This window comes from Bidens hawaiensis, unplaced genomic scaffold, assembly GCF_021521415.1.
Source record: "Bidens hawaiensis isolate Kalapana, Puna unplaced genomic scaffold, B.hawaiensis_p1.1 tig00007551_1, whole genome shotgun sequence".
Classification (NCBI taxonomy): domain Eukaryota; kingdom Viridiplantae; phylum Streptophyta; class Magnoliopsida; order Asterales; family Asteraceae; genus Bidens; species Bidens hawaiensis.
The window spans coordinates 655,949-728,037 of record NW_027491527.1 but is presented as its reverse complement, the minus strand read 5'-3'; the positions used below and the strand labels follow the sequence as shown (position 1 = coordinate 728,037).

At 39.5% G+C, this 72,089-nt stretch overlaps 1 protein-coding gene across 1 annotated transcript; it reads left to right on the top strand.

Annotated features, from left to right (window-relative positions):
- Positions 1–45,448: 45,448 nt before the first annotated feature.
- LOC143635541 (uncharacterized) lies at positions 45,449–46,069 on the top strand. Its single transcript, XM_077103356.1, has one exon. It carries the CDS (start codon positions 45,449–45,451, stop codon positions 46,067–46,069), a length of 621 nt encoding a protein of 206 aa, XP_076959471.1.
- Positions 46,070–72,089: the final 26,020 nt, after the last annotated feature.

Below are 72,089 nucleotides of genomic sequence, written 5' to 3'. Positions count from 1 at the left end.
AAGGGGCAGAGCCCGGGCTGGGGTCAGCTTGGAAAAATTTTATTTTCATTAAGAGTCATTTACTAAAAGTTCATCAGAATATTCTAAGTATGAACTAATCTAATCGAATTCTTAGTTCTAATCGAATGACCGATTCTATTCTAATGGTCTTTCTATTCGAATGGAAGATTCTATTCGAATGGACTTTCTATAAGAATGGCAGATTCTATTAGGATGGACTTTCTATTCGAATGGTAGATTCTACTCGAATGGACTTTCTAATCTAATTGAACCACCCATTCAATTCGATCATGTTCCACATTCGATTTGATTACTTTCCTGAGTCAGAGGTTCCTTAAGAAATTGATTCATATGCTTCCATTCTCATCATTTCCCTCCGATTACACATCCCTTTGATTCGACTACTTCTCATTCGAACACTTTTTCCTTCGAACACTTTTTCATTCGAATACTCCTACTGTAGCATGTTGTTGGTAATATTATTACATATATTATCGTCCATCATTATATTTACCATTATTTCATCTTTTTAACCATTTATATTTCATCCCTTAGCCAAGATCTAGCTTGTTTGACACTAAAGTTTAAACCTTTATTGGTTTCCAAACCCGGTTTAGCTAGATCTTCGATAATGAGTTGAACAAGTCCATTTTTAACATCAAGTTCACATTTTTATGGCATAAGAACGCCCGATTTGCCTTCGTATCAACCCTTAGGGAAAACAGACCTTAAAAACGTAAGCTTTAAGCTACAACGTACCTTTTAGGTTCGCTTCGAGCTACGGGTTAGCTTCAATACGTGACTCTAGACTAGTTTCTTGCTTGAATAATCAAAGATCTAGCACGAACCCTTCTTTATTTGGATTCAGATCTAAGCCACAAGGTTAGAGGAGTTTTTGTGTATGTTTTTTAATGTGTATGGAGGCAAGGTTGGTGGAAATAAGGGTTTTAGGGTTTTAGGAAGGTTTATGGAAGTTTATATACCCTTAAGCCCATGGATCTAAGGCCCATCACCATCCCTTATTCCATCTTATTGTCCAAGCTCGCACTTTATTATGATTTAACTTAACTAAATAATAACACACCCTAAAGTAAACGAAATTTATTTTTATTTATTATTATCAAAAGTAGGATGTTACAAGTCTTCCCTCAGAGAGGTTTCGTCCCCGAAACCTAACTATTACTTAAACAAATCTGGGTAAAATTTGCGCATCTCTTCTTCAACTTCCCAAGTAGCGTCTAATCCCTTATGATACTTCCATATTACCTTTACCAAAGGGTTAACTTTATGAAGAAGTTTCTTTTCCTTGTGGTCAACTATCTCTACAGGTTGTTCACTATAGTTTAACTGTTAATCAACCTCAATGTCTACTAATGGCACATACGACGTGTCATCAGCTAGACATTTCCTCAAATGAGAAACATGAAACCTAGAGTGAATTCCTACTAATTCTTCGGGTAAATCTAATTTGTAAGCCACTTCACCCACACGCTCTAAAATATTGAAAGGTCCAATGTACCTAGGACTCAACTTTCCTCTCTTCCTGAAACGAATAATTTCCTTCCAAGGCGAGACCTTGAGCGTCACATTGTCACCAATGCAAAACTCAATTGGTCGTCGCCGCTTATCAGCATAGGACTGCTAACGATCTTGAGCATCTTTCATTCTTGCCTTGATCTGATCGAACTTTGACGAGGTTTCTTGCACAACTTCTAGACTTCCAATCTCTTTTTGACCAATCTCTCTCCGACATACAGGAGTTCTACAACGTCTACCATACATCATATCAAACGGTGGCATACCAATACTTGAATGGTAGCTGTTGTTATAAGAGAATTCTGCAAGGTGCATATGATCATCCCAGCTTCCTCCGAAATCTAGAACACAAGAACGCAACATATCCTCAAGGTTTTGGATAGTCCTTTCAGATTGCCCATCTGTTTGAGGATGATACGTCGTACTGATGTTCAACCTTGTTCCCATAGCTTCATGGAACTTCTTCCAGAATCTCGAAGTGAAGCGAGTATCTCTATCAGACACAATCGATAACGACACTCCATGTTTTTCCACAACCTCTTTTATGAACATATTTTCCAACGTTTCTGACGAGATAGCCTCTCGTATAGAAAGAAAGTGAACACTTTTAGTCAAACGGTCCACTATCACCCAAATGGTATCATGATGTTTAGCTGGATGCGGTAGGTTAGTTATGAAATCCATGGTGATGTGTTCCCATTTCCATTCTGGTATTTCTAGTGGATGCATCTTCCCATAAGGTTTCTAGTGTTCAGCTTTGACTTGCAAACAAGTTAAGCACTTACTAACATAATGTACTACATCATTCTTCATACCCGGCCACCATAGTCTCTCTTTAGGTCTTGATACATCTTGGTGGATCCCGGACGAATCGAATATCTTGACTTATGAGCTTCATCTTCGACCTCTAAGATCTGCATGGCGTGGAATCCACATACGGTCAAACCTAGTCTTCACACCATGAGTGTTGTCCGTCAGCCCATCTTGTTGTCCAAAAATTCTTTCCCTTTTTATTAACCCTTCATCTATAAGCACCTCAGACTATACCTTGATGCTCTCTTCAAAGAGATCTGAGTTAATGATCAAATTATTCGACTTCACTGTTGCAATGACTTCTTCATTCTTATGGATTAGCACTTCAGCAACCACATTAGCCATACCAGGATAGTATTTAATATCGCAGTCATACACCTTTATCAACTCTAACCATATTCTCTATCTTATATTCAGCTCTTTCTGCTCGAAGAAATACTTCAAACTCTTATGATCAGTGTAGATAGTACACTTAGTACCGTATAAGTAGTGTCACCAAATCTTAAGAGCATGTACTAAAGCTTCTAGCTCTAAGTCATGCGTCGGGTAGGTACTCTCATAAACCTTCAACTGTCTGGATGCATAAGCTATCAATTTTCCTCGTTGCATTAACACGCAACCTAACCCATGATGCGAGGCATCAGTAGAAACAACCAAATCTTCGTCACCATCGGGTAGTGCAAGGGTTGGAGCTTGTGTGAGTCTTTTCTTCAATTCCTCAAAAGCCTCTTCCTAAAACTTACCCCAATTGAATATTCCAGACTTCCGAGTCATTCCGGTCAATGGTGCGGCTATCTTGGAGAAGCCTTCGATGAATCTCCTATAATAGCCAACCAACCCTAAGAAGGTTCGTATATCAGTCGGGGCTTTGCGGAGTCTTCCAATTCGTTATCGCCTCAATATTAGCAAGGTCCACAGTAATTCCTTCAGGATTGATTACGTGGCCTAGAAACTGTACCTCACGCAACCAGAATGCACACTTTGAGAACCTAGCATACAGTTTCTCTTCCTTCAACACTTCCAACAGTTCTCTTGGATGTTCAGCATGGTCAGACTCGCTCTTTGAATAAATCAATATATCGTCAATGAAAACGATGATTGACTTGTCAAACATCAGCCAACATACTCTATTCGTCATATCCATAAATTTTGCAGGAGCATTTGTTAGACCGAACGACATCACGAGGAACTCGTAATGTCCATAAAGCTTCTGAAACGCTGTCTTAGGGATGTCTGCCTCTTTCACCTTCAGCTGATCATAGCCTGATCTAAGGTCTATTCGTGAGAACCAACTCGAACCTTGTAGGTGATCAAACAAATCATCAATCCGTGGCAATGGACATCTGTTCCTCACTGTAAGCTTGTTCAACTCACGATATTCTATACACATTCTCATACTTCCATCCTTCTTCTTAACAAACAACACCGGTCTTATAAAACCTTTATCGAGGAGTTCTTGTAGTTGGGATATCAATTCTTTCATCTCAGATGGCGCCAAGCGGTAAGGTGCTTTCGTGATGGGATGTGCTCCTGGTATTAAGTCTATCTGGAATTCTACCTCTCGCTCCGGGGGCAACACCGGAAGATCGTCATGGAATACTTCTGGGTAGTCGCGCACAACAGGAACATCTTTCAGTTCTTTCGTCTCGGTCGTAGCTTTGACAACCTACGCCAGGTACGCACCCACCCTCGCCTTAACAAACTCTCGGCTTTTATCATCGAAATGACATTAAGCCCTGAACTTTCTTTATCACCATAAAACGTTATCGTACCACCATCCAAGGACTTTAACCTTATCAACCTACTCTTACACACTATCTGAGCCTCAAACCCAGATAGCCAATCCATTCCCAAAACTACAACGAACCCTCCTAAGGTCATAACATACAAGGTAACAGGGAACTCACGTCCCTCTAACTCTATCTTACAATCCTTAACCATTCTCATTATCCTAACCGAGGTTTCACTAGCGGTTTCTACGGTAAAATTTTCAGGCACATGACAACATTTCATTTTTTCTAACTTAATAAAACTCGTAACTACAAAACTTCTGTTTGCACCTGAATAAAAAAAAGAGAAGAAAAAATACCGTTTACTAGAAAAGTACATGTTACAACATCTGAGATCTGCTTGGCTTGCTCCTGAGTCAGTATGAAGATGTAGGTTCCCAGCCGGATCTACACGGAAATATCTCGTATTACGTAGGTGCGGAATCCTTACGTAAGACGATACGAGTGTTAGACGCGATATACGTTAAACCCAAGTACAAAGACACGTTACAGTACTCAATAGACACGTTGTATTGCAACTACTTTAACACGTGATAGCTAAATCACAATTACACGTACTGAAATCCCCTTTACAAAACAAGCGTAGCCAAACATATATAGTTATCGAAAACTTCGCCTAACAGACTAGGCGAAGTTGTTGAAAACTTCGCTTGTCCACAAGTTCGCTTATATTAGGCGAACTTGTGAGACAAGTTAACTAAAACACCAATACAAATCAAACTAACACGATTACAGACACTAGATACTGAACTACTGACATCATGTACCAACAGACTCCCCCTTGGCAGTAGCTTCATATCTCAATCTTCAATCACGTGTCTTGTAATCCCAAAACTCTCGAGTCACCCGTCTTCAAGCATAAACGCCTTCTCTGACACAAACCGAAACTACTCTCTGATATTTCTTTGCTTCTTCTTTCCATGCAGGAATATAGAATATCTTTTTCTCTTTCAGCACCTGCAAGTCAGCTTGAGACAAATTCACCAAGTGCATTGGATCATACACTCTTAGCAACTCTTGTTCATCTTCATCCTCCATCACTGCTTCAGCTGTTTCACTATCAACATACCACCATTTCAGATTCTTTAAGACATCCTTGGGCATTTGTTTCATCGGCACTTCTTTTAAACACCGGATTGGCTTATACTTCATTACCATCCAAGGTTTGCCATTAGCTCTCATACCTCTGTCTTTATCTTCAACGAGCTTTCCTTTCTGCGGCTTTAATAACTCGAACCTTTTATCTTTTATACTTTCTTTCCAAACGATCTTCCCAATAATCCTAGCCATATTATCATCACTCCTGTTTATCAACCCCAACTTGGCTAAGTCCTTCACCTCACACTCCGGCAAGGTATTAAACGATCTCAACAATCTCTTGAAATACTGAACTCCGTCAAAACGTTTAATCACAAACAACCTCAACTGCTCATCATATAACCAGCATATAATCCCCTTCTTCGATTCAGCATACCCTTTGATGTTGTAACTCTTCTTAAACATAGTTGGGACCGCTGGTTTCTTTGTCTTTACAAACCATTGAGCATAGCCTTCTTTCCATCTTGGCTGCTCTTCCCATTCAGTCTCCTCGCTTCCCGTATCTTGACCCAAATTTGGGTTATCAGCTTCTAGAATTTCATGCTCAATGTTATCCTCCACAATCTCTCCCTCTTCAACCTCACTGTCAATCACAATCTCAGCCCCTATCTTCTCAATCTCTTCAATCGGTAACACATCGTCGTCACCTTCAATATCAACATCCACCATCTCCTCATCATCCACTACCACCACGTCATCACCCCCCGATTCACCAGTTGCACCAGTAGACTCCCCCTGAGATGTGGAAGTCCCAAGAGCTTGTTCAGTTCTTGGAAACTCACCACCTGCACCTTTCGATGCATTGGGATCATCGTCTCGATCATTCCTCTTCTTCGTCCTCAACTCGTCGCCTTTGCAGCTCGTCTCCCCCTGAGATGCCAAGAACTGTTTCAAGGCATCAAAAAGTTTACCGTGCTCAATCAGGAGGGACGACTGAATCTGATTCTCTGCAACAAGGCGCGGAATAGCGTGAGTCTGGATCAGATTTATTCTCGACTGTTCCGCCACGACCCTTTCAAGAGCTGCTATTCTGTCCGAGTCAGATAAGGTTGCATCAAAATCAAAACTCATATGAGAGGTGTCTTGAGCATACGGTGAAGGGATCCCCAAAGTAGTCGGGACATCAGAAACAGGTTGAAACGTAACCGCAGGTGGTATTGTAACAGATAACCCTGCGGTGGCAACCAGTGTCGACTCAACGAATCTTGCAACAACCTCCGATGGAGTAAGTGTAGGAGGTGGCAAGGAAACAATTTTTGGAGTTTAAACCTGAAATGTGGTAGGTGGAATGCCAAAAGAAGATTATGTTGTCAAAACGGGGGCACCTGAGGTGATCGGTCCTGTCACAGGCAATGATGCAGGGACCATAGTCATCCCAGATAGAGCAGGTGGAGAGAAACGAACCACCCTCGAGCTTTCACCAGCTCCCGATCCTTCACCCGTTCTTGACCTCTTAGATCGACGAATCAAACGACCCAACTCCTCAAAATCAGATTCACTGTCATCTGTATCTTTCTTTCTTTTCCCATGAATCCTTTCTTGAGCGACCAGTATTTGTCTTGCTTCAGCAACATCATCAGCTGAGGAGTCAGAGTCGGTTCTTTCAGAATCAGCTACTGACGTAGCTACCAACGGCATATCCATACTAGAAACATGTGCAACTGAAACCTGAACCACTCGTTCCATGTCAAAAAATCCTTGGCCACCAAAAGCCGCTTCAAGGTCTACGTGTTCCTCCGGCGCCACAACAGGAGCAGCAGGCAATGCCTGCTGTACCACAGGTGGTGGTTGAGAAACCGCAGCCTATTACGGTTCCGGATCCCGAAACTCGTCTCCATGAGGAGCAACATACGCCGGGTTGATCAAATAACCAAAAAGCGGAGTATGTCGTGGACGAAGCTCTGGTTTACTTCGAGCACTTGATGATCTGCATTGTGCAAATATTCTCTTGCTGACACTCTCTACATAAGGAATCGGTCGGCGCTGAGGTAGCGAAGGAGCTACGTGATTCAAGATCATTTGTAAAAACCGTGGATACATCAAGAATCTTTCACGTGCCACCGCTCGTCTCTGACGGTCTATCTCATAAAACACCATCTGACTGAAGCTGTAACGCTTGTTGTATGTCAGTGCTGTCATTGCCGATTGCATCGTGGCACCCATACCGTCCGTACCAGCCTTTCTACCCGACATGCACACGATCATCACGTGCATGAGAAAGCGCCATTGATCCAACAAAAATCCCTTGCGCCTCTGAGTGTCACCCAATGGACCAGAATAGCCCATTCTTAAAAATGCACCATCTCTGAATGGAGCAACAAAGTCCGTAGGGTCATCTCTCGTTTCGTTCCCAAACTGCAAAGCGACCCTTATCTGTTCCGATGAGAACTGCACCACCTGATTGTTAACGGTGGCGCGCATTACTGGGGGTTCGACTCTACAATCATATTCAACCGTCTGCCAGAAGTCTTCTATGTTTGGCAGAGAAATGGGCAGATTTGTAGAAATTGCATGGAAGATACGCGAGCGAATCAGAAAGTTGATGATCTCGCGATAATCATCAACACCGCTAGCATCCGAGTCCGGTGTTATCTACATATTGTGCCCCGGAAAGAATAGGCGGTTGTTATCACCACCTTCGTCACCACCGGCACCACCGGCTCCTGCTACAGCTGCCATAACTGCACCACAAATGGTCTAAGTTAGAGAATCGTCAAGGCAGATCGTAACTTCGCTTATTACCATGAGCGAAGTTAAGATAAACATTAGTGGGTAAGCAAAGTTAGACATAGGGCGAAGTTGAGCACAACTTCGCCTACACAATAACTTCGCCTGACAACAGATTAACTTTTAAGTAATATTTAAAGCATCAGGCGAAGTTAAGCCTAAGGCGAAGTTAAGGATAACTTCGCCTAATCATAACTTCGCCCCTTGAACAACTTCGCCCCTGATTAATTTAAAATTTAAAGTAACAGGCGAAGTTAAGCCTTAGGCGAAGTTGAGAACAACTACGCCTAAGCTATAACTTCGCCTGAACTGAAACGGCAAAGGTTTAGACGTCCAAACGAGATGTCTTTTGGATAATTTGATGATTGTAGACTCTAAAAAACATGTTTTTATGGAGACCTAGACGATCAACTTGATTACGAACACGTTAAAAACGAGTTTGAAAAGCGGGTGTATAAGGGTTAGCATGAACGAGGTCACAACTCGGACCAAAACGACATCTGATTAACATGATCGACATGAATTATACGTTATCCCGACTCTACACACCTTTAAAACGGAATGAAATCGAGAAAAATAACAAGGTTTGATTCGAAATGTAACTTCGCCGAGGGTAAAGTGATAAGTTCGCTTGAGTTTTGTGATAATATTAAAACTGTTTGACTGACTTGTCCTTTATATAGGTTTGAATTATACAGGCGAAGTTAGGGTTAACTTCACTTACCCCTTAACTTCGCCTGTTATAAAAAAAATACATAATAGTCCCTTATAAATTTGAACATTATGCAATAGTCTTTTAAAACTACCTGTAAAGATTTAAATGTTACGATCAAAGACCAAGTAACCAAGTTTTAAACCATAAAACGACATAAGCAATGAAAATTTTAGAAATAAAGTACACGGAATCAAATTTCAGTCTTGACAGGGACTTGAATGTTTTAGAAAAGATCCGAACAGGAATCATACTGGTTAAGTGGCTGTCACATAGATCCATGTTCAGCTGTATTATGACATAAAGAACAGGTTGTAAGCAGTTAAACAACTTAGTATGGTTTTCATCGCTTTTGTGATACGGATTCGGGATTAGGTTCAATTAAGCTCAAAATATAAACGTACAACACATCAGAGATTGTGATGCCTCCCATCTATTCTCAAAGCTTATTTAACTTTCCCCGAGTCACCCCGAGTTGACCTCGACCCGTAGTGTCTGATTAAACCGTAAATACATCTTGATCTTTTAGAGTCTTCTACCCTTTCTCTGTCTTGCCTCTTGATTGATAAGTATAACATTGTAAGCTTCAGAAGTCTTAACAAGGAATTTTTTTTTTTTTGATAATTAAGATTTACATAGCTTCAAACAGTAGACTACTGCAAGTCCCGAATCTGGATCACTGCAGGTACTTGACACACTATCTTCTTGGGAATCAGAACACTCACGGGCTTCGTGTATGACTGGGTAATCGCTTTTCTGCCTATCATTCGGAAAGATATATATGAAGACATACACAACTCTTAATGAGTTGTCCCTTTAAATCGAGAAGATTTAGTTAGTATCACTTCTAATTTTAAGCGCCATAAAAAGCTACCATAACATACAATGACTGTTCTAGAGTCTTTTAGGCCTAATAACTTCACTAGTTAAGCACACAGAAATAGTTTGAGTATCACTTTCCAAGGTTGGATCAATTTTCTTAGAAACATTGTATAGAAACTTCTTACGAAGTTGTAGACTTGAAAGATTATATCATCTCCCTAAAAAAATTTAAATTCTATCGCCCCGATCAAGTCAAAGTCATCAGGTAAACGACTATTCTGAAGATCCAATGGATCAGCTGGACCGACTACATACGAATATGCGTCCTTTTAACTAAGTATGAACGACTATTTTTCAGCGACAGAATAAAAACACATCATAAACCGCCCCAATCGCTTTCTGTCATTTGGTTAATGGTTATCCTCATAATCTACTGGTAGAAGTGAGGACCAAACACATCCGAAGATATGTCCTTCAAACTGAAGCAACCGACATAATTCTAAGCGATAGTGACGTTTTTTTTAAGTAAAAACGAAAAATACGGTTACTCGGGATTGATCATCCCATTAAGCTCAACAAGGTTTTGAAAACGAGTTCTGTCAAACGCTTTAGTAAAAAGATCAGCGAAATTATCTAACGAATCAACCTTTTCGAGCACTATTAATTTCTTCTCAGCACAATCCCGTATAAAATGATGACGAATGTCAACGTGTTTAGTTTTGCTATGTTTTACGGGATTGTTAGTTTACTGAGATTGTAGCAGTGTTATCAATACAAATAGGAGTTTGAGTAAAATTCAGACCGTAATCGCGCAATTGTTGTTGTATCCAAAGAACCTGGGAGCAGCAGTTTGATGCTGCCATGTACTCTGCTTCACAGGTAGAAATGGCTACAGAGGTCTGCTTCTTTCACTGCCACGAAACCAATCTTCCTCCCAGAAACTGACATCCACCGGTCGTCGACTTCCTGTTCTGATTGCAACCTCCATAGTCAGAATCTGTATAAGCGACCAAATCCAAGTCTCCCCCTTTCGTGTACCACAATCCCAGCTTAGGCTTGCTGATGTGTTGTAAAACACATTGACTTTCCGTAGCATTTTTATCATGTTTTAATTGTTTTTAGTTTAATTATTAAGTATTTTTGGTTTGTTTATGATTGATTTTACAAAGTTGAATGTTTACTTGTAGGTTGTGAAGTTTAGTGGAAAAAAGAGGCAATTTGGAAGAGTTTAGGGGCCTTTTTGGTCAAAGTTTTAAAGTTTAAGCAAGGCCCGGTCCAAGCCCACTAATTAAAAGCCTTATAATATATTATATTAAGTTAATATCAGATGTAATCAGCCATAACTTCTGCCATATACCCGAAATAATCAAAACCCTAATCCCAAACAGCCTTGCGATCGCTGCCGGCAGGAAGAAAAGAAGAGAAAAAAGGAAGAAAGGAGGCGGCTAAGGGTCTTGGACGGCTGAGGAAGAAGAAAGGTGATCTTGGGCAGCAGCTAGGGTCATCAAACACTCACAAATCTCAGCCATAAACCTTTAGTATACATCTCTAAACTTTGTTTATCTTTCAAAACCCTAACTCTATTGATTTGGTCTTTTTAATTGAATTGTTTTGCAATTGTTTGATTGTTAGACTTGTTATTTGTTGAGTTTTGCTATTGAATGAGTTTTATAATGTTTATGATGAGGTTTATGATGTTTACTTTGATTGTGCATGGCTGTCCAAAAGTGATGAGTAGCTAACCTAGTTTGTTCTACCTAGGATAGATGATTGTTGAATTGTTTTAACTTGTTTAATGGATTGTTGATGTTCAAGACTTAAATTAATGTAAAGTTTAATTAAATCATGAATTAAATTGTGTGTGATGGCTGTGTTTTGTTTGTAATTACTTATAATCCTCTTGCATTAGTTAATTGAATCTGTTTTTATTAATTGATTGCTTGTTAAGTCCTTTACTTGGTGTTTTGGGTTTATTTGCGGGGTGATCAACCGTAGGGATAAGTGGGTAACATATCATACAAAATCAGTTAGAATACACCTTCTTTGAGACCGAGAGGTGATAAGAAGTAACATTGTCTCGTTGCTTTTACTTGTTAGAATTAAGACCGCGCGAGAGCGGGTTTTGTCTTGTCAAGTTTGAGTGTTTACGTGCAATTAGTTGGTTTAATTTGGGTTGTGTTAAATTGTTCCTCTATTCTTGGTTGCGTAGTATTCGTCTCCATTAGGATAGTTTGTCGAGGAGACCGAGAGGAGGGTCGTCATTTGAACACGTTAATAATTGTTTGTCCGGTTTGTTCTTTAAATTCAATTAAAATAAGTTAGAGATTGTTAGAGAGACTGAGAGGTAATTTAATTTTCTTAAACGAGTTTTGGTTGTGTCATCTTTTATAACCGGTGTCTTGAATATTTTCAATCCGTTGTCTTGTTATTTCTATCAACATAATTCATTCCTAGGTAGACGTTTTTATTCATTGAATTTAAATCAAAGTTTTCTTAAAGTATTTTGTTAACAGTTTTCTTTTAATTAAGTTAAGTAGTTAAATAAAATCTTAAAAATCAAATAAATATTATTTTGGTAAGTCTTATTAGAGTTTCGTAATTAAAAACGTTTTCACGTGTCTTTGCGTTCGACATCCGGACTTCCTTGATGTTATAATATTTATGATCGGTACACTTGCCGGTTTTGTGTGGTTTCTATAGGATTTTCGTTTTTATAAATTTAAAGCTTAATTGTGGTTCGTTCCTTATTTATATTATATATTTTCACGCATCAAGTTTTTGGCGCCGTTGCCGGGGACACGGTTTGAAGCGTTTTAAGAACGACTCGAGTCAAGATTTTCCTTGTTTACTACTTGTCTTTCTTATTTGTTTTGTTTATTAGTTTAAAATAGTTTAGATAATTATAATTTCTTTTATTTATTTTAAATAGTTGTATGCGACGTACTCGATCTCTAGGAACACCAGAAGTTGAAGGATTTCCCAAACCAGAGAGAGAGCTTCTTGAGAGACGTCGTACAAAACCGTCTTCTAGTTCATCTACATCCGTCAGTAATACATTCTTTTCTCCTACATTATCTGAACCCATCGTTAGGGATAGGATTATGGCCGACGCACCACCGAGGAGGACAGTCGCAGACCGGGCCCGTCCGGTCGATGCTGGCGTGAGATTCAGCATTGCTCCACCAGCTATAGGAGTTCAAACGACTTGGCAGATTCCATCGAACGTTCTGAACACCATTTCCCATTCTGCTCAATTTCACGGGTTGCTCCACGAAAACCCGCATTCACATCTGACTCGCATCGCACGTATTTGCGACACGTTTCATCTTGCCAACGTATCCGAAGACGCCATCAAACTCCGCATCTTTCCGTTCTCACTCGTTGATCAAGCGAGTGTGTGGCTTGAGTCCCTCCCACAGGGATCCATTTCTACTTGGGCCGCCATGCAGACCCAGTTCCTGGATAAATACGATCCTCCGGCTAAGGCCGCTCGTTTGCGTAACCAGATTCATTCTTTCCAGATGGAGGACACTGAGAGTTTCTACGAGGCGTGGGAGAGATTCAAAAACCTACTTGCTTTATGTCCGAACCACGGCTTGAAGGACTGGGCGGTTGTTGAAAAGTTCTATAACGGAGTGACGTACACGACTCAGAATATGCTTGACACTGCTGCAAGAGGCAACTTATTGACGACAAAGGATACCGATGAGTGCATTGCCTTATTTAACGGTTTAGCCATGAGTGGATACCAGCGACCACCTTCCAAGAGTACCAAAACCGTCGATTCCCTATCACGCGGCATGCATTCGGTCGACACGAACACCGCCCTCGCAGCACAGGTTGAGGCGTTAGCGAAGATTGTGAAGGACCTGCAGGTAAAAAGTAAGTTATGCGAAATCTGCAGAGGGGGACACGATACCGTTCAATGCCCCGTAGGTTTCCAGGAGGAGGCAGTCGACTATGTTAACAATCCGAACCGAAACCCTAATTCTTTTAATTCTTATAATTCGGGTTAGAGAGGTAACCAAAATCCTAACTGGAGGAACGGAAATCATTCCGGCTTCCAGCCGCGTCAGAGCCTATTCCAGGATTCCGGTGAAGGAGCGAGTGGTGGGGAGAAGAAGCCCACGCTCGAGGAGATGATGGCACAGCAGACTCAGATGCTGTCGTAGCTTATGACTCGAGAAGATTCCCGTCACAAAGAGACTCAAGAGAAATTTCGGGAACACGAGTCATTCATGAGAAATCAGGGGGCGTCAATTCAAAATCTTGAGAGGCAGATGGGAGAGATAGCGAATCGTCTGAATGAGAGGCCGCCAGGTACACTTTCGAGTAACACTGAGCAGAATCCGAAGGCCTTCGCGAAGGCGGTAACGACGAGGAGCGGTGCAGGAGCACGTAGTGAGCCAGTGAATCAGGGACCTGCGGTAGATGTAGAGGAGCAGGTAGACGAGGAGATTCAGATGGAGTCTCCACCGGCCAGGGTGCATCAGAGGCGAAGCCCAGGAAGTACAGCACAGGCCGAGAACCAACCATCAACCAGCACACCACCAAGAGTCTACAAACCTAGACTCCCATTTCCCGGGAGAGTCCGCAGGGATAGAGACGAGGAGCATAACACTAAATTTCTTGATCTCCTGAAGCAACTTCACCTTAACATTCCATTCCTTGAGGCACTAACTCAAATGCCGAAATATGCAAAGTTCCTTAAGGATATTCTTTCTAATAAGGAGAAGTTAGCTGAGGTCTCTTCCATCCCGCTGAGTGCTGGTTGCTCTGCAGTTTTGCAGAGAAAGTTACCGGAAAAGATGTGCGATCCTGGGAGTTTCACGATTCCCTGCATCTTGAGTGATAATACGGTTGTTCATGCACTGGCAGATCTTGGTGCCAGTATTAATCTCATGCCGTATTCCGTATATCGCAAGTTGGGTTTAGGCGAACCGAGGCCTACCCGTATGAGTATCCAGCTTGCTGACCATATTGTAAAATACCCCCGAGGGGTGGTCGAGAACATGCTAGTTCGTGTCGACAAGTTCATCTTCCCGGTGGACTTTGTCATCCTGGACATGAACGACGATGATAGTGTCCCACTTATCTTAGGCCGACCATTCCTTGCCACTGCACAGGCGTTGATCGACGTCTGCGAGGGTAAGTTGATCCTGAGAGTTGGGGATGAGAACGTCACTTTCGACGTTCGACAGTCACTAAAACACCCCAAGTCTGTTGATGACTCCTTATACTTCATTGATACCGTCATGGAGCATGTCAGGGAGTTTCTCAGCGAAATTTGTGGAGGATCTGCCTCCGACACCCAGATTCTCGATAGGGAGATTCCGGAGATTGAAATGGTTGCCGTAACCAATCAGACCTTAGATGTCGACACCGAGTCGCATACCCCTGAATCTGGCGTGTCTGCCGAGATCGTACGAGACATTCCGATGGACCGACCTTCGGTCGAGAGTCCTCCTTCTTCTTTAGAGCTTAGGGATCTGCCCGCCCATCTTGAGTACGCATTTTTAGATGAAGAGAGGAAGCTTCCAGTTATCATTGCATCTGCTTTGACCGAGGTCGAGAAGAAGAAATTGTTTAGGGTGCTACGAGAGCACAAAGAGGCGATTGCATGGAAGATTATCGACATCAAGGGTATCAACCCTTCGTTCTGCACTCATAAAATCCTCATGGATGATAATTTCAAAACTGTCGTCCATCCTCAACGGCGGCTTAATCCGAAAATGCAAGAGGTCGTAAAGAAGGAGATCATTAAACTCCTTGATGCGGGGATCATTTCCCCATTTCTGATAGTGCTTGGGTGAGTCTAGTCGAAGTGGTTCCTAAAAAGGGAGGCATGACTGTCGTCACCAATGAGAAGAACGAGCTTATCCCCACTAAGACTGTGACGGGATGGCGAGTCTGCATCGACTATCGCAGACTGTATGATGCCACCAGGAAAGACCACTTTCCTTTACCCTTCATTGATCAATTGTTTGAGCGTTTAGCGGGTCAGTAGTACTACTGCTTCTTGGATGGTTTCTCCGAGTATTTCCAGATTCCCATAGCTCCCGATGACCAGGAGAAAACCACTTTCACCTGCCCTTACGGTACGTTCGCCTACAAACGTATGCCGTTCGGACTGTGTAACGCTCCGGCCACATTCCAGAGGTGTATGGTGGCCATTTTCCATGATATGATCGAGGACTCCATGGAGGTGGTCATGGACGATTTTTCCGTATTTGGGAGTTCCTTCGATCATTGTTTATCAAATCTCGAGAGGATGATGTCCCGCTGTGTTGACACCAACCTAGTCCTTAACTGGGAAAAATGTCATTTCATGGTTCGCGAAGGCATTGTTCTAGGACATCGGATCTCGAGTGCGGGAATAGAGGTTGACAAAGCGAAGGTAGAGACCATTTCTAATCTTCCCCCACCCACCTCTGTGAGATCCATTCGTAGCTTTCTAGGTCATGCCGGGTTCTACCGCCGGTTCATTAAAGATTTCTCAAAAATCGCGAGATCCATGACCAAACTTTTGGAGAAGGATGCTCCATTTGTTTTTTCCGAGCAGTGTATCGAGGCGTTTGATCTTCTAAAAGACAAACTAGTTAACGCCCCGATCATGGTTGCTCCCGACTGGTCGTCACCATTCGAGTTGATGTGTGACGCAAGCGACTTCGCAGTTGGAGCGGTTCTTGGAAACGGAAGGATAAACATTTCCATCCGATCTATTATGCGAGCCGGACCTTAAATGGCGCACAGGAAAGCTATACCACCACCGAAAAAGAGCTTTTAGCTGTGGTGTTCGCTTTCGACAAATTTAGGTCCTATCTGGTTTTGTCCAAAACGATTGTTTATACGGATCATGCTGCTATTCGTTATCTCTTCAGCAAGCAGGATGCCAAACCTCGTCTTATCCGTTGGATCCTGTTGCTTCAAGAGTTTGATATTGAGATCCGTGATAAAAAGGGAGCCGAGAATGTTGCGGCCCGATCATCTTTCACGTCTAGAAGGTGCTGAGTTAGGAGATTCGGGGGGCAGGATCAACGACCGTTTTCCGACGGAAAGTCTCATGTTCGTTAAGGCACAGGATGAGGGTTTTCCATGGTTCGCAGACTTCGCAAACTATCTTGCTGATGGATACCTCCCGAAGATGTCTTACCAGCAAAAGAAGAAATTCTTTGCTGATGTTAAGTTCTACCTATGGGACGACCCGTATCTTTTCCGTATTGGTGCTGATCAGTTAATTAGGAGATGTGTAGATGAAAAGGAGGGATGGCAGATTTTGAGACATTGTCATGTGGGACCGACAGGAGGTCACCACGGTGCGAGTTCGACAGCGAAGAAGGTATTTGATTCTGGATTCAATTGGCCTTCTATTTTCAAAGACGCACATGAGTTTGTTAAAAGTTGTGACCGATGTCAACGTGTTGGTAATATCTCATCCCGGAATGAGATGCCCCAAAATGCGATTCAGGTATGCGAGGTTTTTGACATCTGGGGTATCGATTTTATGGGCTCGTTCCCGTCGTCTAGAGGGAACAAGTACATTCTTGTGGCTGTTGATTACGTTTCCAAGTGGGTCGAGGCCAAAGCATTGCCCACTAACGACGCCCGAGTTGTAGTGAGATTTTTAAAAGGTTTGTTTTCTCGCTTTGAAGTCCCGAAGGCCTTGATCAGTGATCGAGGTACTCACTTCTGCAATGCGCAGATGGAGAAGGCGTTGCAGTGCTATGGGGTCACCCACCGGCTTGCGACCGCCTACCACCCACAGACCAGTGGGCAAGTGGAAGTGAGTAATCGTGGAATAAAACGTATTCTTGAGAAAACAGTTGGTTCGAATCGTCGGGATTGGTCCGACAAATTAGATGACGCTCTGTGGGCCTTCCGTACAGCCTACAAGACTCCGACTGGTTCCACACCATTTCGGATGATTTATGGGAAGGCATGTCATCTTCCTGTTGAATTGGAACACCGCGCTTCATGGGCCCTTCAGAGGGTTAATCTTGATTTACCCGCCGCTGAGAGTACACGTTTCCATCAGTTGCACGAGTTGGAGGAGCTCCGGGATCACGCATATGCACAATCATTTCGGTATAAGGAGCGGACGAAGGAACTGCATGATAGAAAGCTAAAGGGTAATAAGCAGTTCAAGTGTGGGGATAAGGTTTTATTGTATAACTCCCGGTTGAGGTTATTCCCGGGAAAGTTGAAATCCCGATGGTCGGGACCGTTCAAGGTTACTGAAGTTTTCCCGTATGGCACGATTGAGATACAAGACCGAAGCGGGAAGTTTAAGGTGAACGGCCATAGACTGAAGCACTACATTGGAGAGCCGAATACTGATCAAACAGTCGAGGTGTTCTACCTTGACTCATTCTCCGAGGATTAGTCGTGATGGATGCATCACTCGGGAGACAGCCCGAGTTGTAGAGTTTGTATTATGATTCTCTTTACTATCTGTTTTTATTTGTTTTATTTTCATTTATAAAAACATAAAAATACAAAAAAAATATATTTAATAAAAATCAAAAAATCAAAAAAATTAAAAAACTCAAAAACACAAAAATATGTTTATTTCTTATGTTTCTGTTTTCTGTTTTGTACGCCGCTACATGCGAGCGAGTTTGAGTTGTTACAGGTATTATTATGCGCATGGTAGCTCTGATGGCGTTTTGGAACTGGTTCACCAGAGGTTGCGGCCGCGAATGAAATGCTATACGGTCGTTCGAGTCATAAACAGCTAATGAAGAATCTGCATCTAAACCAGGGGAGTAACCCCGTTCTGTATTTTAATTGCTGTTCTTTCAAGTTTTTAATTTTTTTGCTTTACATTTTAGTTTTATTTTTATTTTATTTCTTTTCCTTGTTCTCATCGAGGACGATTTCGTTCTAAGTGTGGGGATGGGAATTTATTTTTACTTAGTTGTAGAAAAAAAAAATAAAAAAATATATATAAAATAAAAAATAAAAAAAATTAATTAAAAAATTTTAAAAATAAAAATTTTTCACGCGTTTTTCGTTTTCGTACGTTGTTCAAGTTTGATAAAGTTTATGAAATATAAAAAAAAAAGAAAAAATGTCCATTGTTTTTAGTTTCTTTTGCGTTAAAGTGGGAGATGATGATTTTATTCGGAAATCGGTTTTTCAAACTACTAATAATATGAGATAAATAAAAGAAAACGCACTTAACTTGGGATGTGTCGGTAGGCTCAACCTTGAAAATTAAAGGGCAAATTTGATAAAACGGTTAAACGGAAATCTTTTGTGGGTAAAGCGTTTTGTCCGTGGAAAATAAGCAATGAAAGGTCGGGCCATACTCAAGCCTCAAATTTTGGTATGAAAAAGTGGAAATATCATGAGTTTTTAAAAATCTGAATACGTTATCATATGATGCTTGGGTAGGTTTAACGTTAGAGTATGCCGTGTAGCCTGTGATATAAATCTTAAAATGATAGTTTAGTGTTTTACACCTCATCGGCGTATGGTTTTATAACCTTAAATCCTGTATTGATGGGATGCTTCGGGTCCGGAGACCATGGGTCTGTATGCAATCTATTTAGCTGGGTATTCACAATTCCTAAGTGGGGTTGTGGATATTTAAAATAAAGCCAAAGAGCAAAACCCGTATAAGTCTATAAACATGATCAAAAAGTACGAAAGTACAAATATACTACAGACTTGATCATCCACGCTGTTAGTCATGTGGGGTCCCCTTGTATCGCGTCTCATTACCATTAAGAAACGGACCACATGGAACACGCCACATGTAAGCCCTACAGATAAAATTTTTCATACTCACCTATGGTTATGGATTTGGGGTATTGCTTGATAATGGGGGTATGTCATGTTGTGGGGAGCACTGGCTATAAATAATTGAACCTTAATCATATCTAATGGCTGCTTGGTAGACTTTGATGCTTAAGCTTAGGTGGATAAACAATACCCTTGATCGTCTTAACTATTCATAAATATGGAGCAACAAAGTTTTAATTCTGCTAACTTTGAGGTTTAAGTCAAATTGGGGTGGTCTGGTCCGGTAAAAGCAGAAAATAGCGGGTCTTAATTGTGTAAACCACTGAGTAATATTGTCGGATCTTATTTGTCCCGGTAAAGATTAAGGCATGGGTTTAGGTGGACAACAATATCGATGATCGCGGTTTTTGCCTTTTTCTGAGCTTTAAAATATAAACCATATGTTTGATTTGACTTTGATTTTTCGATTCTGATCCAACTGCATTAGACTTTTTCAGGGACGAAAAAGGTTTAAGTGTGGGGATGTTTGATTTGTTGTAAAACACATTGACTTTCCGTAGCATTTTTATCATGTTTTAATTGTTTTTAGTTTAATTATTAAGTCTTTTTGGTTTGTTTATGATTGATTTTACAAAGTTGAATGTTTACTTGTAGGTTGTGAAGTTTAGTGGAAAAAAGAGGCAATTTGGAAGAGTTTAGGGGCCTTTTTGGTCAAAGTTTTAAAGTTTAAGCAAGGCCCGGTCCAAGCCCACTAATTAAAAGCCTTATAACATATTATATTAAGTTAATATCAGATGTAATCAGCCATAACTTCTGCCATATACCCGAAATAATCAAAACCCTAATCCCAAACAGCCTTGCGATCGCTGCCGGCAGGAAGAAAAGAAGAGAAAAAAGGAAGAAATGAGGCGGCTAAGGGTCTTGGACGGCTGAGGAAGAAGAAAGGTGATCTTGGGCAGCAGCTAGGGTCATCAAACACTCACAAATCTCAGCCATAAACCTTTAGTATACATCTCTAAACTTTGTTTATCTTTCAAAACCCTAACTCTATTGATTTGGTCTTTTTAATTGAATTGTTTTGCAATTGTTTGATTGTTAGACTTGTTATTGATTGAGTTTTGCTATTGAATGAGTTTTATAATGTTTATGATGAGGTTTATGATGTTTACTTTGATTGTGCATGGCTGTCCAAAAGTGATGAGTAGCTAAACTAGTTTTTTCTACCTAGGATAGATGATTGTTGAATGGTTTTAACTTCTTTAATGGATTGTTGATGTTCAAGACTTAAATTATTAATGTAAAGTTTAATTAAACTATGAATTAAATTGTGTGTGATGGCTGTGTTTTGTTTGTAATTACTTATAATCCTCTTGCATTAGTTAATTGAATCTGTTTTGATTAATTGATTGCTTGTTAAGTCCTTTACTTGGTGTTTTGGGTTTATTTGCGGGGTGATCAACCGTAGGGATAAGTGGGTAATATATCATATAAAATCAGTTAGAATACACCTTCTTTGAGACCGAGAGGTGATAAGAAGTAACATTGTCTCGTTGCTTTTACTTGTTAGAATTAAGACCGCGCGAGAGCGGGTTTTGTCTTGTCAAGTTTGAGTGTTTACGTGCAATTAGTTGGTTTAATTTGGGTTGTGTTAAATTGTTCCTCTATTCTTGGTTGCGTAGTATTCGTCTCCATTAGGATAGTTTGTCGAGGAGACCGAGAGGAGGGTCGTCATTTGAACACGTTAATAATTGTTTGTCCGGTTTGTTCTTTAAATTCAATTAAAATAAGTTAGAGATTGTTAGAGAGACTGAGAGGTAATTTAACTTTCTTAAACGAGTTTTGGTTGTGTCATCTTTTATAACCGGTGTCTTGAATATTTTCAATCCGTTGTCTTGTTATTTCTATCAACATGATTCATTCCTAGGTAGACGTTTTTATTCATTGAATTTAAATCAAAGTTTTCTTAAAGTATTTTGTTAACAGTTTTCTTTTAATTAAGTTAAGTAGTTAAATAAAATCTTAAAAATCAAATAAATATTATTTTGGTAAGTCTTAATTAGAGTTTCGTAATTAAAAACGTTTTCACGTGTCTTTGCGTTCGACATCCGGACTTCCTTGATGCTATACTATTTATGATCGGTACACTTGCCGGTTTTGTGTGGTTTCTATAGGATTTTCGTTTTTATAAATTTAAAGCTTAATTGTGGTTCTTTCCTTATTTATATTATATATTTTCACACATCACTTGCCTTTGAGATACCGCAGTATTCTCTTCACTCCCTTCATGTGAGATTCATTTGGGCGTGCCTGAAATCGAGCACAGAGACAAACTGCAAACATAATGTCAGGTCTAGATGCAGTTAAATACATTAAAGAACCTATGATTGCTCGATATTGGGTGGGGTCCACATCTGCGTCACTGTCTGAATCAGCACCCAGCTTGTGGTTGACGCAAACCGGAGTATCAATTGGAGTGCTGTCCTCCAACTTGAAGTGTTTGAGAACGTCTTAGACATATTTAGTTTGATGGATGAACATCCCCTCCTTCTTCTGATCAACCTGCAATCCTAAAAAGAAAGTTAATTCACCCATTGCACTCATTTCAAACCTCCTTTTCATGACTTCCTCAAATTCCTGACACATGGCGACTTTTGAAGCAGCAAAGATGATGTCGTCCACGTAGACTTGAACTAGGAGAAAGTCTCCCCCTTTTTCTTGACAAACAGTGTGCTGTCGATCTTTCCTCTTTCGAATCCATTCTCAAGTAAGTAATCAGACAAGGTTGCGTACCAGGCACGAGGGGCCTGATGTAGTCCATATAGCGCTTTACTTAACTTGTACACGTGATCAGGAAAGTCTGGGTCAGGAAAACCTGGAGGCTGCTCAACATACACAACCTCATCGACTTTACCGTTAAGAAACGCACTTTACACATCTAACTGGAACACCTTCAACTCATTGGGTGCAGCAAATGCCAAAAACAAACGAATCGCTTCCAATCTTGCCACAGGAGCAAACACTTCATTGTAGTCGATCCCTACTTGCTGATTAAACCCTTTTACGACCAGCCTCGCCTTGTTCCTGATGATTATTCCTTTCCCATCTCTCTTACATTTAAAAACCCATTTGGTGCCAATCGCATGCACATTATTCGGTTTTGCAACCAATTTCCATACCTCCATCTTCTCGAACTGGGCTAACTCTTCTTGCATGGCCTCGACCCACGAGCTGTCTTTTAGAGCCATTTGATAGTTCTTTGGTTCAATCTGGCTGATGAAGCAGGTGTACAAGCACTCGTTAATGATACATGTTTCTTTAATGCTTGCGTAAACACAGGTGTGCTCAATCAAGCTTCGTCTTGTTTGTACACCGTCAGATAGATCACCTATCACGTTCTCTAAAGGGTGATTTTTGTGAACTCCAGTAGTCGGAACCGAACTGACTTGCAGATTGTCTTCCAGGTTTGAAGAGAGTTCATCAATGGGTAATTGTTGTTGAGAGTGAAAAGGGTTGTAAAATTCTTCTTCAGTAGAGGCGGCAGGAGCATTAACGGCACTTGACGTGGAAGGTTGACTTTCGTCGTATCGTGGACGTTGCACAATATTTTCCTCCTCATCATACAAAATCTGTGAAGCAATTTTCTCATCAAATTCTGCAAAATCCAAGTAAGGCATATTAAAGAATTTGAACAGTTTATCATAGTCAAAAACTTCAGCGGGTCCCGTGCTGGGCATTGGTGGTTTGTAACTCGTGATGTCGGTGTTACATACCACTTCAACCTTGTTGTTCGATAAATTAAAGACTCTTCTGTTGGGTGTCCCAACAACATATCTGACTAAAATACCTTCGTCGGCTTTCTCACCAAATTTAGAGTTTGTCTTTAATATCGTACATGGGGACCCGAATGGTTCGAGACCATTCAAGTTTGGCTTTCGACCATGCATAAGTTCATAACAAGTTTTATTTAGCCTTTTAACAGTTAAAACACGATTAAGGATATAACAGGCTGTGGTAACTGCTTCAGCCCAGAACACCACGGGAAGTTTAGCATCAGCCAGCATGGTTCTGGCTCCTTCAATTAGCGTCCTGTTCTTCCTCTCAGCCACCCCATTTTGTTGCGGAGTATACATGGCGCTGTACTGGTGGTCTATCCCTTTCTGTAAGCAAAACATCTCCATCTGGTAGTTTTTGAACTCTGTCCCATTATCACTCCTGATGTATTTAACCTTTCTCCCCACGATATTCTCAACCTTGGCAATCAAGTTAATTACCAACTGTACCGTCTCATCTTTTGTCTTTAGAAAGTATACCCAAGAGTATCGAGAGTAATCATCAGTTATTACCAAGCAGTATGATGTTCCACCTAGACTCTTTACATTCACGGGACCGAAGAGATCCATGTGAAGTAAGTCTAGGGTACTGACTATTGAATTAACCTTCTTGGTGTGATGAGGTTTCATGTGTTGCTTTCCCTTCTTGCACGATAAGCATTGGTCTTCAAAGTTGGAATTCTTCAAGGGAACACCAAGCACCAGCCCATTCTTGACAATGTAGTTCATTTTTCGAAGATGTATATGCCCCATTCTTCGATGCCATAACTCAGACTCAGATTCAGTTGCCTTTGACAGAAGACATGATTCTTCTGTTGTCATCTCAGTTGACCTCATATCCATGACGTATGTGTTCTTTTCTCTTGGAGCCTTCATCACCACTCATGCCTCTGGTATCTTGAAACCAGGATACAGAACAATTGCCTCATTTTTAGTAAAGTGCACTGTGTACTCTTTGTCACAAATCTGAGATACGCTCAACAAATTATGCTTCAACTCCTCAACAAAATTCGCCTTTTCCAATTTCATTTTTCCATTTGTTACGGTTCCAATACCAGTAATTCTTCCTCCGCTCTCTCCAGCGAAACTAACTCTTCCTCCTTGAACAGGTTTCCATTCATGTAACAAATTCTTGTTACCAGTCATGTGCCGGGAACAGCCACTATCCACAACCCACAGATTGTTTACAGTCCTGTTCAACTGTTCCTGCATGATTAAAGCAAAGGATTAAAATCTGGGGACTCAAGACCTATTGGTCTTGGGTCGATTAAATCTGTTAACTGGCATCCCATACCTTGTTTGTCCAAAGTTAGTTTGAGAATGATTTTTGTAACTTCTGTAAGGATACCTTCTTGAGAATTGACTATGAGGCCATCCAAACCTTAGTGGATTAACTGAATTAAATCTGTTTGTTTGGTTGTTAATGGGTTAAAATGAGATCGATTTCTTTGAGATCTTGGATTAGTCCAATGTCTGAACTTTGGTGAGTTCGCATTTCTACCAGTATAGTAATTACCATTCATTTTATTTTCAGTTTTCGGAGGCCTCATTCCTCTGAATTCTCTTTGATTTAGAGGGCAATTAGCAATTAGGTGTCCGATTTGATTGCATTTGAAACAACTCCTGTATTCAACCTTCGTCTCAACAGTTGTTTCAGATGTTGAGGTTGCATTACTATTCGTTTGTCTAACATATGGTGGGATAAACGGGTTTAGGGGAGAGTTCTTTTCAGTTGGCTTATATTCCTCCCCACGTTTTAGTAACACTACCTCTTCTTTTATCTCACTAGATTCGGATGTCTTATTTGAATTTGATGAGACGGAACTAGGGACAGAAATCTTAACATTCGAAACAGGCTTACATGTTTCGCTTTTACTAACTTCGGGTTCTTTAATCGAAACTTTGACAGGAACTGTCTGACTAATTTCAACATCAACAGATTTCTGATTACTAGGATCATACGTATAGTTATGGTTATATGGTGGTGGAACTTCAGAATATCCAATTCCCCCCTTTTAACTGGGGAACGTTGAACACTTACGATGTGATCAAGCATTGCTGAGGAGTTTCTAAATTGTTCAATTTTTCTGTTTAATTCCACCACTTTTACCTGGTAATCAGCTATCTGTTTATCCCTGTCAGCAATTAGTTTGGTTTTTTTCTTCTAACACTTCATAACTAAGATCAATTACTTGTATTTTTTCAGCTAGACTGGCTTTAAGACTTCTAATATCTTTTTCACTAGCTTTTATTTTTACCGATTAACTGTTTTCTCTAGTTTTAGTGAAATGGGAAACAAACTGATCAGTTATTGTTTTCAATTGTTCAGACAGATTTTCACATTGCCTACAAGGGAGTACAGAACTTACCGTAGAAGTTGATCATTCACTTCTGCCATGTAAGCTTGATTTTCCCCCGTCTCCCTCTCGCTTTCTCCAGTTTCGATGTTAACTAAATTTGCCTGTTCGAATACTTCCTCAACCTGTAGATTCCAGTTATACCCACTATTGTGTCTAGATACCATAGCCTTATTCTCACTATCTCCCCCATTCTGTTGTGCAGGCCTGTTCTGGCTGCGTTCGACTCTCTCATTTGTACATTCCTTGGAAAAGTGACCACTTTGTTGACAGTTATAGCATCGAACCTTTGACTTGTCAAACCTTGGTCTTTCACCAACGAACTTTCTACCCGTTTTCTTCATGAACCGTTTAACTCTTCTTACTATCATCGCCATCTACCACTGCAGATCCATCTCTTCCAGATCATCAGCATCAATCTGATCATAGTCTTCATCCAAAGTTGCGGGATCGACTATTTTACCTTTGATGTAATTCTCATAAGATGCAATGAAAGATGCATAGAGGGCAAACTGCTGTTCAGCTGATTTAACACTCATGGGCATCTGTGAGTATTTGTTGGTTTGAGCATTTTATGAAAAGTTACCAGTTGTGGCTTGAGGTTTTGAAGAATTAGTTCCTGCAGCTACGAAACATACATCACCATACATGTTGAGAGTCACATGACCATCATGAGTTGAGTTTGAGCTTGAGTCTCCCTTTGAGTAGTAAGCAGATGATTCTGACTTTGAACTTGAACTTGAACTAAATTTTGCACCGTACATTCCCGGATCCTGAACCTGATCAGTTGGTGTCTCTTTCCGAACCATGTTTAGTTCAAAAGTTTGTAATTTATTGACTGCTGTTTCCAAATCAATATCGGCAAACTCTTTATCTTCTCTCCTCAAAACCGTGTACATTTCCCATTTCGGTGGAAGAGCATCAAGAAGTTTCTCTACTATCTCCTCTTCTTTGTATACAATGGAGTAATTGCTGAGTTCGTTCATCAGGTGATAATATCTTGTGATGATATCATCAAGTGATTCATTTTTCAAATATTTGAACACTAAGAATTGGAGCTTAATTTTGGATGCACGTATCCCCACATTACCTTCATATCGATTTTCTAGCGCTTCCCATAGCTCTTTAGCGGTTTTGTATTTCCTGAAGGTGTGAAGAATCTCTTGTGGAAGAGCCATAGTGATCGCCGCATGAGCTTTACTCTCTGCCTCATACATTTTCCTTTCCTCCTCATCCATCTTACTATACTTCTTTATTTGATCACGACCCTCAAACAAGGCTGTTGGTGGAATGTATCCATCTTGTATACACACCCACATCTTAGCATCTTGATATTTAACGTACTGTTCAAACCGATCTTTCCAGGCAACGAAATCGGTACCCTTAAGCATTTTCAGAGCCTTAGTTGCTGAACCGGCTTCAACTTCCATTTTCACTAGTTCCGTGATGTTTATCGAAGTCATCGTTGAAAGAAACACATCTCAAAACACGAGGAAAGTATAAAATAATTTTTTATTATTTTGAACAGTGCCCAGTAGGCGAAGTTAAGTATAACTTCGCTTAAGCTTAACTTCGCTAAACCTTAACTTCGCTTGCTTCTTAACTTCGCCTGATGTTAACTTCGCTTAATGACAACTTCGCTTAATTCAAGCGAACTTGTCAGACAGGCGAAGTTAATGATAACTTCGCTTAAACTTATATCTTCGCCTAAACCCTACAAACAGTGGCGGCAACTTCGCCTGATGAACACAAGGTTTTTCAGGTTTGATTTTGACGTATTGCGAGGTATGCGAAGGTGTAATGGGTTATTCTTGATGGTGGGAGATGGGTAGGACACAAAAACTCGATATTTCAACGTAAACTCGTCCCGCGAATAGTCGAACGGAACGATTTCTACACTCGTGTGATAATCCCGAACCACACAATCACGAGCAAATGCTCTGATACCAATTGTAGGTTCCCAGCCGGATCTACACGGAGATATCTCGTATTACGTAGGTGCGGAATCCCTACGTAAGACGATACGAGTGTTAGACGCGATATACGTTAAACCCAAGTACAAAGACACGTTACAGTACTCAATAAACACGTTGTATTGCAACTACTTTAACACGTGATAGCCAAATCACAATTACACGTACTGAAATCCCCTTTACAAAACAAGCCGTAGCCAAACATATATAGTTATCGACAACTTCGCCTAACAGACTAGGCGAAGTTGTTGAAAACTTCGCTTGTCCACAAGTTCGCTTATATTAGGCGAACTTGTGAGACAAGTTAACTAAAACACCAATACAAATCAAACAAACACGATTACAGACACTAGATACTGAACTACTGACATCATGTACCAACAGAAGACCCTAGTCCTTGGCCTCGCTTGCTCATCATATTTCCTCCACTTCCTCAAGCTTCAGTACATTCCCTGGCCATGTGACCCGTTTTACCACATCAGAAAGATGCTGGTTTCTCACTGCACTCATGAGCATAGTGCCCTACCTTCCCGCACTTATAACAGGCGTTTGTTCGAACTCTGCACTCTCCTCCATGCGCCTTTCCACATTTGTGAAAACATCAGTTCCAACACCCCACTTGCACTCGCCACCGTGCATCTTCCTACACGTCCTTCATGACTTCTTTTCCCACACTTTCTGTCTCTTATCCTTAGGGTTCCACAAATGAGTACACTGAGTATCGGTTCGTTTAGTTGGAGCAACCCATTTCCTCTCTTTCTTTTCTTCCACTACCACATCATCCACAGTCAGATCATCACAAACCATTTCTTCAAGTTCAACAGCAGAATCAAAAGTGGCAGGTTTACTAGCCTTGACTAAGGTGAGAACGTTGTGTGGTAGCCCTCTGATGTAACACTTGATTCGCTTGTCTTCAGTGTTAACCATGTCAGGAACCAAACTCGACATGCGATTGAACTCAGTAGTGTACTTGCGGTGTGTTATCTTTCACGCCTTCAGATTCAGAAACTTCATCTCCACCCTCTCAACTTCAGCATCAGCACATAAACGTTTCATAACCCACTCCTTCAGATCATCCCACCTCATAGCGTTAATATCTTCTCGGGTCTTTCTTTGTTCCACAGTTTCCCACTAATACATAGCCTCATCACCAAACGACTGAGTAGCATAATTTACTGCTTGGTCGTGACGCCGCTGGTTAATTCGGATAACCTTATCCATTGTGGTTATCCACTGGAGGGTAGCGATTGTGTGTCCCAAACCAGACAGCTTCGGCGGGTCGTAACACAGTTTTAAATACTCATAAACACATCGGACGTTCTGGCCGATTGAATTTCCTAGGGTTGTATGAATTGGGATTGATCAGCCTGTGTAATTAAATAATTGTTTTCATTTAACAGCTGAGTTAGATGTAACTATCTGGATTTTCCCATATCTCGATTGTAACCGTTACCCGACCCATTTACGGGCCGGACTATCTCATCAATAAAATTTCCGCACTTATCGATTTTATCTAATTGTTATATTATTATTAATTATATATATAATTATAACTTTCTTAATTTGACAAAATCAACCCTAAAATAAACAATAATCTCTTTATGTATCCACTTTCAAACTTCAAGGGCTAGATTGTAACTATGATGTTATAACCCATTTACAGAAATGGTATCTCGACCCGAATCCTAACCCAAACCCGTTTCTTCACAAACCCGGTTATAATCGAGATCTCTTGGACCAAAATTCTTACTAGGATTATGGAAATTGAATCAAGATGTTATACCTACCTAATGCAGCTTAATCAACAATCTAATCATTTTAATACAATCAAATTTGATATGTTCTTCCTTAATAACGAAACGACGACAGTATGGACTTATTATACAAAAAATTGTTCGTAATAATTCAATTAAATTAACATATATTATCACCAAACCCTAGCCGAAATAACGCCTCTATTTAATTGACTTATCAATGTCATTTGATTGTTCATTCGTCACCCCCTTTTGGTCGTCCCCTGTTTGTTCAATTTAACCCTTCATACAGCGGATTACGAGGTAATTGATTACTGATTTGTAATCGCCATTACATGATTAACAATAACCCTAACATTGATTTAATAAACAATCGCCGAATAATCATATTGATAATTCTAGGGTTTTTATTCTGATTTGGGATTTTATTTGTTAGTTTATATTAATCTGAGGTGAGGTTATAACCAGGTTACCACCAGCCAAGTTGGCTGGTGCACCCCTGGTTAGAACCTTGTGGACGGCTGAGATGAGGGTTCGAACCTCAGCCGCCCCATTTTATTATTTTCGGTAAATTTTCTTATTTATAATCTATTTTAATCAATAAATAATGTAATAATCAATAAATAAATTATGTTTTTATTAAAAACTGACCATGTTGCTTGTGTTTCTCCCGCATCTTCACTAAATATTTATCCATATGTATATATATTATACATATATATATGATAGAAATTTGTTAAGCTTTATATAAATAAAAGTATTTGAATATGTTAAAACAATATATATAAAATATAATATTAAATAAAACCAAAGATCGATAAATCAAATAAGTTTAAATAGTATTAACTAGTCGTCAAACTCTCGAATCCCATCCTATCTGTTAGCTTAGTATTTTCCGCATTCAATTTCTTCATTAGGTCGTAACGTCAACGCATGAAACGCTGTCGTCATTCTTATTAATATCTTATTCGCTTTGCTCGTCTGATAAGGTGAGTATCACATTCCCCCTTTTTACACTCATTTTATACTCTTTTGAGGACGTATGTGTTACTATTTATTTCCCTATTATCTAATACGCAAATCGAAACTGTTATCACTTGTGTTTTAACAATTTATACCATTCTTGTTATGTGCTTAATGCTCTATGTGAATCGCATTCAAAGAGTTTCAATATAATCTCATAACAGTATGATCATACGACCGTCGTAATAGCCATAGTCCAGTTTATCTGGCATCGTGCTTATCGACAGCCCATTTATTTGCTCATTGGTTGGAGAGAGAGAGAATAAACAACATTTTAATCTTTGATATAATTGCTTTGTTTGGCTTATTTGAATGATGGATTTGTATTGAATATTTTTGGTTTTATTTGAATTTAACTTAACAGATATTATAATTTCAAATATTGCATGATAGTACCTTGAGAGCTGTGAGTCATCAGCTCACGCCCCGAAATTTCCGCCGTAGGTTGGTGTAGGTTCCCTGGATGGATCTGCACGGGATATCTCGATCTACACAGGTGCGGAATCCCTGTGTAGGTCGTTACGAGCGTAGAACACGAATCAAACAAACACACGATACGAATAAACGAACACACGTTATATTATAACCGAAACACGTGATATAATCACTGAATACAGACTCAATACTCTCTGGTTCTCACGTCTCTCGACTCACACACGTCTGTATACGATTACCTTCAACAACTCTAAACAAGCCGTGACCTAGCATATAAATACACGACAACTTCGCCTGATATGTTCAGGCGAAGTTGTTGCTAACTTCGCTTGACTAACAAGTTCGCCTGATAAGCGAACTTGTCAGTAACTTCGCTTAAACATAAACAAAACACAATTAACATTACAGACTGGATTACAGACACTAGACTGTGAACTACTGACATTATGCACGAACAGACTCCCCCTTGGCAGTAGCTTCATATCTTTATCTTTAAGCACTTGTCTTGTAATCTTCATGCATGCACTCCCTCTCTTACACAGACCGTGACTACTCGGTGATATTTCCTCGCTTCGCCTTTCCAAGCAGGAATATAGAATATCTTCTTCTCGTTTAACACCTGCAGATCAGCTTTAGATAAATTAACAAGATGCATCGGATCATACACTCTTAGCACTTCTTGTTCGTCTTCGTCTTCCATCACGGCTTCAGCAGTCTGGCAATCCACATACCACCATTTCAGATCTTTCAGCACATCTTGAGGCATAGTCTTCATTGGAACCTCTTTCAAACACCGAATCGGCTTATATTTCATCACCATCCAAGGTTTGCCATATGCTCTCATTCCTCTTTCAGTATCTTCAACTAATTTCCCTTTCTGTGGTTTTAACAACTCAAACTTTTTCTCTTTAATACTTTCTTTTCATACTATCTTCCCAATAACTCTGGCCATATTATCATCACTTCTATAAATCAACCCCAGTCTGGCCAAATCCTTTACCTCACACTCAGGTAAGGTATTTAGAGATCTCAACGTCCTCTTAAAGTATTGGATCCCATCATATCTTTTCACCACGAACACTTTTAGCTGTTCATCATATAACCAACAGATAATGCCTTTCTTTGACTCAGCGTACCCTTTAATATTATAACTTTTCTTGAACATTGTAGGTACCACTGGCTTCTTCGTTTTGATAAACCAATGAGCATAGCCTTCCTTCCATCTAGGCTGCTCCACCCATTCTGTATCATCAACTACTGTATCTTCACATACATTCGACTTCTCAACGGTTGGAAGCTCGTGTTCAACATTCTCCTCTACAATTTCACCTTCTTCAACATCATCTTCTATCACTATCTGTGCACCAATCTTCTCAATTTCTTCTAATGGCAGCACATCATCATCACACACATCATCAACATCTAACATATCATCATCCAACTCCTTCAAGGAATCGATCACATCATCTCCCATCTCCTCGTCATCTACCATCACCACCTCATCACCACCAGAACCGCCAGCTGCACCTGCAGACTCCCCCTGAGCTGTGGTTGTCCCAAGAGCTTGAGTAGTTCTTGGCAACTCACCACCTGCACCTTTCGATGCATTGGGATCATCGTCTCTGTCATTCTTCTTCTTTGTCCTGAGCTCGTCGCCTTTACAGCTCGTCTCCCCCTGAGATGCCATGAACTCCTTCATAGCATCTATGATTTTTCCATGTTCAACCAGGAGGGACGACTGTAGTTGATTTTCTGCTACTAGGCGCTGAATAGCCTGGGTCTGGATAAGATATATCCTAGATTGCTCTGCCACGACCCGCTCTAGTGCAGCTATTCTTTCCGTGTCTGATAGGGTTGCATCGAAATCGAACCTCATGTGAGATATGTCTTGAGTATACTGAGGAGGGATTTCGAATGAAACCGGGACATCAGAAGTAGCTGTGGACGTAACCGCAGGTGGTATCGTGACCGACAACCCTGCAGTGTGAACCACTGTCGACTCAATAACCTGTGCAACAACCTCCGACGGAGTAAGCGTTGGAGGCGGCAACGATACAATATCTGGAGTCGTCAGCTGGAGTGTGATGGATGGGAGGCCAACAGATGATGATGAGGCCACCACGGGAACGTCCGTGGCGCTTGGCCTTGTGACCTGTAATGGTGTAGGGACAATTGACATACCGGACAGTGCGGGCGGAGCGAAACGTATGACTCTAGAGCTCTCACCAGCTCCCCTACCTGCACCTGTCCTGTCCCTTCTTGAACGTCTGATCAACTTATGAATGTCTTCTTCTTCTTCTGACTCACTGTTGTAATCTGTCCTCTTTCTCTTCCCATACGTCCTCTCTTGAGTCACCATCATACGTCTTGCCTCATCCATTACATCATCAAAATCTGAGTCATCCACCGTCGTAGCTGCTCTAGTAACATTTACTCCCGTACTCTGTGGAACCGAGACCTGTATATTTTCTTGAAGATCAACTCGGTCCATGTCAAAAAATCCTTGGCCGCCAAAAGCAGCGTCAAGGTCTACCTCTTCTTCAGCTGACACAACAGGCGCAGCAGGTACAGCTTGAGGTGCTCCCGTCTGTTGTGTTTGAGGATCTCTAAACTCGTCCCCATTAGCAGGAACATAATCCGGGTTGATTAAATACCCAAACAGTGGAGTATGCCTAGGACGCAGTTCAGGCTTGCTTCTAGCACTCGAAGTTCTACATTGAGCAAAGATACGCTTGTTCACACTCTCCACATATCTGATAGGACGACGTTGAGGCAACGTGGGAGCAACATGATTCAAGATCATTTGGAGAAATCTTGGATACATGATGAATCTCTCACGCCCCATCGCCCTTCGCTGTCGATCAATCTCATGACTCAAGCTGTAACGCTTGTTATAAGTCAGAGCAGTCATCGCCGACTGCAAGGTCGCGCCCATCCCGTCAGTGCCCGCCTTCCTCCCTGACATGCACACAATCATTACGTGCATGAGGAAGCGCCACTGATCGAGCAAGAAACCTTTCCTTCTTTGTGTAACCCCCAAGGGACCAGAATATCCCATTCGTAGAAATGCTCCATCACGGAACGGAGCAACAAACTTTGTCAGGTCGTCCCTCGTCTCCTCTCCGAATTGCAAAGCCACCCAGATTTGTTCAGACGAGAACTGAACATCCTGACCATTTACCGTTGCACGCATCACCGGGGGGTCGACGCGGCAGTCATATTCCACCGTCTGCCAGAAATCCTCAATGTTGAGCAAGGAAATCGGCAGAGTTGTCGTAATGGCGTGGAATATCCGCGAGCGTAGCAGGAATGTGATGATTTCGCGGAAATCATCTACTCCACTCGCGTCTGGGTCAAGTGTGATATACATGTTATGACCCGGAAAGAATTGTCTCTCATTATCTCCTCCATCATCTCCTTCAGCACCTCCAACACCTGCTACTGCAGCCATATCTGCAACAAACAGATCAAGTTAGATGACCGTCAAGGCAAACCACAAGTTCGCCTGTTACCATGAGCGAAGTTGTGATTATTCTGTATAGGCGAAGTTAAAGGTGGGGCGAAGTTGGGAACAACTTCGCTTCATCTTTAAGTTCGTCTAATAACTAATAAGTAAAAAGGTCCAGGCGAAGTTAATGATAACTTCGCCTCACCACAACATCGCCTCAGGCGAAGTTAAACCTCAGGCGAAGTTACGGATAACTTCGCCCAAACTGTAAGTTCGCCTGAATCTGAATTGGCGACAGTAAGGCGATTCGAACGACGTGCAGTTGGCGATTTTGGAGATCGAGGACTCAAAAACGCAAGATTTTAAGAACCTCTGGACGATTAGTTTGTTCATGACCACGTAAAAACAATGTTTGAAATCGGTTTTAAGGTCCGACCGACCGAGGTCACGATAGAGATCGAAACGACCGTCGATAAACAAGAATGAACAGATAACACGAAGTACCGACACCACATACCGTGAATCGATAATCGAAACTGAGAAAGAAAAAAGAAGAAGGATTCGAAAATTTTATCGATAAGTTCGCCGAGGTTAATCGTGAGGATAAGTTCGCTGAAATCAGAAAATAATAAACTGTTTGACCTTAAAAATTCCTTTATATAGGAGCGGAGTTATACAGGCGAAGTTGTGGATAACTTCGCCTAGGGCGAAGTTATTCACAAGTTCGTCGATTTTACAAAATAAACCCCTATAGTTTAAACATTTTGCAATTAAGTTTTAAAAACTTCCCTTTAAGAATTAAATGACACGATCAAGTCCAAGTAACCAGTTATAAAATCATAAACTACCTAAGTACGAAAAACTTTTAAAAATTAAAGTACAAGGGATCAAATTTCAGTCTCGACAGGGACTACTACGTTTTAGAAAAGATCCGAACTGGAATCATACTAACTATGTGACTGTCACATAGATCCGTGTTTAGCTATATTATGACATAAAGAAACAAGTTGTAGGCAGGTAAATAACTTAAGATGGTTTTCATCGTTTCTGTGATACGAGTTAAGTTCGATTAAGCTCAAAAATTAAGTGGGCAACAACTCAGAGATTATGATGCCTCCTATCTATTCTCAAAGCGTATTTGGCTTTCCCCAAGTCACCCCGAATTGACTTCAACCCATAGTGTCTGATTAAGTTTGTAAGTACTCTTCATCTGCTTCTCGTTCTCTTCCTTACTCCATGATTGAGAAGTCTTGACATTGTCAGCTCTAGAATGTTTCAATAACTCATAAGGTTTTTTTTTTTTTTTTTTTTTTTTTTTACGATAAACATTTACATAGACTTCAGAGTAGTAAACAACTGCAAGTCCCGAATCTGGATCACTGCAGTTTCTTCACACACTATCTTTACGGGAATCAGAACACTTACGAGCTCGTGTATGACTGGGTAATCGCTTTTCTGCCTATCATTCGGAAAGATATATATGAAGACATGCAAAACTCTTAAGGAGTTTCCACGTAAAATCGATTAGATTTAGTTTGTATCACATCTACTTTTACGCACCATAAAAAGCTACCATGACATACAATAACTGTTCTAAAGCCTTTTAGGCCTAATAACTTCACTAGTTAAGCACACAGAATCAGTAAATCTACCATTTTCCAAGGTTGGATCAATTTTCTGTTAAAACATAGTAACAGAACTTCTTACGAAGTAGTAGACTTGAAAAATAATTTCATTTCCCTTAAATTTTTTTTTTTTTTTTTAACTTCAATCGCCCCAACCAAATCAAAGTCTTCAGGTTAACGGCTATCCCGAAGATCCAATGGATCAGCTGGACCGACCACATACTAGTATGTGTCCTTCTAACTAAGTATGATCGACTAATTTTCAGCGAAAGAATGAAAACTCATCATAAACAGCCCCGGTCACTTTCAGTCATCTGGTTAATGGCTATCCTCATATTCTACAAGTAGAAATGAGGACCAAACATATCCTAAGACATGTCCTTCAAACTGAGGCAACCGACATAATTCTAAGCGATAGTGACGTATTTTTTTTATTTTTTATTTTATTTTATTTTATTTTTTATTTTTTATTTTATTTTTATTTTTATTTTTTTTTAATCAAAACACAAAGCATGGTTACTCGGGATTGATCATCCCATTCAGCTCAACAAGGTTTTGAAATCTAGTTTTGTCAAACGCTTTCGTGAATAAGTCAGCGAAATTATCTAACGTATCAACCTTTTCGAGCTCAATCAGCTTCTTCTTAGCACAATCCCGTATAAAATGATGACGTATGTCAATATGTTTAGTTTTACTGTGCTTCACGGGATTGTTAGTTACTGAGATAGCAGCTGTGTTATCAATGCAAATAGGAGTAAGTGAGAAATTCAGACCATAGTCGCGCAACTGTTGTTGAATCCACAGAACCTGGGAGCAGCAGTTGGATGCTGCCATGTATTCTGCCTCACATGTTGAAATGGCGACTGATGTCTGCTTCTTGCATTGCCAGGACACTAATCTGCCTCCTAGAAACTGACATCCTCCAGTAGTTGACTTCCGACTCTGATTGCACCCTCCATAATCAGAATCTGTGTAAGCTACCAACTCCAAGTCTCCTCCCTTCGCGTACCACAACCCCAGCTTAGGTTTGCCCTTGAGATACCGCAGTATCCTCTTCGCACCCTTCAAATGAGATTCTTTTGGGTTTGCCTGAAAGCGTGCACAAAGACAAACAGCAAACATTATATCAGGCCTAGAAGCAGTTAAGTACATTAAAGAACCTATAATAGCCCGATATTGGGTTGGGTCCACGTCTGCATCGTTATCTGAATCAGCACCCAATTTGTGATTGACGCAGACTGGAGTATCGAATGGAGTGCTGTCCTCCATCTTGAAGCGTTTGAGCACATCATGGACATACTTGGTCTGATGAATGAACATCCCATCCTTCTTCTGATCAACCTGCAATCCTAAAAAGAAAGTTAGTTCACCCATAGCACTCATTTCATACCTTTTCTTCATGACGGCCTCAAACTCCTGACACATGGAGACTTTTGATGCAGCAAAGATAATGTCATCCACGTAGACTTGCACCAGCAGGAAGTCGCTTCCTTCTCTCTTGAAGAACAACGTGCTATCTATCTTCCCTCTTTCAAACCCATTTACAAGCAAGTAATCTGATAAAGTTGAGTACCAGGCACGAGGTGCCTGATGTAGTCCATACAACGCCTTGCTTAACTTGTACACGTGGTCTGGAAAGTCTGGGTCAGGAAAACCCGGAGGTTGCTCAACGTACACAACCTCATCAACTTTCCCATTTAGGAACGCACTTTTCACGTCTAACTGAAATACCTTCATCTTCTTATAAGCAGCAAATGCCAAAAACAATCTAATGGCTTCCAATCTTGCCACAGGAGCGAACACTTCATTATAATCAATCCCCTCTTGTTGATTAAAACCTTTAACGACTAGCCTCGCCTTGTTTCTTATAATAATCCCTTTCTCATCTCTCTTGCACTTAAAAACCCATTTTGTGCCTATCGCATGCACATTCTTTGGTTTTTCAACCAAAGTCCAAACTTCCATTTTCTTGAATTATGCCAGCTCTTCTTGCATGGCTTCGACCCACGAGCTGTCCTTTAGAGCCATTTGATAATTCTTTGGTTCAATCTGGCTGATAAAGCAGGTGTACAAGCATTCGTTGATTATGCCTGTCTCCTTAATGCTTGTGTAAACACAGGTGTGCTCATTCAAGCTACGTCTTGTTTGTACACCGGAGGACACATCACCAATCACATTCTCCAAAGGGTGATCTTTATGAATTCTCGTGGTCGGAACTGAACCGACATGCAAATTGTCTTCCAAGTTAGAAGAGAGCTCGTCAATGGTTGTTCCTTGCTGAGAGTGAAACGGATTGAAAAATTCTTTTTCAGGAGAGGCAGCAGGGGTATCGATAGCATTTGATGAGGAAGGTTGACATTTATCAAACAGCTGTCTTTGCACTAGATTTTCTTCTTCATCAAGGATCATCTTCGTAGCAACTCTTTCTTCTACTTCTGCACTATCCAAATAAGGTATGTTAAAAGACTTAAAAAGTCTATCATAGTCGAAAAACTCAGCAGGTCCGTTGCTTGGTTTTGGCGGTTTGTAACTTGTGATATCGGTGTTACACACCACCTCAACCTTGCCGGTCGATGTATTAAAGACACGTCTATTGGGAGTCCCAACAATATAACCGACTAAGATTCCTTCATCGGCTACTTCACCAAATTTAGAATTTGTCTTTAAAATCGAACAAGGGGACCCGAATGGTTCAAGACCACTCAAGTTGGGCTTCCTCCCATGCATAAGCTCATAACACGTTTTATTAAGTCTTTTAACAGTAAAGACTCTATTCAGGATATAACAGGCTGTAGCAACAGCTTCAGTCCAGAACACCACAGGAAGCTTCGAATCAGCCAGCATAGTTCTGGCTCCTTCAATTAACGTTCTATTCTTCCTCTCAGCCACTCCATTCTGTTGCGGAGTATACGGAGCGCTGTACTGGTGCTCAATCCCTTTCTGAAGGCAGAAGATCTCCATTTCAAAATTCTTGAACTCCGTTCCATTGTCACTCCCGATGTACTTAACCCTTTTATCCATAACGTTCTCAACTTTGGTAATCAAATTCTTCACCATCTGAGCCGTTTCATCTTTTGATTTCAGGAAATATACCCACGAATATCGTGAGTAATCATCAGTGATCACCAAGCAATAAGAAGTACCTCCTAGACTTTTTGCATTCACGGGACCGAAGAGATCCATGTGAAGCAATTCTAGAGTACTGACAATAGAATTGACCTTCTTGGTGTGATGGGATTTCTTGTGCTGCTTTCCCTTCTTGCACGCTAGACATTTGTCTTCAAAGTTGAAACTTTTCAAGGGAACGCCCAGCACAAGTCCATTCTTGACAATGTGGTTCATCTTCCGAAGATGAATGTGCCCCATTCTCCTATGCCACAATTCGGACTCCGATTCGCTCGCTTTTGTCATAAGGCATGATTCTTCCGTGGCCATTTCAGTCAACCTCATATCCATAATATACGTATTCCTCTCACGTGGAGCCTTCATCACAATCCACTCCTCTGGTATCTGAAAACCAGGATGCAACACAATCGCCTCATTCTTTGTAAAATGTACGGTGTACTCCTTATCACAGATCTGCGACACACTCAGCAAGTTGTGCTTCAATTCTTCGACAAAGTTTACTTTCTCTAGATTCATCTTTCCATTAGACACCGTTCCTATTCCTGTAATCTTGCCTCCACTTTCTCCAGCAAAGCTCACTCTCCCTCCTTGAACAGGTTTCAAATCGTGTAACAAGATGTTGTTACTCGTCATGTGCTGGGAACAGCCGCTATCCACAACCCAAAGATTATTGGCAGCCCTGTTCAACTGTTCCTGCACGATTAAAGCAAAAGATTAGAATCTAGGGACCCAAGACCAATTGGTCTTGGATCTATACATCCCGAACTTTGGCTTTCCAAAGTTAGTCTCTGTATAATTCCTGTAAGTCCTATTAGTATACCTCCTTGTAGATTGATTGTGAGGCCTTCCAAACCTTTGTGAATTGAAAGAATTATAACTTACTGTTTGGTTATCAGCAGTGTGAAACTGAGATTGGTTTCTTTGAAAACCTGAATTAGTCTGATTTCTGAATTTTGAATGGTTTTCACTTTTACCAGTATTATAATTACCATTAGGCTTAGTCTCAGTTTTGGTATGCCTCACACCTCTGAATCGCTGCTTCAGAGGGCAATCTGCAACTAGGTGCCCTAATTGATTACACCTAAAACAACACCTATGCTCAACTTTCTTTTCAACAGTTGTTTTGGATGTCGAGGCTGTACTACCGCCCGTTCGTCTCACATATGGTGGGACATAAGGGTTTAGCGGGGAACTCTTTTTAGTTGTTTTATCTTTCTCTCCACTATTTGGTAATACAACCTCCTCCTTTGTCTTACCCGACTCGAATGATTTATCCGAATCTGATGAGACCGGACTCGGAACAGAAATTTTAACACTTGACACAGGCGGACTTGTTTCGCCTCTACTAACATCTGGTTCTTTACTAGTTACCTTAATTGGAACTGTCTGAACAACCTCAAAGTCAACAGATTTCTGATTACTAGGATTAAAAGTGTAATTGTGATTATAAGGTGGTGGAACCTCATGATAACCAATTCCTCCCCTCTTAACTGAGGAACCTTGATCACTAACAAGGTGATCAAGAATAGCAGAGGAATTTCTGAACTGCTCAAGTTTTCTATTCAGTTCCACCACTTTTACCTGGTGATCAGCAATCTGTTTTTCTCTTTCAGCTATTAGTTTGGTTTTCTTCCAAAACTTCATAGCTTAGATCAATCACTTGAATTTTTTCAGCAAGTTTTGCTTTTAGACTTTTAATATCTTTTTCACAAGCTTTTATTTTAACTTTATAGCTATTTTCTCTTGATTTTGTAAAATGATGATCTTCTTTTAGAGTTTTAAACTCAGCATCCAAACTAACATACTGATCAGTTATAGTTGCTAATTGCTCAGACAAGTTTTCACATTTAGAACAAGTAGGTTTAGAACATACCTCGGAGAGCTGGTCTTTAGCATCAGCCATGAAAGCTTTTTCTTCTCCAGTAGCTTTCTCACTTTCTTCATTTTCCACATTCGCCAAATTTGCCTGTTCAAAGATTTCTTCAGAATGCAGGTTCCAGTTATATTCACCATCTTCTCTGGAAATCATGGCACTATAATCTTTACTACCCCCATTATGCCGTGTAGACTTGCCTTGACCACGTTCTACACGCTCATTTCTGCACTCCTTAGCAAAGTGGCCGTTTTGCTGACAGTTGTAGCATCTTACCTTCGTCTTGTCAAACCCTGGCCTTCCACCGACAAACTTTCTTCCGGTCTTTTTCATAAACCGTTTCACTCTTCTCACGATCATAGCCATCTGCCATTGCAGATCCATTTCTTCCAGATCATCAGCATCAATCTGGTCATAGTCTTCATCCAACATAGCTGGATCAACAATCTTTCCCTGAATGTAGTTCTCATAGGAAGCAATAAAAGAAGCATAGAGAGCAAACTGCTCTTCAGCAGATTTGACACTCATAGGCATCTTAGAGTAGTTGTTGCTAGGAATACTTGGAGAGCAACTACTCTTGCTTGCTTGCGGTTTAGATGCACTAGATCCACCTGCTACAAAGCAAACATCACCATTCGTGTTGACTGACACATGCCCCTCATGTGATGAGTTGGCGCCCGACTCTCCCTTCAAGTAGTAGGCAGCTGATTCAGTCTTCGAACCTGAACTAGTGTTGACTTTAGCACCATACAAACCTGGATCTTGAACCTGATCCGTAGGTGTCTCCTTTCTAACCATGTTAAGCTCAAAGGTTCGGAGCTTGTTAACTGCTGTCTCAAGGTCATAGTCAGCAAAGTCTTTATCTTCTCTCATCAACACAGTATACATCTCCCATTTTGGTGGGAGAGCATCAAGAAGCTTCTCAACAATCTCATCTTCTTTGTATGCAATTGAATAGTTGCTGAGTTCAGTCATCAGATGATAATATCTGGTGATGATATCATCAAGTGATTCGTTTTTCAGATACTTGAAGACCGAGAATTGAGTTTTGAGCAATTTGATCTTCGAAGCACGGATTCCCACATTTCCTTCAAACCGGTTCTCAAGAGCTTCCCAAAGCTCTCTTGCTGTCTTGTACTTTCTAAAAGTATGAAGGATCTCTTGTGGAAGAGCCATAGTGATAGCAGCATGAGCCTTGCTCTCGGCCTCATACATCTTTTTCTCTTCTTCTTCCATTTTGCTGTACTTTTTGATCTGATCACGACCTTCGTTCTCCATAGTTGGTGGAATATAACCATCCTGGATGCATACCCACATTTTCGCATCCTGGTACTTGACATATTGTTCGAACCGATCCTTCCAAGCAACGAAGTCGGTTCCTTTAAGCAACTTTGGGGCCTTAGTAGCTGACCCTGCTTCTACTTCCATCTTAACTAACTCTGAGATGTTAATTGACGACATCTTTCTCAAAAACTAAAAAACCCGAAAAACAAAAAAAAAAATTCTTCTGAAAAGTACTGTAGGCGAAGTTAGGGATAACTTCGCTTAAGTCTTAACTTCGCTGAAGAACTTCGCTGATTCTTAACTTCGCTTGAGGTAAGCGAACTTAGGAGGTAGGCGGAGTTGTAGAGAACTTCGCTTGAGTTAGGCGAACTTGAGAAGGTAGGCGAAGTTGTGGATAACTTCGCTTAACCTTATATCTTCGCCGAAACCCTACGAACAGTGACGGCAACTTCGCCTGATGAACACGACGTTTTTCGAGGTTTTTGACGGTGTAAAGGGTTGAATACGATGGTAGGAGGTAAGATGACACAAAAACACAGAAAACACGTCCCGCGAATAGTCGAAACGGGACGATTTCTACACCCGCGTGAATATCCCGAACCACACAATTGAGCAATAGCTCTGATACCAATTGTAGGTTCCCTGGATGGATCTGCACGGGATATCTCGATCTACACAGGTGCGGAATCCCTGCGTAGGTCGTTACGAGCGTAGAACACGAATCAAACAAACACACGATACGAATAAACGAACACACGTTATATTATAACCGAAACACGTGATATAATCACTGAATACAGACTCAATACTCTCTGGTTCTCACGTCTCTCGACTCACACACGTCTGTATACGATTACCTTCAACAAATCTAAACAAGCCGTGACCTAGCATATAAATACACGACAACTTCGCCTGATATCTTCAGGCGAAGTTGTTGCTAACTTCGCTTGACTAACAAGTTCGCCTGATAAGCGAACTTGTCAGTAACTTCGCTTAAACATAAACAAAACACAATTAACATTACAGACTGGATTACAGACACTAGACTATGAACTACTGACATTATGCACCAACAGTTGGGGTGTGACAGATTGGTATTAGAGCTGAAGGTTTAAGATAGGTCGTTAGAGATGCCTTAGTAACATGCTTAGGAGCCCTATACGTGCTTATCTGCCTACCTTACGTGTTCTATTTAATTGCTTACTGCTTTCCTTAGTTAATATTTATTTTTATTATTATATTATTGTTATGCACATACACTACTCAGAGGCTATGCCTCAAAACTAAATTTTTTTTTAATTTAAAAAAATCAAATTAGATTGCCTTTATTTTGGGAAAATCCTTAAGAGTTATCTCCTGTTGTTTTTCCTCTCTCACCTTAGGGCTAGGTTAGGTGCATGTCCCTGTGAGTCGGGCCTTAATAAAACAGTTCCGAGAACCAAATGTAAGACACTATTCCTTACCTGGAGGATAACCTGACCACAGTAATCGATCTTATTGGCTAAAGAGGGACACAAATGTCATATGACTGACACCCTAGGCTGTCAACCGTGACCACATTAGTGGTTGCATTTCGTACATTATTTTCAAACCAACTTCACGGTGGTTCGTGACTTAAATTCGGTAACCTTTTCGATTATGGTGTTATGTTGTTTTTAAATGGTTAGTTGGAAATCCCGACTATCCATTTCTCAACTTGTTTTCGTATTTTTGTTGGAGTAATCAACGTAGTGATTCACGAGATACTCCAGCTACCCAAATTATATTTCGATAGTTCGTTATTTAGTTGGGACAGTTAAAGTGTCATGGAATGCTCATAGGCCGTCCAACTTCACCGCATTGATAATTTGTTAATTGGTTGGGACAGTTAAAATGACATGTAACGCTCATGGGTTGTCCAACCCACTTTATATTAAATCGTTATTTAGTTGGTACAGTTAAAATGCCATCGCTCATGGGCCGTCCAACTACCTTACTTTTATTTTTTAATTTTGTTGGGCCATTCAAATTGCCATTGAAAGCTCATGGGAGGCCAACATCCATAAATATATTTCATTAGTTATGTTGAAGCTAACTTAACCAACAAATCTTGAACTTTTAAAACTAACCCCATCTTCTCGTGTAATTATCCCACGTTAACCTCATTAGTTACGTCAACTCATGAATACTTACTCATATGATCCCTCAACTCATAATTATTTACTTTTATTTCTTGTACAATGTCTTCACTCAGAAACCACCGTCATCACCAACGTTCATCTGGTTCTCACGATAGCGGCTTGGCTGCTAGGAACACAAAAGAGTTTGCTGCTACTATGCCCACAATTATCACTCATATTCAAAGCAATAAATCCCATCCTATCTTAGTGAGGAAAACACAACCATATTGTTGCAATGGATTGAAGAAATGGAGAATGCCTTCATCCATTATGAATGTCCGGATGCCGAACGGACTAATCTCGCCTCGAGAAAGTTCGAGGGTCGAGCTGTCACATGGTGGAATGCTTTGACAATTGACCAAGGGTCCGACTTGGTCGAAGCCATGCCTTAGGAAGAACTCAAAGAGGCAATGAAGAAGGAGTTATGCCCGGAAAATGAACTGCAACGACTTGAGGCCAACTTTTGGGAACTCAAACAAGTTGGTGGGGATAACTCCACCTACTCTAACTGTTTCCGTGAGTTTAGCTGAATGGTACCCCACTTGGTAACCTTCGAGACTCGCGGCATCCATAAATACATTCGCGGTTTACCGACCATTTTTCGCGATGCAGTGGTGAGTTGTGACCCTCTAACCATCTGTGAGGCGATGGACCTAGCTGCCTCCCTCACTGATAGCCATGTTCGGGATGGAACCTTGTCTCGCAAGGATTCCAATCCTACTCCTGAAAAAATTAAGACTGACTTCTCCACCGATGCCAAATCCGAAACCAAGCCTTCTTACAACTATACCCATTTCACAGGAACAACAACTAACGTAAGACCAACCACCAAATCTACTATGTCAACCAACCCAACAAAGAAGATCCCAATGACCCAAATGCCGCAAACAAAAAGACTTACTTTCGTCCTCATCCCCTATGTGCCAAGTCTAACCGACATCATCCTGCTCAATCCCGTTGCCGACTGTGCACTCAATGCAACCGTTACGGCCACTTTGCAAACTCTTTCCGTGCAACGCCCGGTTCACAAGTCGTTCAAACCCGTTCTACACCCCCCTACTACTATATCTGCTACTAACCTTGCTTATTTCGGTGTTCCTAATACCCGTACTTGCTACCATTGCAGAGAACCTAACCATCTCCGCAATGCTTGCCATGCTCATCAAGCCCATGTTTTGCCTTCACCTCACTATGTTACCCATCCACCACAAGCCAAAGTGTACCCTGTACCATACTATACTGCCCAAGCCTACCAAGTGCAAACCTTCTAACCACAAGCTCCTCCCGTTTATACATCTCAAACCTATGCTCCTCAAATGCCTCAGCTTATGGCTCCTCCATCGGCATCAACTCAAGCTCCTGTTATTCAACCTCCTCCTTTGAACCAAGTTACTCAAACCCCTCAAGGGTACAGTGGTCATGCGTTTATAATGAATGTGAATCAAGCTCAAAACTCTAGCGATGTGGTGAATGGTACGTTTCTCATTGGTAATCATTATGCTTCGGTATTATTTGATAGTGGTGCCAATAAGAGTTTTATTTCTTTGGATTTTGCGTATATTATTGATAAGCCTCGGGATAAGTTGTCTAAGCCTTTTACCATAGAAGTAGCCGACGGGAACTTTATTATTATTATTGATTTAGTAGTTCGGGATTGCATCATAACTATTAATAAAGTCAAATTCTTTATTGACCTCATTCCGATGCAAATGGGTAGTTTTGATGTTATCTTAGGGGTGGATTGGCTAACTTTTAATCGTGCTGAAGTTGTTAGTTTCAAGAAATTCATCCATATACCTCTCGAGGATGGTCGTATTCTTAACATTTTCGGTGATACTCCAACGTCTAAGCTTAATATTATGTCGTGCTTTCAAGCTCAACGTTATTTACGCAAGAAATGTGATGCCTTCTTAGCTCTTGTGGTGGAGAAAGAGTAGAAAGAGAAGAAAATATCCGACATTATGGTTGTACGTGATTTCCCCAACGTTTTTCCCAATGACGTCACTGGTCTTCCTCCGGTTCGTCAAGTTGAATTCCGAATTGATCTTATACCCGGAGCTAGCCCCGTAGCTAAAGCACCTTACCATCTTGCATCTTCCAAAATGCAAGAACTCTCGAAACAACTCCAAGAACTCGCGCACCTATTTTATTCGTTAAGAAGAAAGATGTATCGACTATCGTGAACTCAACAAGCTTACCGTCAAGAACTGTTATCCATTCCCTCGTATCAATGATCTTTTCAATCAACTTCAAGAAGCCGCACGCTTTTCGAAGATCGATCTTCGTTCGGGATATCATCAACTCCGAGTTAATGAAGAAGACATCCCCAAGACAGCTTTTCGTGCTTGTTATGGGCATTACGAATTCTGTATTATGTCTTTTGGGCTAACTAATGCACCCGCGGTTTTCTTGGAACTCATGAACCGTGTGTGTAAACCCTACTTGGACAAGTTCATTATTGTTTTCATTGATGGCATCTTAATCTATTCTAAATTCGAGAACGACCACCAAGAGAACCTTCATGCCATTCTTGAACTGCTTCGTAATGAGCAATTGTACGCCAAGTTTTCTAAGTGCGAGTTTTGGCTAAAAGAAGTTCAGTGTTTGGGCCACATTGTCAACGACAAAGGTATTCATGTTGATCCCGCGAAGATTGAAGCCATCAAGAATCGGAGGACGCCTACTTCTCCCACTAAAGTTTGATCTTTCCTTGGTTTGGTGGGATATTTCCGTCGTTTCATTCAACACTTTTCAAAGATCGCATTGCGTCTCACCGCTTTAACACACATGGGTAAAACTTATGTGTGGGGGTTAAAACAAGAAGAAGCATTTCAAACCCTTAAGGACATGCTTTTAAATGTTCATATTCTTGCTCTCCCTAAAGGTAATGAATATTTCATCGTGTTCTACGACGCTTATAACCAAGGTCTTGGTTTCGTTCTCATGCAACGAGGTAAGGTTATCACTTATGCTTCGAGACAACTTAAGGTTCACGAGAAAAACTATACGACAAATGATATCGAGCTTGGTGCTGTCATATTTGCCTTGAAAATTTGGAGGCACTACCTCTACGGTACGCAGTGTGTGGTGCTTACCGATCATAAGAGTCTCCAACACATTTTCGACCAAAAAGAAATCAATATGAGACAACGTCGATAGGCCAAGTTGCTTAGCGATTAAGAATGTGAAATTCGCAATCATCCCGGAAAGGCGAATGTCGTGGACGACACTCTCAGTCGTAAGAAACCACTCTAATCCATACTTCTTACTTGTATTCTTGTCTAAAATGATCTTGAAAAGCGTGTTCTCGATGCTCAACACGAATCCACCACCAAGGCAATATGTATGACGAGATGTCGTGTGGTGCTGAAACCCAACTTGAAACCAAACCCAATGGTCTACTTTACTTTCTTAACCGCTTATGGATTCCTAATCGTGATAACCTTCTCACATTATGTACGAAGCTCACAAGTCACGATACTCCATACATCCCGGTGCGGATAAAGTGTACACTGACCTTCGTTCCATCTATGGTGGCCCGGAATGAAGAAAGCTATTGCTCTCTATGTTTCTAAATGCCTCATGTGCTCCAAAGTGAAAGCCGAACATCACCAACCTTTTGGCTGACTAGAGCAACCTCCCATCCCCGAGTGGAAATGAGAAGGTATTGCTATGGATTTTATCACTAAGTTTCCTCTACTCGTAAGCAGCATGATAGTATTTGGGTAATCGTCGATCGCTTAACCAAGTCTGCTCATTTTATTCCCATCAAAAAAACGTATTCTGTTGACCAATTGGCTTGTATCTACATTGAGAAGATTGTTTGTCATCATGGAACCCCGCTAACCATTATTTCTAATCGTGATAGTTGTTTTACTTCTCGTTTTGAAACTCGCTCCAATCCGCTTTGGGTACCCTTTTGGATCTTAGTACTGCCTATCATCCACAATTTGATGGAAAGTCCGAGCGTACGATTTAAACTCTAAAAGATATGCTCCACTCGCGTGTCCTCGATTTTGGGGGCTATTGGAATTTGCATCTACCACTCATCGAGTTCTCCTATAATAATAGCTTCCACTCTAGTATTGGTATGGCACCTTTTCAAGCACTCTATGGTCGTAAGTGCCGTTCCCCGATTTTTTGGAACGAAGTTTGGGAATCTCAAATCACCGGGCCGGAATTAGTTCAAGAGACAACTGACCGTATTGCTCAAATCCGTCAAAACCACCTTGCTGCTCGTAGCCACCAAAAAAGTTATGCTGATAAGAGATGTAACCCCTAGAATTCAGTGTTGGTGATTTCATTCTACCCAAAGCATCCCCTTGGAAGGGAGTCATTCGTTGTGTAAAGAAAGGAAAACTAGCTCCTCATTTTGTTGGTCCTTTTGAAATCCTCGATATAGTTGGTAATGTTGCTTACTGACTCAAGCTTCCTGTTGAACTCTCTATTGTTCACCCGGTTGTAAGTCCCGAGAGCGGATCTTTCAATAAGATATCAACAAACCTAACGTTATTGCGGAATATAACGTCAAGTGATTCAAGATAGACGAGTATAATACGTATGAACATGAGATAAAGCTTCAAAACACACGTTAGATTAACGTCGGGTGCTTAAGCACAACGTTACACAATACACGTTCACCACAACAAAATGAACAGCCAACCTATAAACCCTATACACGATATCTATATATAAGGGAAACCAACAACCTAGCCCAACATAAAACTCAAAGCCCACCAAGATCATAAAAGGATCTCGGCTTACATACATACACCCAACCACCATACACATTAACATAAAACTAAGTACAAACCACTAAATGTAGACCCAACAATCTCCCCTTGGTTTGTTGCTTTGTCTTTTAATCGTGCTCCAAGATGTTCGCTTCAGCCTCTCTATAACCACCATACCACAGACCCATTCTGATAATAGAAGCTACCATCCTTGTATACTCTTTGGCAGCAGTCTCAAATATTGGTTCGGAAATAATTTGAAAATTATTCAACGTCTTGATGTCCCGCTCATGAAATTTCAATAAATTACGTGGATCAACAAAACGATATTGCCCTTTATTCATTCAAATAACAACGATGGTAGTCTCACTTTCATATGCCTAGAACTGCATCCCATCCAATAACCCTTTAGGAATCGAAGTAGATAGTGGAATGTGTGTCGCTTTGTTGGTAGCATGCAACATTACATTCACCATTGTTTTCTCGGTCTTCGGATCCAGAACACCTTTAGCTTTCTTCAAGAACGACTCAGCAGTAGTCATGTTAGGAAATCCCTGATCGACTTGCCTTTTCAAAAAGTTTCAGAAGTCTATGGCCTTTTTTTATCATGATTTGGATTATGGAAGGGAGCATTGATGAGATCACTGAGATCCACCTTTGTTCAGGATCCAAAGTCCATCATCTTTTGTAGTACTCAGTGGTCCCAGACTTTCGTTTCACCCAACATATAGATTTATCAATATCGAATCCCCATGACATGATTCCAGATCTGTCACCATACTTCTCAGAAAAACCATGTTGCAAATTTAGAATAAACTTATCTGGATGACCGGAGGATTCAATGTTCTGGTTGGAATTCTTCATAATCAGAATTTTCTTTTGAATTCGAGCACACTGTTCAGCGGACTTGGGTGGGATAGAGAGATAGTGCTCTAGTGCCTCATTCGCGTCAGCATGTGAAGAGGTATGACCACTGGAGCTCCCTCCTTGATCAGTGGTGGTTGAATCTGTGACAACCCGCAATATCCGTAAAATTTATTGGTGATAATTAAACATTATTATTGATCCCAAGCTCCTTAAAACGTGTGCATGTTTATTAGTTCATTTAAAGTCTAGTAAACTCCATGCATTCATGTCATATACCTTAGGTATTTATAGGATTACCGTTTCACGCGCACAAGCACCTGATATTGGTGAGACTATATATATAGAGACTCTGAACCGTGTCCGAAGCATAACGGTACTTTATAATCGGTAACAAACTAGTGTAAACGAACCCATATGACATCTAAGGCATCAACTTGATGACTACTTAATATTTTATTTCACATTATGGAACACAAAGCCATGTCTAAGTGATACTAAATTAAAAGCTACTCAAATGTCATAACATAGAATGAATGAGTAACAATAAATAAACTAATTCCATATTATAAAGAAAAATCGTTTCTTACAACTCTCTCGTTGATATATAGGATGTAAGACAAAACAACTCATTCCTATGTTTTCACTAAGTTGTATAAAAAGGGTTAATACATGCAATGTTAAAATAACAAGGATAATTGCTAACTTTTGTGTTGGCATGCATGCAACCGATTGCATGATATGTACAAGGAACAAGTTAGTGAATATCTTAAAGAAAAAGTAGTCTACTAACAATCTCAAGGTCAAAACTTTACCATAATAAGTTATTTCATAATAATGGCAAATGAATAAGTTAAAACCATAAGAAAGTAATCTCATGTCTTTCCCTCCTTTATCATTATCCAACCCGTGACAATTTCCCTAGCCCTCTCCCTACTCAACACACACACATTCATCATATATATACACATGCACTTATTATATGTATAGAGTAGTATTATATATATATGTTGAGTTTGGAAACTAGAAAATAGCAAGCAAAGGGAAGTTAGGAAGCGAACAACAACTCGGTCCACTATTTTCAGTCCTGTCCAAACATACAGTCCATTTGGGACGATGATATCTCTCTCCGTACAACTCCAAATCACTATTTTCCAATTGGAGATGAAGCTCCTACTTCATCCTTAAAATTCCCAGCTCATTTCACTTTATTTCCCCAAGTATTCGACTTCCAAACGTGCTTCGTTTCCATTCATTGATACTTATTCCTATTCTCTAGGACTTCATTAAAGTACAGCATATCCAAATTTCAGAAGCATTGGAACCCATTTGCACCCCAAACTCTACCCCTTTCCCGTCTGGGTTTCATCGATGCCAGCTTATGCTCAAATAGTTTCAATGATCCAAGTGCAAGTGTTAATGAGGACTTCAAGTTGGTGTTATAGCTCAAGATCTCCTTTTCTTTGCTTTCATCCTAGGCATAATCTACTCTTAGTGAATACATATCTAACTTAATCTTTTAATTTATATACTTTCATTTAAGAGTTTATGTTTCAAGTGCTCACCCAATAGTAGAAAGTGATAAAGAAACTAACTAACTAATAAATATGTAGATCTAGTAAAGGGTAACTTAAAACGTATTATAAAATTATGGATCTAAACTTATGTCTCTTAAAACATGGTTATGAAACATATCTATAGATGTGTGTCATTCTTGAACAAATCAACTTTAATGGTCATAACAATCATTGTTAATGTTAAACTTATCTTTAAATTTATAAAAGAGCTACCTTGTTGTTTCAAAAGGGCTTTTATACATAAAAAGAGTTTTTATAAAAGATAGTTTACAAAAGCTCTATCTAAAGCAATTTATTAAAATGCTACTTTTTACGATGTATGAGTTTTATTACATAAATAAGTTATGTAGCGTATTTTAGCTTACAAGTAAATTACTTGAATTGATTATAAATATATTGTTAAATATATTTTTAACTTAGTGTCCTACTAAAGTGAATATATAATGTCATATATATTTTTCGCTATTATTTAAATTATGAGGACAAATATATAGTGAGAGTTATATATTCATTAGAAGAACTACATTAAACATAAACGTATCCCCAATTAGTCGTCTCACACGTAAGTCTAGGTCGTTGGGTGAACACATAGCATAAACCGACATACGCGCTTAATATGTTGAACCGACCCTAAGTTAGTTTATACTTGTCTTAGGACATATCTAAGCTGAATACAAACAAGAATTATTGCACGTTACTCACTGACGCTAAGGTGAGTTTCACGATCCCTTTTCTCTTTTATTGTTTTACAAACTAGGGGGAGAAACATACTAAACTTATTTGGTAACTTTGCATGGACTTAGTAAGTTTGCATAAACTTATTTTGTAACTTTTCATAAACTTGTTTGGTTACGTTTCAAAAACTTATTTAGTAACTTTTCATAAACTTATATGAATACGTTTCATAAACTTATTTAGCAACTTTGCATAAACATATTTGATAACTTTAAATAGACTTATTTCGTAATGTTACATAAACCTATTTGACAACTTTACATAAAATTATTTAATACGATAGTTAGTAAGCAAGACATAGAATCTTTATATGAGCATGAGTTACACAAGGCCCTTAAGATCTTCGGATCAATACATTCTATAATCATTAACTACGGGTTTAACCGAGGAATATATCGGGGTTGATCCCCCGCTCATGGTTAGTCGCTCTAACCGATGTGTTAATGGGAACATATATATTCTATAATTCACACCGTGATGGCACGGTTATCGGGCGTACATATGGATTTGGGTTTGATTATAGGCTCATTGTCATATATTAATTCGTATTCTTAGCTAGTCTACGGAGGATTATCAATCTTGTTTAGGTTATCGTATATATCATATTGCACTGCATATACTCACTTACATATTTAAAAGGGCTTTTAAGTTCGTAAGCGTAAACTTTTTGAACATCGTTTTCATCGAGAAAACTCACTCATAACAAACAATGTTTTCAACTTCCTAAATAAGTCTTTATGTACATTTTTATCACGAAAACATAAATAACTTTAATCTACGTTTTATTTACGTAAGCATGAACAAGTCTTAAAGCACGTTTTTGTCATGAAGACATAAGCTTTTGATAAATCTTTTAAATCAAGAAACCATATATTTGAGAAATCATAACTTGTTTCATACATTTTAAACATTTGAAACTCAATATTTTCAAAACAACGAGTTTAATCATGCATTTAAAACCTGTGAACTCACCAACATTATGTTGACTTTTAAGTATGTTTTTCAGGTTATTAAATTCAGGAAGATAATTGTGGGCATTTACAAGCATCACATCGCATGTAGGATCACCACGTTAATCAATAGCTGTGATTATCCATGAACGTCGCGCGCCTGCGTTTACGCCTTGGCGGGGTGTGACAATTTCACAACAGGGTCGTCATTGCTTTTGAATTCGTCCCTAAACTTCTGAATGAGTTTCTGTTAAATATCTAAGTACATAGTAGTCAAACCACCCATGTTGGACTGAAGCTCTTTGATCTTAGAATCTTTGTCAGAGTTGCTAGCTTCGATTTCTTGAATACGCACATCCTTTACAACTGAATCTTGTTCGATTTCAAAGACTCGACGTTGCAAAGCCTGCACATCCACAGGAGCATTTTCAAGTACAACCCCCTTTCATTTATTTTGCATAAAAGTGTCTTGCATGGCAAGAATCCGAGCAATCTTCTCTGAAGCACTAGAACTTGACTGACCAATCGGGTAGGATGGTCCCGATGGCTTGTCAAAGACCGGAATCTCAGCTTCAAAATACAAATCATGGTCAATATCATCAAAAATATTTTCTTGAGAGTGAAGCTCAGATGCGGATGGACCTATATCAACATGAGTCTTGGTGGTGTCCAACTCAGGTTCCTTTTGTTGGCTTAATGTTGTTGTAGTTGTGGTTTCAGTAATCAGGACGCCTGATCTTGGATATTCCTTTCTCATTTTACGTGGACTAAGATCAGCATCTGATTCTTCTGGAATATCTTCATCTTGAGTTTCAACATCTGCTTGAGGAGGCTTCAAGGCAGTTGACTGAAGTAATTCCGTGAATTTCTCAAACTCCTTTAAAAGCTCAGCAGAAGGAGTAGTTTCTGTTTCATGGTGTTCTGTCTCCTCATCATCTGAAATGACCTCAAACGTAGCAATACGCCTCTGAAGTCTGAACCGGCGTCACATGCTCCTCAGCTACCTGAGCATTAACAGACACAGTCTCAGTTTCAGCAAACCTGCCAAACTTAACTAACTCATGGAGTCCCTTGCAAACGACTTTTGACCCCTTCCTGGACTGTTTCATCAACCCAAAGGTGTTGGGTCTCATTGACTTCATACCCAGCGTCTCAACATACTTAACAAGATCAGGATAATGAGAATCGAAGATCATTAGTAGAAACCAAGGATACATAAGAAACAACTCCTTCTTCTTTCCCTTCGAGTTGCTCATCATCTCATCGAACACGAACTTTGAATAATTGTAGTTCCAATCCATGATTAGAGCAACTACAACCGACATTTGAATATGGCTAATCTCATCAGGTCCTCCTTTACATCCCGACACACAAATAAAGAACTTGTGTATCAAAAACTCCAGTAAGGATGAAACAAATTCTTGATAGAAAGAGGATATGATTCCTCGTAACCCATCCTGGCCAGAACTTCCGTAACAGCATTAGTCGGATATTCTGCTGGATAGTCAGGTTGATCTCCAAATAAAAGAAAATTGCGTATAATGGCCTCTGAGATGACGACTGGCTTCTTTTGAACTTTGGAGTCTATAGTAACAGGTCCACCTATTCCTCGCTGGTTGATCGAAGCATTATTCCAGAACTCCGTGATCATCTTCTTGCATATGACAGAAGTTTCTCGTAAAGCGTGATAAATCCTGCAAGTGTTGAGTTCGACGATCATGGACTTAAACTCCTTGTGTACCAGAGGTGGATCAAACAGATATCCAGCTATGTTATGAGTATCAACGAACTTTAGTTGTGCTTAATCAGCCTTACTTCAACAAACGAGTTAAGTTAGCAATCGTTTATATAACTTGATCAACAAACATAAGTTTAAGGGTATAAACTTAATTTTCAAGACATTGAGGACCAATTATGAAAGAAGCAAATTATACGGACCATAAATGAAAAATAATAATAATTTTATTATAGATTTCGGTCCAAAGGATGTTCTCTATCCACACATATGGATTTCGGTCAACGTGAGGAGTTTTCGGTCAATGATAATAAAGGTTTTTTGTCCAGTCCCACGAGATGTTCTCGGTCAACATATGAGATCTCGGTCAACAAAGTCAACCGAGAATTCTTGGTTTGACCAAGAGTTTTCTGTAAAACTAAATGGAAGGAGAAAACCCTTTGAGTTCTTCCTCGTAAAACGTGTCATCTTCTCCAGAGGAACCGAAATCCCCATGGATTAAAGAACTTGCAACTAACTCCTTAAACCTCAACCATGGCATCAATCCAATCAAATGTCTACCAAAATACGGATTCATTATCTGAATCGTCAAACGGAAACCCACTGGTATCAAAATCACATCTTAATTAAACCCTTTAGAACCAAGCGATTCATTCATTGCAATCCTCACCTGTTGTTGAACAAGGAATACCAAGAAAATATCAAATTTGATTTGGTTAGCAATGGAGGTTAGGGTTTTCTGCCAAGAGGATAATTAAGAAAGATATTTACAGAATAATGAAAATAATTGAGATCTGCGGTTTTGTATATCCCAATCCAGCGGGCCGAGAACCCATATGAGCCCAAACCAACTAGACAAGCCCAAACCAGAAGAGCAGCCCAAAACAAAATTCTTATACGATCTGTAAACAAACTCTAGGCCCAACTCGTTTTAACCAAAATCAAAAATAGCCCCTTTTTATAACACTTGTTTCGAGGAGAGTAATTTCGAGGTGAAAATAAAATTTAAGTAAAAAAATAAAATAAAATAGTTAACAATGCATGTCATAAGAACATAACATGAAACACCTGTCTCCTAGTAATTTAGCAAATTTGGGATCAAACTTCAACTTTTGATAAAAATGCCGCCTTTATGAAAAGATCCGAACATGGAATCTTATTAATTAAGGTGTTTTCACAAAGATTTATGTTCAGCGTTATTATAACATAAAGAGACAGGTTGATAGCATGTATAACAAACTTAGCATGATTTTCATTGCGTCAGTGATATGGATTAGGTGCAATTAGGCATAAATCTCATATGGACATCACTTATGGACCTGTGATGCCTCTTATCTCTTCTCAAAGCGTATTTGGCTTTCCCCATATCACCCCAATTTGACTCCAACACAATGAACGGCCAACCAATAAACCTTATACACGATATCTATATATAGGGGAAACCAACAACCTAGCCCAACAAAAATCCCAAAGCCCTCCGAGATCATAAAAGGATCTCGGCTTACATACATACACCCAAACACGATACACATTAACATAAAACTAAGTACAAACCACTAAATGTAGACCCAACACCGGTGTTTCATATATCTAATCTAAACAAGTGTATAGCCGAGGGTAATCTCCGTATCCCCCTCGATGAAGTTCGTATTGACGAGGCTATGCATTTTGTGGAGAAACCCGTTGAGATCATGGATCATAAAGACAAAGTAACCAATCGGAGCCGCATCCCCATAGTTAAAGTTCGTTGGAATTCTAAACAAGGCGCCGAGTTTACGTGGGAGCTTGAAAAATCAGATGAAACTCAAATACCCTCATCTTTTCGTTGTTGCTGATTCTCTAATTTCGGGATGCAACTCCCAAAAGTAGGGGACACTTTAAGAATTCGGGTTTTCCCATATCTCGTTTGTAGCCATTAGCCGACCCATTTATGGGTCGGACTATCTCATCGATAAAATTTCCGCACTTATCGAGTTTATTTAATTGTTATATTATTATTAATTATGTATATAATTATAACTTTCTTAATTTGACAAACCTACCCTAAACTAAACTATAATCTCTTTAAGTAACCACTTTAAAACTTCAAGGGCTAGATTGTAACTATGATGTTATAAGCCATTTACAGAAATGGTACCCCGACCCCAATCCTAACCCAACCCCGTTTATTAACAAACCCGGTTTTAATCGAGATCTCTTGGACCAAAATTCTTGCTAGGATTATGGAAATTGAAGAAAGATCGTATTATACCTACCTAATGCGGCTTAACCGACAATCTAATCATGTTAATAAAACCAAATGTGGTCTGTTCTTCCATAATAACGAACCGACGACAATATGGACTTATTATACAAGAAATTGTCCATAATAATTCAATTAAATTGACAGATATTATCACCTAACCCTAGCCGACATAACCCCTCTATATAATTGACTTATCATCATCATTTGATTGTTCGTTCGTCATCCCATTTTGGCTGTCCCATGTTCGTTCAATTTAACCCTTCATACAGCGGCTTAAGAGGTAATTGAATACTGATTTGTAATCGTCATTACATGATTAACAATAACCCTAACACTAATTTATTAAACAATCGCGGAATAATCATATTGATAATTCTAGGGTTTTTATTCTGATTTGGGATTTAATCTGTTAGTTTATATTAATCTGAGGTGAGGTTATAACCAGGTTAGCCACCCGCCAAGTTGGCTGGTGCACCCCTGGTTAGAACCTTGTGGACGGCTGAGACGAGGGTTCGATCCTCAGCCGCCCCATTTTATTATTTTTGGTAAATTTTCTTATTTATAATCTATTTTAATCGATAAATAATGTAATAATCAATAAATAAATTATGTTTTTATTAAAACCGACCATGTTGCTTGTGTTTTTTCCGCATCTTCACTAAAATTTTAGGCTTTTTTCTTTGGTATTGTAGTTGGTATTTTACATGAACCTTCCCATACACACACACACACACACACACATATATATACACACACACACATATATATATATATATATGTGTGTGTGTGTGTGTGTGTGTGTGTGTATAAATAAGTTATAAATTAATAAAGATTTTAACAAATAAAATTATTAGATAGTCTTTAATTTAAAATAAATATTTAAAGCAAATATTATTTTGTAACATATTAAAATATAATTATTGATTTAAAGTATTTTAATTATAAATATATTTGTATGTAAATTTAGTTTATCATATTTAATCTTAACTTTTGGTAAATTATTGGTTTTTATAATAATAATAAGTTAAATAATTTATTATTTACCTGAATCCACATCAAGTAAAGAATACATATTAATCTATATTTATTTTCCCGATATCACTCTTAATTAGGGTTTTTTCGTTGATATTTCTTGACGAGCGTGACGCCTTATTCTTTTCTTTTTATCCTCTTTCTTATTTGATAAGGTGAGTAACTCATTCCCCTTTTTTTCTTATTCTCAATTGTTTTGGGGACATATGCGTACCATACCTTATTTACATACTATTTAGTATTCACATTAACAAACTGTTAACCTTGTGTGCTTATCAATTATTTGTCGGATTTGCTATATGTTTAATTGCTTACTTGAACGCATTTGGAGAGGTCATCATAATCACATTATTAGTATGATTATATGACCGTCGTAGTAGCCAAAGCCCACTTCGTAAGACAATGGTTTTAGCGACACACATTATTTGCTCATTGGCTTAATTGTTTATCTCACAAAGGACAGTTTTGCTATTTTATGTTATATTATATTCAAACTGAATAATGTTTTACTCACTCAACCTTGTGTTGACAAATCTACTTTATTTTATACGCATATGCAAGTTTTTGTTTGAATTGATTGCAAGTTGGTGAAGAACTTAGGGATGATTTATGTTAGAAGAATTTATCAAGACTATTGGAATTTGAACTTATCGGCTTTTATTTTAATAACTATGTACATTGTTGTTTTTGGATTATTTGTATTATTTAATTTTAATTAATAGATATTGTCACATTTAATATCGGATGATAGTACCTTCTGAACTGTGAACAATCAGTTTGCGCCCCGGCATTTACGCCTTAGGTTGGGGTGTGACAGATTGGTATCAGAGCCAAAGGTTTAATATAGGTCGTTAGTGATGCCTTAGTAACACACTTAGGAGCCCATACATGCTTATTTGATTACCTTATGTGTTCTACTTATTTGATTACAGCTTTCCTAGTTAATTAATAAATTATTGTTTATTCTTATATTACCACGTACACACACACACACAAAACTCTGAGGCTATGCCTCATCCTGAAAACATTTTTTTTAAATTAATTTAATCAGTAGATTGCTTTAATTTTTGGTAAATTCCTTAAGAATTCCCTAGTTTTTGTTTTTACTCCTTCACCTTAAGACTAGGTGGTGTAACAAGTCCTGTAGTAACTAGAAAGGGGAGAGAACTGTGAGTCGGGCCTTGGCAAAACACAACCCGAGAACCAAAGGTAAGACACTATTCCTAACCTGGAGGATAACCTAACCACAATACTCAATCTTATAGGACAAAGCGAGACACAACTGTCATACGAACGACACCTTAAATGGTCAAACATTACCGCATTAGCGGTTGTATTCCTTATTTTTTAAACGAATTCATGGTGGTTCGTGGCTAAATATCCGATTATTGTGTTATGTTATTTTAAATGGATAGTTGGGAAAAAAATCCATGGCCCATGGGCACTCCTACTATCCATTCCTCAACTTGTTTTAAATGTTATGTTTTTGTAGGAGATTAATCATATGTGGTGGTTAATGGGATGCTCCAACTACTCATATTTTTATCTCGTTAGTTCGTTATTTAGTTGGTACAGTTAAAATTCCATGTAACACCCATGGGCCGTCCAACTCTTTTGCATTGATAATTCTTTATTTAGTTGGTACAGATAAAATTCCATGTAACGCTCATGGGTCGTCCAACTCTTTTGCATTAATAATTCGTTATTTAGTTGGTATAGTTAAAATGCCATGTAACGCTCATGGGCCGTCCAACTCATTTATTTTGATAACTCGTTATTTAGTTGGTACAGTTAAAACGTCATGGAACGATCATGGACCGCCCAACTCAATTACTTTTATTCGTTATTTCGTTAGGCCATGTAAACTGCCATGGAAAGCTCATGGGAGGCTAACCCAAAAATTTGTTTTGTTAGTTTATTGTAAAGTTAAATTAATCAAATAAATTATAACTTTTAAACTAACCTCATCTCCTCATCTAGTTATATCACATTGATCGCATTATTTGTGCCATCTCATAAATATTTACACAACTTTTACTTTGTCTTACAGTCATTTACTTTTGTTCCTCGTAGAATGTCTTCACTAAGAAACCACTGTCGTCATCAATGCTCATCTGATCCTCATGACCTCTGATGTGTGCCCAAGATCGGGCCATGTTGTTTCTGGAGGCCCAAGATCGGGCTTTCATATATGTTGCACGAAAATGGGCATAACTTGGGCTGCGGGCATTCGTTTCAAGCATGATACTAGTCAAAACAAACATTGGAACATTGCCCACCTTGTGGTAACATGTCGTAGGCGGGTTATCCTGTTTATTTTTCCTAACTAAGCCTTCTAGATACACTTTTGGGTCACTTTATGTTTTTTATCTAGTTTTTGGGTTTTCTTTTGGGATGTTGTTGGGCATGTGGGTGTTTGTGTTGGCCCTAACCCATTTTGGATTCTCCATTAATTTGTTAAGTTAAGTTTTGACGGATCATTGATCAGATTTTAATAAAAAACGACTGGCTTTTCAAATTTCTATCTTTTGGGTCGAATTTGGGGGTTTGGGGAAGGATCATCACGTGTATCCAAAGAATCAATGTGATTAACCTCCGTTTCCTAATAGTACGTTGCATCAACCATCGTCTGGCTTCTAGGATCACCAAAGAGTTTGTTGCTGCTATGTCTACTATCATGACTTAGATTCAGAGCCTCAATTAGAATGATTCGGCTACATCTTCTACTCCGAACAACTTTGACTTTAAGAACTTCTTGAGTACTAAACCTACCTCGTTTCGTTGTGAGGAAAATGCCACCAAACTCCTGAAATGGTTAAAGAAAATGGAGAACATGTTTATCCAGTGCGAATGTTCGAACGCCAAACAGACTAAGTTCGCCTCGAGCGTATTCGAGGATTGAGCTATCACTTGGTGGAATGCTTTTAAAGGTAACCAAGAAACTGAGTTGGTTGTGGTTATGCCTTGGCAGGAACTCAAGGAGGCCATGAAGAAAGAATTTTGCCCTAATCATGAACTACAAAGGCTTGAGGCTGAGTTTTAGGAGCTCAAGCAAATTGGTGGAGATAAATCTACCTATTCCAACCGTTTTCGAGAATTTAGCCACATTTAACCCCATCTTGTAACCCCCGAGACTCATGGCATTCAGAAATACATTCGCGGTTTACTGACTATTTTCCGTGATGCGGTGGTGAGTCATGACTCTTTAATCATTGGTGAGGCTATGAACCTAGCCGCTTCCCTCACCGAAGATCATGTTAGGGATGGAACCTTACCCCGAAAGGATTCCAAGCCTTCCCCTGAGAAGACCAAAACCGACTCATCCACTGATTCCAAAGCTGAACCCAAACCTGCTTTCAACAACAACAATCACCGCTACAATAAGAACAACAACGACAAGCGTATGGCCAATCACCAAAACTATGATGTTAACCAACCCAATAACCAAGCTCCACCTAACCAAAATGCCCCAAACAAAAGAGTCTACACCGCACCTCACCAACTATGTGCTAAATGTAACCATCATTACCCTGATCAATCCCCGTGCCGATTGTGCACCGAATGCAATATTTATGGTCACCTTGTTAACGTTTGTCATGCACCCCTTGGTTCGCAAGTCGTTCAACAACGGTCTACGCCACATGCTCCTAGACCTGCTACTAACACACACGTTAAACCCGGAGTTCTTAATACCCACATGCTACTATTGTGGAGACCCTAACCATCTCTACAACACATGTCCATTGCTTTCCCATGCTCATCAAGCCCATGTCATGCTTGCACCATACTATGCCACCCATGCACCGCAAGCCCAAGTATATACACCGCACCCTACTACACTACCCAAGCCTATGAAGTGCAAACCTACCAACCCCAAGTTCCTCCAATTTATGCACCACAAGCCTATGCTCCTCAAGTGCCTCAACTCATGGATCCACCGTCTACATGAACTCAAGCCCCTTCTATTCAAGCTCCTCCTTTGAATCAAGTTGCTCAAACCCCTCAAGGTTCCAATGGTCGTGCTTTTATGATGAATGTGAATCAAGCTCAAAGTTCTCGCGACGTGGTGAATGGTACGTTTCTCATTGATAATCATTTTGCCTCGGTGTTATTTGATACAAGTGCGGATAAGAGTTTTATTTCTTTGGATTTTGCGTATATTATTGATAAGCCTCGGGATAAGTTATCTAAGCCATTTTTCGTAGAAGTAGCCGATGGGAATTCTATTATTATTGATTCGGTAACTCGGGATTGTGTCATAACTCTTAATAAAGTCAAGTTCCGCATTGACCTCATTCTTATGCAAATGGGTAGTTTCAACATTATTGTTGGGATGATTGGCTCACTTTTAATTATTTTTAATTCCTATGTTTCGAAAATTTCTTCGTATACCTCTCAAAATGGTCGCGCCCTTAATATTTTCGGTGATACGCCTACGTCTAAGCTTAACCTCATGTCGTATTTTCAAGATCAGCGTTATTTGCGTAAGAAGTATGTTGCGTTCATAGCACTAGTGGTGGAGAAAGAGCATAACAAGAAGAAGATATCTGATATCCAAATTGTGCATGATTTTCCCGACGTCTTTCCCGATGACATCTCCGGGATTCCTCCTATTCACCAAGTCGAATTCCGTATTGATCTTTTACCCAGAGCTTACCCCGTTGATAAAGCACCTTACCATCTTGCACCATCCGAAATGCAAGAACTTTCGAGCCAGCTACAAGAACTCTCGGACAAGGGTTTTATTCGCCCGAGTTCTTCTCCATGGGGCGCACCTGTTTTGTTTGTCAAGAAGAAATATGGATCATTCCACATGTGTATCGATTATCGTGAACTCAACGAACTTACCGTCAAGAACCGGTGTCCGCTTCCTCACAATGATGATCTTTTCGATACACTTCAAGGAGCCTCATGATTCTCGAAGATCGGTCTCCGTTTGGGTTAACATCAACTTCGCGTTAATGAAGATGGCTTCCCGAAGACCGCTTTCCGTACTTGATATGGGCATTACGAATTCCATGTTATGCCTTTTGGGCTAACCAATGCACCCGCGGTTTTCAAGGATCTTATGAACCGTGTGTATAAACCCTACTTGGACAAGTTCGTAATTGTTTTCATCGACGATATCTTGATCTATTTGAAATCAGAGAACGATCACAAAGAGCACCTTCTTGCCATTCTTGACCTCCTTCGGAAGAACAATTGTACGCCAAGTTTTCTAAGCACAGGTTTTGGCTTAAAAAAATTCAGTCTGTGGGCCATATTGTCAACGACAAAGTTATTCATGTCAATCCCACAAAGATCGAAGCCGTCAAAAATTTGTAACCACTGACTTCTCCCACTGAAGTTCGATCTTTTCTTGGTTTGGCGGGATATTACCGTCGCTTCATTCGGAACTTTTCAAAGATTGCATTCGCCTCACCGCTTTGACACACAAGGGTAAACCCTATGTGTGGGGGTCAAAACAAGAAGAAGTCTCTTGCAATGCTCCTATTCTTGCTCTTCCCGAAGGTAATGAAGATTTCATCGTTTTCTATGACGCTTCTAACCGAGGTCTGGGTTGTGTCCTCATGCAACGAGGCAAAGTTATTGCATACGCTTCGATACAACTCAAGGTACACGAGAAAAATTATATGACACATGACCTCGATCTTGGTGCTATCGTATATGCCTTGAAAATATGGAGACACTATCTTTATGGTACAAAATTTGTGGTGTTTACTGATCATAAGAGTCTCCAACACATATTCGAACAAAAGGAACTCAGTATGAGACAACGTTGATGGGCTGAGTTGCTTAGCAAATGTCGTTATCATCCCGGAAAAGCGAATGTCGTGACCAACGATCTCAGTTGTAAGAAGCAAGTCAAATCCGTTCTTCTTACTTGTGTTCTTGTCCAAAATGATCTTGAAAAACGTATTCTCGATGCCTAACACGAATCCATCACCAAAGGCAACATGTATGACGAAATGTCGTGTGGTGCCAAAACTCAGTTGGAAACCAACCCCAATGGCCTGCTTTACTTTCTTAACCGTTTATGGATCCCGATCGTGACAATCTTTGCACATTTATTATGACGAAGCTCATTAGTCACGATATTCCATATATCCCGGTGCAGATAAGATTTATGTTGATTTTTGTTCAATCTATTGGAGGCATGGAATGAAGAAAGACATAGCTCTCTATGTCTCAAAATGTCTCACGTGCTCTAAAGTGAAAGCCGAACATCATAGACCCTTTGGTTTCCTCGAGCAACCTCCCGTTCCCGAGTGGAAGTGGGAAGGTATTCCAATGGATAATATTACTAAGTTTTGTTCAACTCGTAAGAAACATGACAGTATTTGGGTGATCATCGATCGTTTGACCAAGTCTGCTCATTTCGTACCCATCAAAGAAACGTATTATGTTGATCAATTGGCACGAATTTAAGTGGAGAATATTGTTCATGGAACTCTGTTAACCATTATTTCCGATAGAGATGGCCGTTTTACTTCTCGCTTTGGGAAATCTCTCCAATCAGCTTTGGGAACTCGTTTGGATCTCGGTACTACCTATCATCCGCAATCCAATAGTCAGTCCGATCGTACAATTCAAACTCTAGAAGACATGCTACGCTCTTGTGTCCAAGACTTTGGGGGGCAATTGGGATACTCTTTTACTGCTCATCGAGTTCTCGTATAATAACAGTTTTAACTCTAGCATTTGTATGGCACCTTTACAAGCCCTCTATGGTCGTAAATGTCGTTCCCCGATTTGTTGGAACGAAGTTGGAGAATCTCAAATCACTAGTCCGGAATTAGTACAAGAAACGACCAATCGTAATGCACATATTTGTCAAAACGTTCTCGTCGCTAGTAGCCGTCAAAAGAGTTATGCAGATAAAAGAAGAAAACCTTTTGATTTTAATATTGGTGATCGAGTTCTGCTCAAAGAATCCCCTTGGAATGGAGTGGTTACATTTGGAAAGAAAGGGAAACTAGCTTCGCGATTTATTGGTCCTTTTGAAATCGTCGATAGAGTTTGTCATGTTGCTTATAGACTCAAACTTCCTCTCGAACTCTCCAATGTTCACCTGGTGTTTCATGTATCGAATCTCAAGAAATGTCTTGCCAAGGGTAATCTCCATATACCTCTCAATGAAGTTCGTATTGATGAGACTATGCATTTTGTTGAGAAACCCATTCAAATTTCGGACCACAAGGACAAAGTAGCCAAACGAAGCCACGTACGCTTGGTTAAAGTCTATTGGAATTCTAAACAAGGCGCATAGTTTACTTGGGAGCTTGAAGACCGGATAAAACTGAAGTATCTTCATCTCTTTGTTACCGCTAATTCTCCAATTTCAAAACGAAATTCCCAAAAGTAGGGGATACTGTAACAATCCGAATTTTTTGTTTAAAACTGAAGTATCCTCATCTTTTTGTTACCGCTAATTCTCCAATTTCAAGACGAAATTCCCAAAAGTAGGGGACACTGTAACAATCCGAATTTTTCGTTTAATGTTGTTGTTAGAGGTTACCCGACCCATTTCTATGTTCGGTAATTTTATTAATATTACATCGCATTTATCGAGTATTATTATTATTTCATTTATTTATTTATCCATAATAACTTTTAAGTTATATACATTATTACCCCTAAACTCAAGTTCTAACTCAACATGTATCCACACCTAAAGTTCAGGGGCCTTACTGCAATTTATCTAATAATTATATTATATTATCCATCCAAACCCGTAACTCGTACCCATAGACCCGTTTTTGAACCAAACCCACGACCCATATTGATTCATTGTGCCTTAATCTTCTATGTATAATTTTAATTGATCTCTCAAGATCGTTCAAACGTATATTACAACATATACCGACACATCTTATTTGGAAAATATGATCAAATTGATACGGATTAACATTATTAACAAATCGTCCTAAATCCATTTGGTATTATACCATCTAGAGGTCATAATAATCTAATTAATCACGTCCGTATTTTCCCCATGACCTCGCGAAGCTAACCCTAGGAGCAATTGCATTATCACAGCCTACTTGTATTAATTTTTGTTCTTGTTCTAGCCGGCCTTATCTCAATCTATTTGACCCTCAATTAAACATAGTTTAAGGTAATTCATGTGTTTTTCTAGTTCGTCAATGTATCAGTAACATTAACCCTATGGTTAATCGGCCAATCAAACGTTCTGGCCGATTGAATTTTCTGGGGTTTATATAAATTGGGATTGATCATCTTGTGTATGTAAATAATTGTTTTCGTTTAACTCCTGAATTGGACACCAGCCCAGTTGGTTGGTGCATATTGTTTAGTCACTTGGATGGCTGGGGGCGCGGGTTAGAGTCCTCCAGTCCTTTTTTTTTCTGAAAATTTTTTATATTAATTATTTTATTTTTATTTTAATTATAATTGATATAAAAGGGTTAAATAATAATTATTTTAACATAACTGGTTCGTTAGATTGTCGTTTTTCGTACTCTTTATTAAAAACTAAACATATATGTGTATATGTGTGTGTGAGAGTGTGTGTGTGTGTGTATATATATATTGTGTGTGTGTATAAATACGTTATAAATTAATAAAGCTTTTAACAGATAAAATTATTTAATTTAAAATAAATATTTAAAACAAATATTATTTTATAACATTTTAAATATAATTATTGGTTTAAAGTATTTTAATTATAAATATATTATTATGTTGATTTAGATTGTATTATTTAATCTTAACTTTTTGAATTATTTGTTTTTATAATAATAATAATAATAATAATAATAATAATAATAAGTTAAATAACTTATTATTTCACAAATACACTTGATCATTATTCAATCCCAAAGCAACATCAAGTAAAGAATCTGTATCATCTATATTTATTTTCCCGATATCACTCTTAATTAGGGTTTTTCGTTGATATTTCTCGACGAGCGTGACGCCTTATTTTCTTGTTTTTATCCTCTTGCTTATTTGATAAGGTGAGTAACTCATTCCCCATTTTTTACGTATTCTCAATTGTTTTGGGTACATATGTGTTCCATACCTTATTTACATACTATTTAGTGTTCACATTAGCAAACTGTTAACATTTTGTGCTTATCAATTATTTGTCTGATTTGCTATATGTTTAATTGCTTATTTGAACGCATTCGGAGAGGTCCATCTTAATCACATTGTTAGTATGATCATACGACCACCATAGTATCTAAATCCCACTTCGTAAGACAATGGTTTTACCGACACACATTATTTTCTCATTGGCTTAATTGTTTATCTCAGAAAGGACAGCTTTGCTTTTTTATATTATCTTATATTTAAGCTAATTGATGTTTTACTCACTCAACCTTGTGTTGACAAATCTACTTTATTTTATACCCATATGCAGGTTTTCGTTTGAAATGATTGCAAGTTGGTGAAGAACTTAGGGATGATTTATGTTTGAAGAATTTATCAACACTATTGGAATTTGAATATTTATGCCTTTATTTTAATAATTACATACTTTGTTTGTTTTGGATTATTTGGTTTATTTAATTTAAAGTAATAGATATTGTCAACTTTAATATTGCATGATAGTACCTTGTGAGCTGTGAACAATCAGTTTGCGCCTTGGCATTTCCGCCTTAGGTTGGGACATGATTGTCCCCTCGAGCCATCTGTTATATGTGCTAGGGTTGCTAATCAAGACATAGCCTTTTATGTTGTTGATATACGTGGGCATTACAGTTTGGCATAGAAACTGAGGATGCTAGAATGACTAAATACAATCATATTTTATGTACATATTCTTTTCAACAATTGGGGTATTCGAGGGAGTTTAATGACTCACTATGCGCAATGGATATCTGCTGGATCAATGGAGGTCTTTAATGCACATTCTTATTGTTTGCATGTCAGGGAGAAAGGCTGGTTCAAACGGTATAGGTGCTCAAAGGCAGTCGGCTATGGTTGCTCTAACAAATAACAAGTCGTACAACTTTGCACAATTTATTACATATTAAATTGACCATTAGATTCATGATTTGGTTCTGGAAAGAATTCTTATGTATCCAAGATTCATTCAAATGATACTGGAATATATCATGCCTAATTTAAAGACCAAGGTCACCTACTTCTTACATGGATTTTGTGCATAAGAGAATATATGCTCAATGTCATACTTATGACTCACGTCAACCTGAAAATAAAAGACCGGTGCATGTTGATCTTTTTGTGCATTTGATCATTAAGAATTATGTCACTCTTCCTAGTGATGGCTTTGTAGAACAAGCTGTTGAAGATCCTTATGCATTTGAAGCTCCAAAGGTGTAGATTGAGCAAGATGTTGAACCATAGATTGTTGTTGATGAACCTGTTGCCGAAGATGTTGTTGTTCCTAATGTGCAAGAAGATGTTGTGCCTAATGTTGAAGAGAATGTTCTTGATCCTACTTCGGTTTCTCATGTTGTTTATTTGCGTGATATTTTTGGTGATATTAGTGACTTGGATGTTGATTTGCATGGTTACTACCGCACCAATATATTTTTCGCTTTGGCCGGGACGTACCATCATTGCCTTACGAATTTGCTTTGGTTACCTAGGTGAAGGTTTCCCAGTAGGTCACATATCCTGATTCAACTCTCACCTAAGCACGCTTAAATGTGAAGGTCTCTTCTCATCACTACCATTAAGTGCCCAAAACACATTATGATAGGGAATGTATCCACCTTATTATACAGAAGACTTTGCTCTCCTCCTTAACCCATATGGGATGTTACAATCCACCCCTTAGGGGTTCAGCGTCCTTGCGTGACCTGGCACCACCGGTTTGGCAGTGGCTCTAATACCAACTTGTAAGGTCCCGAACTCGACATACTTAATTTGACATGGGACTTACTCATAAACATGGTTCTAAATATCAAATTTAATTAACATTTTTAAGGAATAATTAAAACTACAACCATTCACATCCAATTCTTGCATAAACAACATTAAAAACTTGTCTTTAACTACCAAGAAAATTGGAAATGTAGTGGAGTGGCTAAGGCATTGCTTGATAACATGCATGTCCCAGGTTCAATTCTTGAATCAGATGGGCGCAACGAAAGCGTGGTAGGCCCAGAACCAACAGGTCCCATGATCGAAACCTGGCTCTGATACCATCTGTAAGAACCCTGTTAGCACCACACTATAATATTGTCCTCATTGGCCAGGACGTACCGCCATCGCCTCACGGATTTTCTTTTGGTTTCCCATGTGAAGACTTCCCACGAGGTCACCCATCCTTATACTACTCTAACTTGAGCACGCTTAACTGTGGAGTTCTCCTAACATCCACTGCCCTTAAGCTCCCAAAACGCATTAGGATAAGGAGGGTATCCACTTTCTTATAAAGAATGTTTTGTCTTCTCCCAATCCGATGTGGGATGTCACATTGATGTTACTACTACTCCATCTGTTGGTACTTCTGCAGCTTCTTCCTCTGTTAGTACTTCTCCTCCTCAACCGACGGAAGCTTGGTGGGCCCATAACAAACAGGTCCTAGGATCGAGACCTGGCTCTGATACCATCGGTAAGAGCCTAGTTACCGCCACACCATAATATTGTCCGCTTTTGCCGGGACGTGCCACCATCGCCTCATGGAATTGCTTTTGGTTGCCCAGGTGAAGACTTCTTAGGAGGTCACCCATCCTAATACTACTCCCACTTGAGCACACTTAACTGTGGAGTTGTCCTCACACCCACTGCCCTTAAGCTGCCAAAACGCATTAGGATGGGGAAGGTTTCCACATTCTTATAAAGAATGATTTGTTCACCTCTCCAGCCAATGTGGGATGTCACACTGTTGTTACTACCACAACCTCTGTTGGTACTTCTGCAGCTGCTTACTTAGGATCAAGTTCTCCAATTCCACCAAAATATACTCAAAATACTTTTCACATCAAATTTTGTTTTGATGATATATTGTCTGACTGTGAAAGGATTGCTACTTTTGAGCGTTGACTTGCTGAGTAATCCAGTCTCAATCTCTTTAAAACTCATCCTATAAATGTCTTATTTGTGAAATAAACTTAACACTACTCTTTTTATTGCTCAAGGCAAGATTATTGATATGCTGAGAAGCAGACATTCATCTTAGAGGGGAAACTAGTTGAAAAGGGGATGAGTTGAGAAATAGACTTGCATCAAGATGATAATCCCACTGCGCCGAAGAATGGTGAACCGCCAAGTACTTCTCAACCATTTGGTACGCAGTCTACTGTTCTAGGGGGGCTAGCAAGGAAGTAGGAGGTAGTGCTTCTGAACTAGTTACATTTGAAGAAGAGAATGATGCTCTATTGGGTATTGATGATGTGGATGTTATGTTTGAACCTGACTAGGAGGAGTTAGAAGAAAGTGAGTTGATTGAGTATGGGAATTCAATTATGATTGATGATTATGTGGAAATAGAAGGAGAGATTGTAGAGATGGGGTTAAACATGTAGTTCCTTCTTTAGTTTATGATCAAGAATGGGTAATTGATAATGGTGATGATATGGGAGAGGTTATTTATGTTAGAGCAAGAGTTTCTGAAGTAGATGATGAAGCTGACGAGGAAAATGAACCTCAATGGAAAGAGGAATGTGCACACTAGTTTGTAAATACTAAAAATCCTGCCCTTCCACCATGTTTCAAGAAGAACTACAATATGCTAAAAAGGTATTGTTTGTTGGATATTTGATGACATGTTGAAAGCGTTTGTACTCAAAAGGTACAACGGTGTTCAATACTTTAAGAAGTTTCTTAGATATTTCATTACTCTACAAGAATGTGAAGTAAGAGATTTAACTCAATTGAGGTTAATTAATCGAAGTGGGGATAATTTTGCTAATATCATCAAAAAGATTATATGGAAGGAAGTTAAAGTTCATAAGAGGTTTAATCGAACTTAAACTCCAAGTGGGTAAATATGTGAAAGATAAGGAGAGAGGAGTTAGAGCTAACGGGAGAGCAATGATGCTGGTGTAGTATAAACCCGTTAAATGTCTGAAGAAGGTTCCTCTAAAGTTGACGCCTCAAGATGATCTAAGGGGTATGAAGTGGTGGCATGTTGATTATGAAATCACTGAAGCAGCCATGTAGGATGAAGATGAGCATGAACTGATGAGGGTGTGTGATTCTATAATTTCGCAAAATAAGACTCGCAAATATTTAATGACAAGATTTTATACACTCCAGGATGGAAGTCCAAGGTGATGAAGGTTTGTGTGAATTTTGGGGTTCATGCTGACGGTTACAAGTAACGCTCGGGGCTGCAGACTGAAGACAAACAAAGGACTATGAAGCTATTGTCAAGGGGGGATCTGTAATCTCGGTGACACAGTTAATAGTCGATTGTTTGTAATCGAGTTTGTAGTGAATACTTTATGTTTTGTGTCATTTACGTTTATGTTTTGATATTGTAAGGATGGAGCGAAATTAGTAGCGGGTGAAGGTAACTAAGTGACGAACTTAACTAGTGTGTATGAGGCGAACTTGGGTAGTATAAAAATAAAGTTCGACCTAAGGTTTATTATTATTCCTCCAGCAGTTTTCACCGTGTATTCTGGGTTCTTGTGTTTCTAGTTGCTCTAATCTCATATAGATATATAAGGTGATTCTGCACCCTTGCACCTTCTTAATAGTCTATATCAATCTGGCTAGGGACCTACAACTTTCAATATTCATGCAACACGTAGGATTCACTATGGACTTAGAATAAATAATCAAATACAATATTATAATTATGTTATGTTTGGATGTTTTATTCAAATTATGTGTGAGAATTTAATATGCTGCAATTAAATATATTGAACCTTTATATAGTGTCATGTATTATGGACAATCACGGCGCCTTGACGTATAAAATGCCGTCAGTTAGGACTATAAAGGAAGCACGCAATCTGGTTGATTTTGTGTTAATCAATTAAAGAAAATTATTATGTTTAGTAAGCTTTTAAATTTAGGTGTTGTTTCGTATTGGCTTGATTGATTTAGCCATCATGCCCGACTAAATCAATTATAATCTCAACATTAGGGTTTTTTTTATTTCGATTCAAACACTTATGAGAATTGACTATGGTAT

Excerpts from the sequence above, each read along its gene's own strand:
- LOC143635541 (XM_077103356.1), top strand. The coding sequence starts at position 45,449 with ATGCCTCAGCTTATGGCTCCTCCATCGGCATCAACTCAAGCTCCTGTT.